This window comes from Medicago sativa, chromosome 7 (assembly GCF_051527215.1).
Source record: "Medicago sativa cultivar Bolivia chromosome 7, Bolivia_mono, whole genome shotgun sequence".
Lineage (NCBI taxonomy): Eukaryota > Viridiplantae > Streptophyta > Magnoliopsida > Fabales > Fabaceae > Medicago > Medicago sativa.
In genome coordinates this window covers 69,130,933-69,203,021 of record NC_140755.1, presented here as the reverse complement: position 1 = coordinate 69,203,021, position 72,089 = coordinate 69,130,933, and the positions used below count along the sequence as shown (strand labels likewise).

General features: G+C 32.3%; 4 protein-coding genes, 3 long non-coding RNA genes and 1 pseudogene across 9 annotated transcripts; 3 read left to right on the top strand and 5 right to left on the bottom strand.

The window, feature by feature from the left end:
* Nucleotides 1-4,478: 4,478 nt before the first annotated feature.
* Nucleotides 4,479-7,984, bottom strand: LOC146908040 (UvrABC system C protein). Its single transcript, XM_085726753.1, has 5 exons — nucleotides 7,920-7,984; nucleotides 7,581-7,677; nucleotides 4,928-4,989; nucleotides 4,795-4,853; nucleotides 4,479-4,709 (listed from the first exon to the last, which is right to left on the bottom strand). Exons 2-5 carry the CDS (start codon nucleotides 7,655-7,657, stop codon nucleotides 4,689-4,691), a joined length of 219 nt encoding a protein of 72 aa, XP_085582879.1. The 5' UTR covers nucleotides 7,658-7,677; nucleotides 7,920-7,984; the 3' UTR covers nucleotides 4,479-4,688.
* Nucleotides 7,985-9,628: 1,644 nt separating this feature from the next.
* LOC146908039 (protein trichome birefringence-like 3) lies at nucleotides 9,629-12,729 on the bottom strand. Its single transcript, XM_085726752.1, has 6 exons — nucleotides 12,458-12,729; nucleotides 11,889-12,129; nucleotides 11,593-11,764; nucleotides 11,176-11,375; nucleotides 10,716-10,874; nucleotides 9,629-10,109 (listed from the first exon to the last, which is right to left on the bottom strand). Exons 1-6 carry the CDS (start codon nucleotides 12,636-12,638, stop codon nucleotides 9,779-9,781), a joined length of 1,284 nt encoding a protein of 427 aa, XP_085582878.1. The 5' UTR covers nucleotides 12,639-12,729; the 3' UTR covers nucleotides 9,629-9,778.
* An 8,244-nt stretch (nucleotides 12,730-20,973) lies between these two features.
* On the top strand, nucleotides 20,974-24,763 carry LOC146908038 (beta-glucosidase 11-like). Its single transcript, XM_085726750.1, has 13 exons — nucleotides 20,974-21,151; nucleotides 21,463-21,532; nucleotides 21,656-21,711; nucleotides 21,855-21,930; nucleotides 22,181-22,252; nucleotides 22,328-22,415; nucleotides 22,727-22,982; nucleotides 23,103-23,218; nucleotides 23,425-23,645; nucleotides 23,830-23,861; nucleotides 23,948-24,035; nucleotides 24,140-24,230; nucleotides 24,343-24,763. Exons 1-13 carry the CDS (start codon nucleotides 21,002-21,004, stop codon nucleotides 24,575-24,577), a joined length of 1,551 nt encoding a protein of 516 aa, XP_085582876.1. The 5' UTR covers nucleotides 20,974-21,001; the 3' UTR covers nucleotides 24,578-24,763.
* A 9,034-nt stretch (nucleotides 24,764-33,797) lies between these two features.
* On the top strand, nucleotides 33,798-58,108 carry LOC146908034 (beta-glucosidase 11-like; annotated as a pseudogene). Its single transcript, XR_015019160.1, has 12 exons — nucleotides 33,798-33,983; nucleotides 34,773-35,006; nucleotides 35,606-35,681; nucleotides 36,016-36,087; nucleotides 36,198-36,285; nucleotides 36,508-36,763; nucleotides 36,865-36,980; nucleotides 37,072-37,292; nucleotides 48,254-48,285; nucleotides 48,377-48,464; nucleotides 48,548-48,638; nucleotides 57,666-58,108. The product of XR_015019160.1 is annotated as a beta-glucosidase 11-like (transcript).
* On the bottom strand, nucleotides 37,481-39,766 carry LOC146908037 (uncharacterized). The gene is made up of 2 exons (XR_015019163.1): nucleotides 39,325-39,766; nucleotides 37,481-37,665 (listed from the first exon to the last, which is right to left on the bottom strand). It is a non-coding gene; the product is annotated as an uncharacterized LOC146908037 (long non-coding RNA).
* LOC146908036 (uncharacterized) lies at nucleotides 41,214-43,427 on the bottom strand. Its single transcript, XR_015019162.1, has 2 exons — nucleotides 42,986-43,427; nucleotides 41,214-41,398 (listed from the first exon to the last, which is right to left on the bottom strand). It is a non-coding gene; the product is annotated as an uncharacterized LOC146908036 (long non-coding RNA).
* Nucleotides 44,875-47,324, bottom strand: LOC146908035 (uncharacterized). Its single transcript, XR_015019161.1, has 2 exons — nucleotides 46,719-47,324; nucleotides 44,875-45,059 (listed from the first exon to the last, which is right to left on the bottom strand). It is a non-coding gene; the product is annotated as an uncharacterized LOC146908035 (long non-coding RNA).
* A 7,277-nt stretch (nucleotides 58,109-65,385) lies between the features above and the next one.
* SAC8 (SAC domain-containing protein 8) lies at nucleotides 65,386-70,746 on the top strand. Of its 2 annotated transcripts, none has more exons than XM_085726748.1 (20): nucleotides 65,386-65,694; nucleotides 66,140-66,214; nucleotides 66,525-66,652; nucleotides 66,750-66,841; nucleotides 66,950-67,007; nucleotides 67,116-67,172; nucleotides 67,279-67,312; nucleotides 67,458-67,538; nucleotides 67,624-67,730; nucleotides 67,901-67,987; nucleotides 68,095-68,172; nucleotides 68,705-68,769; nucleotides 68,895-68,993; nucleotides 69,108-69,207; nucleotides 69,290-69,398; nucleotides 69,480-69,552; nucleotides 69,633-69,726; nucleotides 69,894-69,980; nucleotides 70,271-70,337; nucleotides 70,439-70,746. In XM_085726748.1, the coding sequence occupies exons 1-20, from the start codon at nucleotides 65,535-65,537 to the stop codon at nucleotides 70,564-70,566; spliced, it is 1,779 nt and encodes a 592-aa protein (XP_085582874.1). In that variant the 5' UTR covers nucleotides 65,386-65,534; the 3' UTR covers nucleotides 70,567-70,746. The 2 variants fall into 2 exon arrangements, with proteins under 2 accessions (XP_085582874.1, XP_085582875.1); XM_085726749.1 differs by having other exon boundaries at nucleotides 67,279-67,360; nucleotides 67,470-67,538.
* Nucleotides 70,747-72,089: the final 1,343 nt, after the last annotated feature.

Here is a 72,089-nt window from a genome sequence, read left to right as displayed (position 1 = left end):
TGTATGATATATTCCTCCTTAGATGTCTATTTAGGAGTTTATGAAATTAATTAGTTTTTCATGCTATTTAACCATTAGGAGCAATTTATGTTTTCTAGTGTTTGGTTGAATGAATATGGTATGCATTCTGGTGAAGTTGAGGCCATGGTTTTAACGTTGGAACGAAAGTTGTAGCGTCGCGTGCTGCATAACTCGACAAGTGACAAAGTACATAAGTGGGTCTAGTGTGGCATATACGTTTTTATATATACTTATCTAAATTTCAGTTTTAATACCTATGTTGTATCTTTTTATTTGTAAATTAATTTTTTTTAAGAATAGTTGATAAGAAAAATATTATACACAAAACATTTTTTTTAGTGATACATACTATCATTTAACTATACTTCAAAAAAAAAAAAATACATTTAACTAGCAGTGAAATGATATTTTTGTTAGGGATATTAATATACTGTTTGATTAGTAAACTACTTGAGTTAATTGCTTATACGTAAAAACACTATCCGTAAAAACACTATCCTTGAAAAAATGAGGGTTAAATGTATTTTTAGTCCCTACAAATCACAGAGTTTTTAAGTTTAAACGCAATAAAATTTTAGTGGTAATTTTAATCCTTCAAAATATTGTAGTTTGTAAGAATAGTGAATATTTTAAATACTTTTTACAAAAATGGATATTTTTAGTTCTCTAAAATGGTCCTTATAAAATGCAAATAGTGACTTAAAGTGAATAAATTTTTTGCAGGGACTAAACTTGAAAGCTTCTAATTTTATAGGGACTAAAAAAATATCAATAAATGCTTGTGAATAGGATTTTGTTTAATTTGGCATGCCTCAATTTGGATGATTTGGAAGGAGAGAAATGATAGAATCTTCAAAAATTGTGTGAAGGAGGTCGATGATATTGTGGAGAAAACAAAGGTTTTGTCTTGACATTGGAGTCTTAGCAGGTCGAAGATTGTGTCGTGCTTGTTTTTACAAATGGTGTTGGAATCCTAAAGTTTGTTTACCTGGGTAGTTGTGTTTGCGGTTTGGGGTGGAGGCAAGAGAAGTGAACCCGACAGCGTGAAAGGTAGAAGCGAGTGATGTTGAGAGAAGATAGGAAGATGGTGTAAGATTGCGAAGAAGGTAAAAAAGAGAAAGTGAGAGGTGTAACGAAAGTGGTTGGGGTGGATATCATGACACCATTTGTTAGGGTAAAAATGATACTTTAGCAGACTAATGTATTTCATTACAAATAATGAAAAATTACAAAATATTAAACTGCAATTTTTATCCTTTTATTTCTCAATTGTTGATTTTGAACATAGAATATTCAAAAGTTAATTTATTACAAACCTAAAACTAAATTTGTAGCACAAGAAGATGGGGGGGGGGGGGGGGGGGGGGGGGGGTGGGGGAAGTTAATTTATTAAGGTTAATTACCTTAATAAAGTTAATTTATTAAGGTATGTTTCCTTTTTAGGGCGAAGGAGACCCTATTGTCACCCTCTCCGAGTTGAAGGGTAAGTTGGATAAAATCAACCGGCAATTACACTACAGAGACATACGAAGGGTGGACGGTGTTGAGTATCAACGTCCATCGACCGACTCAGCCGGGGTGGATGGTGTCATGGTCATTGTTGACCGTTCATAGAATCGTTGCAATTGCTTTGGGGGTAAGGTCTGTTTCCTTTTTAGGGCGAAAGAAACCCTATTGTCACCCTCTCCGAGTTGAAGGGTAAGTTGGATCAAATCAACCGGCAATTACACTACAGAGACATACGAAGGGTGGACGGTGTTGAGTATCAACGTCCATCGACCGACTCAGCCGGGGTGGATGGTGTCATGGTCATTGTTGACCGTTCATAGAATCGTTGCAATTGCTTTGGGGGTAAGGTCTGTTTCCTTTTTAGGGCGAAAGAAACCCTATTGTCACCCTCTCCGAGTTGAAGGGTAAGTTGGATCAAATCAACCGGCAATTACACTACAGAGACATACGAAGGGTGGACGGTGTTGAGTATCAACGTCCATCGACCGACTCAGCCGGGGGGGGGGGGGGTGGGGGAAGTTAATTTATTAAGGTTAATTACCTTAATAAAGTTAATTTATTAAGGTATGTTTCCTTTTTAGGGCGAAGGAGACCCTATTGTCACCCTCTCCGAGTTGAAGGGTAAGTTGGATCAAATCAACCGGCAATTACACTACAGAGACATACGAAGGGTGGACGGTGTTGAGTATCAACGTCCATCGACCGACTCAGCCGGGGTGGATGGTGTCATGGTCATTGTTGACCGTTCATAGAATCGTTGCAATTGCTTTGGGGGTAAGGTCTGTTTCCTTTTTAGGGCGAAAGAAACCCTATTGTCACCCTCTCCGAGTTGAAGGGTAAGTTGGATCAAATCAACCGGCAATTACACTACAGAGACATACGAAGGGTGGACGGTGTTGAGTATCAACGTCCATCGACCGACTCAGCCGGGGTGGATGGTGTCATGGTCATTGTTGACCGTTCATAGAATCGTTGCAATTGTTTTGCAGCTTATGCGGGGATTCTACGACGGTAAGTAGAGACCTTTGACATCAAATACAACACTGAAATGAAAGTTCGAAAAAATTCGGATTTTACAATCCAAAAAAGCTAACAATTTAGTTCGAATTATATAATCTGAACCAGAAGTATTTTTATCTTTATTTTTGCAGGGCGCGTGAGAATAACAAAGGGTGAGAAAAGAAATAGTCATTTCTTAATTCTCTACTCTTTGAATATATTTAAAGAGTAGAAAGTTATCGACCATCTTATCTCCCGAGCCTAAAGCTTTCCATTCCATCCATTTGAATTATGCTTGTCTTTGAACAACTTACAAATAAGTGACTCGACTCAAAGTATGAAAGTATGTGATCGCATTTGTGGTGGAAGGTCGCATTTGTGGTTTCTAAACATTATTGATCGTATAATTCTATTCGTTCATAATAATATTAAACATATTTTTTTAAAGAAATTATTAAACATATTTTTCTGCAAAATATTATAAATTTGTGGGAGAGATTCTTATAATATTATAAATTTTTCTGCAAAATTTTATTATTATAAATTTGTGGGAGAGATTCTTATAATATTATAAATTTTTCTGCAAAATTTTATTTAAAAATAGGAGTTTTACATATGAGTTTACTTTAAATGAGAGACTAAAAGTGAAGATGAAAAACTTTTGAAAAACTAAAAGTTGAAGAAATTTTTTAGAGGGACTAAAATGAAATGTTAACATGTTTATAGGGATCAAAAATATATTTAACCCATAAATTTATATATATTGGTTATTTGTACAAGCCTTAAGAAAAGAGCAGTACTCTATTATCAAAATAGACTTTATTTAGTCTCCATTAGAATGTTAGATCTTGAGGGCCTTATTAGAAGTTCAGTTGGTGGTTGGATCACTGATTTTGCAAGAAACATATTTTTAAACACCTTCACAAAATTGATATATGTTGGTTATTTATATGAGCCTAAAAAAAGAGCGATAATCTATTATCCAAATTTACGTCCATGGAAGGTTAGACTTTGATGATCTTATCGCGAATTCAATTGATGGTTGGATCATTTTGCAAAATAATATGATTATACTCCCTCCGTTTCAAAATGAGTGTCACTTTAGCCAAAAAAAATTGTTTCAAAATGAATGTCATTTTACGTTTTCAATACAACTTTAATTTTTTTCTTCCAACTTTACCTTCAATAAATACCCCAACTTTTATCTCACACAATTTTCAATGCAACTTTAATTTTATCTTTTTCTTCTAAAGTAAGGGCAGTTTAGTAAAAGCGTTATATCCAATGATTATTTCATTCCATTTCTTAATCTGCGTGTCAAAGCCTAAAGCGACACTCATTTTAAAACGGAGAGAATACTACTCATATTAATGTTGAGCTTTATCGTGTTGATTTGCAAATTATTTTGAGATCATAAATTTAGAGACACCATTTACGAATCAGATTCTCGAAGAACTTACGACTTTTATTAAAGAGGGAGTCTCACCTATTTACTCTTATGTTCCTCTTGTTAATAATAGTCGTTCTTTTACGTCAAGAGATTAAAATGTTGTGTTTGTTCATACTCTGCGTAAAGGAAACACTAATAAATATTAGTTTGTTTTATTGGATATATCATTCTTTCATGAGCTCATGATCATTCCAACTTGCCCATCTCATCTCTCGAGCTGCTATTTAACTGATGTTAGGGGAACTCAGTTTTTCCACCTTTTACTTTTTCTCTCTTCTTTTTAATTTTTCCCATATCCTTATTGATAAAAAAAAAAATAGTACACTTGTGGCTAGATCTCAAATAAAACATTACCTTGTGGCTCAATAGTGTAGTAAATTTTACTCTTATTACTTTTTTTTTTTGAAGCAGTAAATTTTACATGTTCTACAATGATAAGATGGTGAAATATAATTAACCCTCCACGAATAATTTAAAATAGAAATGAAACGGAATGATATTTTGTAAAACGGAATTATAAACTATAATTAGTATTCTAATCTTGTCTTTGGTTCACTAAACAAACTGAAAGAGCCATTACATCCCATCTCATTATGTAAAAACCAAAATCAACTACATTTTTGTTTTTACATATTCTTCATCAACATCTTTGAAAAGAGACTCGAGCTTTATTATCTCCCTTCAGCAAAGCAGCCACAAATGAAAAGAATCACTGCTGGTTCTTGAAAGACTAGAAGAGCAAAAGAAAAAAAGTTAAAAGACGAACAATGCGTTATCAATAGCTGATTATTGAATGTTCTCATAAAATGTATTACCTCCATTTTTTTCGGAAGGTCCTTCAGCTGCTCAGCTAACTCTTTCTGCGTTTGAATAGCTGCCAGAATAAAACAAAAGTCAAACCGATTTGTTCACATGGTCAATAAAACGAAATCATTTTGCAATTATTACCCTTTTTTGAAATTTCTTCCATATTCTTTGATGTCCTCACTGCAAACCTTTGAAATGCAGGGCTGCGAAACCACAATGAAACGTTAACACGAGAAGTGATGGTAATAAGCACACAAGGACAATGCAATAAAAACATAAAATGAATTTCTTTTAAATTTCCTTAGATAATTCAAAAGCAGGAAAACTTGGCCCATGAGCACCTTAATAGCCAATAAGAATGTGAACTTAGAGTTGCAAAGATGAGAATTTTACATGGGATGAATGGTTATACAAGATAAGATATGATCATAAATACAATTATTAGGGAGAAAATTGGGTAGCTCCTATTGTAGCAAAAACTGTAAAGTGCCATCTTAGGTGGTTCGGACATGTGATTAGAATACCCATAGAACCAGATGCAAAGACGGTTGATCATATGAAGGATAGTCCAATAGTTAGAGATAGAGGGAGACAAAAAGAAACTAGAAGTCAATCCATTAAGAGAAAAACGTCCTATCTTAAAATAGAAAATATTGTATCTTTTGATCCATAAAGCCTATTCCACCTAGTAGGATAAGGCTTAGTTGTATCCTAGTTTAGAGCCTAAACTACTCTAATTTGGTCTTCAAAGCACAATGAAAATTGGAAAGAACCTATTATTGTCTATGCTCTCACAGATTAGAGTCTATGCTTATTAAGAATCAAAAGTATGTCTTTGTAACAATTATTTTCATGGATCACTGCAAAAGAATGTCTCAACAGTCAACTCTCTAATATTGAGAGTGCACAAGATAAGAAGGAAGGATGTGAGTGTTCGCCAATTGCCATGCCCTTCTGCCTCTGCAGTCTGCTGGCCACAGAACCAATCAGATTCATTCTTTTGAACCCATCTACTTGTAAGCCAGAGGTCCTAATATGGGTTCAAATGTAGGCCCGGATGTGTGGAAGGTTTGCATAAGGAAGAATATGAAAAAGAAGGAGCGTGATGAGGTGGCAAGGGGCATAACCAAATTGAGCAGCACATGACTGAAAGAGAGTTATATAGGAATGTTTAGGAGAGGAATCATTCTAGAAACTTGTAAAATCTGTTGTGGGAACAGGGTAATAAGTTCTCTCAAGGAGCATTGCTCTGTGTCATTAAGGAAGTCATATTTCCCTAGTGTTCAGCTATTTTTCATTAATAATACAATGCTCTCTTACAAATTATGTGTTATTGTTGTTCTTAAATTCTGGTCCCTAACACCCATAATAAGATATCCAACTTCTTTCTGTTGTCTTTTTTCTCTTCTCACCTATGCTTTCCTATGTGTGTTCTGATTTCTAACTTGGTTTTGAATGTTCAGTTTCTTTAAGCCTTACAGGCTTAAAATCATTTTTACTTGACTTTTGTTGCTATGAACTAGTTCATTTATCACAAAACCTATAAACTTATCAATAATGACTAGATCACTTTAATTGCGAGAAATATGTAACATATAGTCAACTAAATAAAAATCCAATACCATTACCTAAGATTGATACCTATAACAGTCACAGGGGAAAAAAAAAAATAACAGAGCATCCAACAGAGGCATGAATCAAAATTCAGAACACGGCAGCTCAGCATACACGTATTAACAGAAAGTGGGTGAAACACATCAGCACGGGTTGCCAGCCAGCGGAGGGTCTGCTGACGACAAACACGAGGCTTGGCCAGACGCAAGACTTGCGAGAAGTGGTTGGGGGTTGATTCAACAGGTTCAAAGTAAAGGTGGTTGTTATCTTTGTATAGCTAGGAAGTAGGAACAAGGATATGATTTCAAATCCTTGGGGGAATATGGGTTTTAGTCTCTAAAGCATGGGTAGTTGTATAACGATGAAGAACCCGTACCGGGTACGCGTACGGTACTCGTGGTACTTCATTTCTGCTCATTATTGTATTTTTAGTGAAATTCACAGCATTTTCTTATATATTAATATGACAATATAATGTTATTTGTGCATTTGAGTTTCTTAGTTATTGTAACTAGCTCTAAATTTCGACTTTATAAACTTCTATTGTGATTTTTTTGTTGTGAATTGAAGAATTTAACTATTTCATGTTATCTTATAATAAAACTTATGATTCTATTAACGTACCCGTGTACCTTAATTTTTCTAAAATTGCCGTATTCTCATACCGATACCCGTATCTTACCAGGTACCATACCCGTACCTATGCAACATAGGTTTTAGTTTTACCCCTCTGCTGTATTAATAATTATATTGGTTGCAATAGTGGTGCAATGCATAAGCTGTGGCAGCCACAAACCACCACATGACAGTGTCTTAGCATGTAATTAACTATCCTAATTCTGTAATTAAAAAATGTATTTCAAAATTAAGGTGAACGTTATGGTTAACTTGAGATTTCCATTTTTCACACCAATCATCAACTACTGATGTTTCTTCTAATCAAAACACGATCATGTGAATCTAACGAGGTTCGCAAAAATCAGCATAGTCAAAACAAACATCATTAAACAGAAAAACTCTCAAACTCCACCAAAATCTAAGAAATCGGAGGCTCTCTCTATCTCTCTCCCTCTCTCTCAATTGAAACAATCATATAACTGGAACAACCTTACAATCACAATCTCAAAAATCACATGCATAAATCAAAAACTAAAATTTTGAAAGAAAAAAAAAAAATCACCTATTGGCAAGACCATTGACAACCACTTCATTGACAAAGTAAGAGATAACCCTATGCAAAAAATTGCCTCCAGCCATGTTTTTTCCTCAACTTCAAACTGCATAAGATTCCAAAATTCAAAATTAAATAAATTAAAAAATAAAACTTTAAAGCCAAAAATTCAATCTTTTCATGAATTTATCAACAACCCATATAACAATTCACCTCTAATTATCTCGTACTATGTTTTTTTGGGGAAAAATCGAACAGAGCAATAAAAAAACTAGGGTTTTTTCAGTAACAAAAAATCAGAGCTGATAATTGAAAAAAAAATCAAAATCATGGGAAGAAATTGCAAACCTTGATGGATTGTGATGTTAGGGAAGATTGAAGATGTCTCTGGAATCGAAAAATCGCATTCAATTGCGAGACGAAAGCGTTTAGTTTCGTTTATATATGAGAAAACAGTGACACGTGCGAGGGTTATTGGGGGTAGAATTGTAATTGCGTAATTTGTTGCGTCTTACGAACCCATCCGCAAGAAATGAAAGAGTTTCTCTTTGACTTTGTTTCAGTCACAGAACAGCATTTTCTTTCTCCTTTAAAAGTTCATCTCTTTAAAGAGGAGTTGTACCATGTTCGAATGTAGGGACTTGATCATTTGACAATAAAAGATAAGACAAAAACTTAAATTTTTGTCATTGCTAAACTAAAACATAGTAATTTTTTTTTTTTTATCTTAAATACAAGTTATTTAAAATATTAAAATAAGTTTTTTTGCTACTATAATTAAATAAGACAAAAAAGTTGTTCAATACCATAAAATTTTGAAGAATGCTACCAATGTTCCAGGAAAGGAAGGATAAGAAAGAGAACTAAACCGATAGTGTTTTTTGGTTACATAAGAAAGAAGGAAAAGCTCTCAAAAAATAAGAAAAAGGAAAAAGAACTAAACCAAAAAACTAAGGAAGGATACTCCTTGAACATTCGTTAGAAGCGTCGACGATAAATTAGAAGGAGACTTGTTAACCATAATTAAAGGGTCAAAATGGTTAGCTCTCATCTTCTTTACAATAATGTTATCAACACAAACATTCAATTCTCGAAGAGTACGCATCAAAACTAATCTATCTCCATATAATCTCTGATAATTTCTAATATATTAGCATAATAATGACATCGATGTGTTCTCATACTCACTAGTTGAAATGCACAAAAGGAATCCTAATTACAAATCTCCTTTTTAAATCCAGCTTGCCAACATAACTTGAAACTAATTAAAAGAGTTTGGATCTCTACATGTAACACATTCGACCAACCAGCAGTTCTATAAAAACCAAAACTTAAGTTTCCTTCATGATTTCTCACTGATTCTATTTTTTTCTGAATTAATCAAAGCACTACGATGCACATAACATTCACTCCAAGCAGTCACATGTGCAAAACTTATGGGCGGTTTTGTAGTTTTTTTTAAGGGGTCAAAATTGCAACTTTGGGAAAGTTAGGGGCTAAAACTGCTATTAAGCATAAGAAAAATCATATAATTTTTTGTGGTTTGTAAAAATTATATAAAATAAAACCATCCAAAGTGACACCTAATATATATTTAATGTTAGGTTAGTATGTTCCTATCCAAAAGCTTTATTCCCTTAAAAAAAAAATCAAAAGCTTTATTAAATTGAACACCTTTTGTATATAGGCTCATATGTGCACGAATCTTGACCCATCATTTTTTTTCCTTCGTGCACACGCCATTAAGAATCCAAAAAGCACACAACTCCAAATCTTTTTCATGTAAATCTTCTTCATGTACTCTTTATAGGCTACATGATATTTTTTCCTTTAACTAAAATCTTACAAAAAATCGTTTGAATTAAAATTCAAATTCGAATTCTTTCGAACAATTCATTCTTAACTGAAATTCATTTGACATTTCATGAGTCAAACTACTTGTTTACATGACATTTCATGCTAATAAATAATAAATGACGTTTATTAAACGTTAATAGATGAAACTCATAAAAAAGAATCAACTTCTTCTACAGAAGCGAGCAAAATTAACCCTTTGATTTTGCAAGTAAAAATTTGTTAGATATATCACACAAATAGTATTGAAAAATGAATGTACACAAGTAAAATAGTGAACATCTTCATGTCACAAAAGAAAAAAAATAAAAATAAAATCAAAACAACAAAAGATTTTTGTGCAAGATATTTTGTTATAACATTGCCAAAAATATTTGATTCCATGTATCTGGAACACCAGGCAAACACCAATGTATGCAATCTGCATTTTGTGGATTTGTCCTCTCTTCTTCACTTAACAATTTCCCTCCATTTTCAGTATACACTGAAGAATGACCATCAATTCTATATTCTGATATTTGTGTTACGTTGATGAATGTCACTGGAACTTTCATTTTCTTCACAACTTTTGCTACCACACTCATTATACGTTTATCAGAACCAGTTCCCCAATGCTTCTTTTTTCTCACTGGCTTTGTCTCATTGAAGCATTTCTCATCTTTCATGTTGCCCCAATCTTGACTTCTGGTAAATGAAATATTTGAGTTGTTAGAATCTTGAGCATGCTATTCATAGTGCTCAACAAATCTCTAGGTGTATAATAATCTATGATGCATATATACGGACACGGACACCGGACACGACACGGACACTGACACGTCGACACCGCTAATAATTTGAGAAAATAACATAATTCAGTGTAATTATATGTGTCAGTGTCGGACACGCGCGCCTAATCCGAGAAATGTCCGTGCTTCATATATAATAATACAACAAAGAAGGATTAAGTAATTTCGTAGTCTCTATAAATACATTATAATTGCTTTTAGTCCTTGTAAGCAATTTTCTACAAGGACCAACATTGTTAAAAGAAAAACTTTTATCGCTTTCATTGGGTCTAATGCAAGTGATTGGTGCGCAATGCATGTGAGTTTTATAAATCTCAGAGGTACCGAGTACGATTCCTACTCATCACAAAAATATAGACTAAATATTGCAATGACTAAAAGGCAAAACAATAAAAGATCTAAAACAAAGGTTGATATTTGTAAGACTAAAACTAAATTAAGTGTATATTATAAGGATAAAAAAGTTATTTAAGCCAAGAAAATACTTATAAGAGAGAAAGACCTTGTGTGTGTAGGTGACATTGTAGTGAAGAAGACCCTTGTTTTGTTTGGATTGATAGTTGAGTCAACCCAATTAGCCCAAGTCTTCAAAGCTAATTTGTATGCTACTGGTGTATCAAATTCTTCATAACCTTCAAATCCATTGCTAAATGAACCCCATCTAAAATTCATAAACAAGATGTTAGAAACCATTTTCATCCTTTTGGTTTAAGAGTATAAAGAACAATGATGTAAGTCATTGTTGAATGTTCATCATGGTTTTAAATTGCGGTTCACAATCGCAATTGCAGCCACAATATAGCAACTTTAGAGGTGTCCACAACAGCGTCACAACCGTAATTGTGGCTGCATCGACAACTTCTTTCATATTTCACTATAGGGGTTTGCAGTGTAACCGCAATTTAAAATAATGATATTGATCATGAACAACAAATGATATTTAATGATTTAAGAAAGCTTACAATGATTTAATCCTAGAACCACTCATCCACCATACATAGGTATTGAAAACAAGAATATCCACTCCTGTCCAATTTTTTGCTCTCTCTTTGATAGCATCCACTTTTATTATCCTTTTCTTTGTATCTCCAATGAAATGTATGTCAGTGTTAGACTCAACCAGATATGGGGCCCAGTAGAATTCTATGGTAGCATTGTATTCCTGTTACAACACATCCAAGTATCTATATTAGTACTATGTTTTGTTCAGAAGATTTCCTTAAAGTAATAACTTTTATTGAATTTGTTTAAGCCTTGTTTGGATAAACGGCTAAATTAAGTGTTTATTATGTTACTGCTTATGTATAAGTTATTTTTATAACAAATGTTTTCATAGAGCCCCGGATGAAGTTAATAGATTATTGAGTATGCATCAATACCTTGACTTTGAAGACTGAATGAACAACCCCTCTTTTCATAGATTTTTGATTTTGAGGTATGATCCATTCTACCAAACATACAAAAGATTCCCATTGATTTCTTTGAAGTGAATCCCCTACAAATAGTAGTCTTTTCCCTTGAAGTTTTTTGAGTGCTAACACTGGATTGAAACTACATAAAAATGTATTCATTGTTTAATACACTTACATAAGCTAAACAAACATATCTATATTTATAATGTCAAAAAGTGAAAATTTTGGAATCACAATTAACATGTTTGGAGTGTGGAACTTACCTTGGCAAGGTGCAATCTTCTGGCTGCCACTCCCAATGTTGATAATCAGAATCTGTTCTACCATTTTTTATACAAGAAAATTGTCTTTCTATATATGGACAAGTTATGTCAGTGTAGATTGGCTTTATTGATTGGTTGAAAACCCATTTTCCATTGGCAATGTTGCATTCTTCTGAGTCAAAATCAAACCTGTCATCAATCCATGTTGCATTTACAATCTCCTCATCAACTTTCTTATCATCTGTTAGGACAATCACAATATATGAGAGACATCATTGCATCAGAAATTTAGGGCCCCGTCACGGACCGTAAAAATGTGATTTGACATTCAATAATTCAGAGATTTTTAAGAAAAGAAGAAGCTGCTTTGTCTTTTACTAAAACCAACTTTTCATTCGAAGCAGTTTTTAGATTTATTTTTAAAAGTTCTCATTTTAAAAAACCCGTAACAAACAAACGAGAACTTTTAAAAATTATTTTTAGAAAAAAGTTGTAACAAACGTGCCTTTAGAGTCAAGTAGCATGCGAAAATGAGGATATAGTTGTGGCATTTGTGAAGCTAGACTTACTCGATTTTGGTTTGGAGTTCTTTCTAGGACAAGGTTTGAACTTGAAAATGGACTTAGAAGAAAGAAAACTGAGTCTCTCTGCATACAAAACAGCCATGAAGACAAGAATACAAATAGAGATGATAATGATAGGAAAAGGCATTTTTCCTCTATGAATTTTCATTATTCCAGAAGGGATCATGAGGAAAGGAGTGAAAGAATAAGCTTAATAGTGAGAAGGAATTAGAATGAATTAGTGGACACAATGTAACAGAATGATGAAGACATTGTACAAAAAAAGGTTTAGAGAGGTAAGGTTTTATGCATTTTTGAGTAGGAGTGAAGTTAAAGCATAGTATGTTTTGGTCATGACTAAAAAAATGTCAAAAAAGATACTAGAGGGTAAGAATGAGTTGAAAGGGTTACATCATGTAGAATATTTATCATGTGGGAAATATATATACTATGACATGTTGAATATTCCATAGATCTTTTCATTTCATCTAGTATATGTTTGTCAGAAATGATTGTTATACAAAATTCTACTTTTTGCTACTACTTTTTAATATACATGACCAACAAGGGTATGGCTCACAAACATTATAAATCTAATGTCCATAATTTGAATGAATCATTTTGTAGTATTTGTAGTGGATATATCATGATTCATATAAGTGACAATATGAGTTAAAGTATAAAATAATTCGTTTTAAATTTTTTAATTTGCTTAAGTATTAAGAATGCAATATTTTAAAGTGTAATTATATGGATTTTTTTAAAAAAAGTTGTCAAGTGTAGAATTTTGTACGGTTGGTGACATTATATCAACTCATTAAGATGCTTGTGTAAATTATACTCCTCTTAATCTTGAATTTTTCTCTTGTTTTTTTATTTAAAAGGTGGAATCATGTACATAAATTGAATGTACACAAAGATCTACCAAATAAGAATGTAAGGATCACACTAATCACGTTTGGAGTTTAAGCTTGTTTATTTAAATTATGGACCAAAATGCCCTTCTCTATGACAAAAATAAAGTCCAACAATTTTGTTCTTCTTCTTTACACAAGCTTTAATCTACCTCTATAATTTGTGCAAGTTGTTCCAATATTGAGTGGGACATGATAGCTTCCTTATATATTGTTTTTTTTTTCAATTTTCAACTTCTCCTTTCCTTTTTGATAGTAACTTTTAGTTGCATGGACAATTTTCTTTCTTTCTTCTTTCTTCCTCTTGAATTTTTCATGTATGCCCATTTGTTCTTCTGTGTTTTTTGAGAAATCTTTTAAATTATGTACCTTCTCATTTTTGTCATTCAATTTCTTCCAAATGTAAGTTAGCTAGATTTGGAAATTTATTCCATATGTAAGTTAGCTAGATTTAGAAATTAGAAAATTAAAATAGAAATTTCAACTCTTTTCGGTTTTCTTTTGGTTGGAAATTACTATTTATATTATGCTTTATAATGTCATATGCTTTTTTAAGAAATTTATATTTGTGCAAACAAGAAAGAAGAGGTTGTTTGAAAGGCACTTCAATTATGCCATAAACAAAGAGGGAAAATAGAATCATAAGAAAAAGTTGACTTAATTGGACTAATTTAATATGAAGTGAGAAATAAAATGAAAAGGGTAAGAAAAAGAAAGTAAAAACAAAAAGTGGCAATGAATTAAGTGAAGTTTCTTAAATAGAATATATGGTTAAGGTTGAATTGCGTATGAGACTGATGGTAGGTGAGATATATGGTTTTAATGTACATGAAACTTAGCATGGGATAAAAACTTAGCTGAATTTAATTGTATTGGAATATGATTTTGTTTGTATACATGATGTAGTGATTTGGCAAATAACATTTTTTAGACAATTCTACCACTTTTGAGGAATGAGTGAGAATTTGTTAACCATCTGAAAATGATAATTAGTTGGCACATTCAAAATATTTCTGTTAATAAGTTTGAATATAAGATAACATAAGTTAATATATATCATATTTGACTTCTTCAAAAAAAAAACATAAGATGACATAATATAAGAGTTTTTCTAATTACACCGTGTGCAATCCTAGTTACATCCCAAAATGACAAAATTACCCTTGCATAAAATTTAATTTTCAAAAAGTCTCTTCCTTCTTTATTGGCTACACCTCAAAGCCCCTCTTCCGTCTTTCCTCTTTCAAAACCATACTTCTTCTAGCAGATTTATCTCTTCTATGCAAGATTTCAAAGAAAATTCGAAGCAAATAAGGTTAGCAAGTTGTGCTCTTCAATCGATTATGTTTTTCTTGTCATGGGTTCCCTAATTCTAAACTTATTCTGGGTTCAATTTGTTTTTTTCTTGTTTATGCGATTATATGTTTTTCTTTTTCTTGTACATACTTAAACTCAGTTTAAGTAGGTCATATAAACTTAATTTAAGTAGGTCATGTAAATTGAGTTTAAGTGTACATCCTTAAACTCAGTTTAAGTATGTCATGTAAAATTAATTTAAGTAGGTCATGTAAATTGAGTTTAAGTGTACATCATTAAACTCATTTTACGTAGGTCATGTAAACTTAATTTAAGTAAGTCATGTAAACTGAGTTTAACTGTACATCTAAAAGTTCAACCTTGTTCAATGATTCTACGTAATCTCAGTTTAAGTATGTACATGTAAACTTAGTTTAAGTAGGTCATGTAAACGGAGTTTAAGTGTACATGCTTAAACTCAGTTTAAGTAGGTCATATAAACTCAGTTTAAGTAGGTTATGTAAACTAAGTTTACATGAACCTACTTAGACTGAATTTAAGTTAACCTCAACAATGGAAATAGAGACCGTCGTACAGTGCAGTTGAACAAGAAGAAAAAAATTGAAACTAGCATTATTGAAAAAGAAGAAGAAATTCATTTATTTTATATGCAATCGAGTATGGATGAAAGATGTTTTGATTCACTCTTTAATCTTCCAGAGAGATTGATTGAACATCAGGATTGTTAGATCGTTTGTGGGTGAAAGAGGGTGAAATTTTAGTACGACAATGAATCAAATCAAGTTCTAAGAAAATTTATATAAAAGGGTAATTTTGGTATTATTATAAACTTTTAAGGAAATTTGGGTGTAACCAAAAATATATGGGGTGTGAATAGAAAAATTCATAATATAATGTACTTATTTCTTTAAGATTTTTTTTTTTTGGTCAAGTAGCCTAGTGGCTAGAGCTCACACATTTTATTTTACATTTTATTTTAAATTATTTTACATGATTTTTTTTTTTTGGTCAAGTAGCCTAGTGGCTAAAGCTCACACATTTTATTTTACATTTTATTTTAAATGTGGAGAAGTGGGGTGTCCGTGGTTCGAACCCCGGCCTCTGCATCTAAATATGCAATATCCCTACCAACTAAGCTAAGCTCAGAGAGATTATTTCTTTAAGATTTATAAAACATATAATGTTCCAATGCATGACCCATATCATACATCTTTGTTTCCTAGTGCTAAACTCTGTTTTTCTTTATAGTTTGTGCCAAATTCTGTTTTCAACAAGGTAAATCCGAATATCCCAAAAAAAAACGGTAAATCCAATTAAAATATTGGATTAAAAATATATTTTTGTTCTCTGTAAAATTATTTGCTTTTCAACTCTTCAAAAGCTAAAATCACTATGTATTTTTTATAATTTTTAAATACATTTGTTTTAATTTTTATAACTTTTAAAATAAATAATTTCACTTTTTATTCACATTGTCAAAAGGTGGAAATCTTACATTCTTATGGCAATAAAACATAATCAACCATAACTTTCCACTTCCCTATTATTTTAACACATTTATTTTATTTTTATAATTTTTAAATTAAATAATTTTAAAAACATTTTGAAAACTTCAATAATTTTCCAAATAAAATTCTTAGTAATAATGTTCAAGAAATAATATTTTTGAGATTGTGATACTTTTTTATGAATGAAAAATGTTAGTAGTTCTGTTAATATTTACACTTTCGTTTGAGTTTGAACCCAGAACCCCAAACTCCTTTAATCCTTAATTTAAACCAGTTAAGCTACAAACCTCGATTGAGATTGTGATTCTAATCCTCCAAACACATGCATACACCTACATTGTTACATGAAAGGGCAAAGTCATTAAGAAGAAACCTTGGTCCTTTTATCAAATACCCTCCTAGTTATTAGTAAGCATGCTATCCAATTAAATAGGTCTAATCAAGTATACACACACTTTCAAATACAAATTATTCATTTTAATTTCAAGTGCCGATAATCATGAAGATCATTGATTGACAAAATGAGGTGTGAAAGGTGAGCTGCTGTTATAGTGGGAAAGGTGACAATTTGAAATTTCACATGCAAGAGAGCCACCTAAGATCTGTACTTGAAAAACTAATCCAATTTGGATATAGACACTACAACCTAATACACAGTGGTCACATTAAATCAAACCCTCAAAAAAATTTTTTTTTTTGACGATAGCTACATTTTCTTAAATTAACAACCAAAGTGTTAAATCTAATTATCATGATAAAATCCTTAATCAACCCAACAAAAATTGATTGGGAGACCCTAAAGCATGTAAGTTGAAAAACACAAAACAAAATCACCAATTAATCATTAAGGAATAGAAACCACCATGTAATCATGCATTAACATCAAACTCCTTGCTACAATTGAGCATAATGAATAAATAAGTACACCATTTGCATTTTGAGGAAATTTTTAGTTAGTTGTTGCTTGAAAATTGGGTTTGACCTAATGCCACCACATCAATTTTCCAATTTTAGGCAACACAGTTTTCATCCATCTAACTTTAATTGCGTCCAATCTTATTAAAATATATATACCACATTTTTTTTCTTGAATAAACCAACTTCAATGGTAGAAGAAAATTGGCTTCATATTGTGACAATTATTTTGTTCAGTAAATATAATTGTAAAATCAGCCGTGACAGTAACTCGGTTATTTGGATTTGTTGAGGTAATTAAGAGGTTTATGCAAAGGAAAAAAAAGTGTTCATTACACATAGATTAAACCAGATAAAATTCTAAACGAGTAATTGATTATTTTCATGAAGGTTATTTTTTGGGTTTGTCGAGTCTTGTATTGGAAATCTTTACTTTGTATCCGATCTTTGGTTAACCATGTTATTTAATTTTTTTTAGGTTATCTTATTCTTAGTACGGGATTTCAATATGTAATAATGACTAATCTTCGTTGGAAAACTTGTGAAGCACATGTGTGTTGAAACAAAATGTGTTTAACAATGAACCTTAAAGAGTTTTGATGATAACAAGGTATTAAAAATTGTAAATTGGACTAGCTAATATTTGTTCAAGTGTACAGGACCATAATTAAAAAGTTACATCATTTATTGGTTCTGAATGAGCAAATAAAGAGCAAAAAGGATCGACAAATTTGAAGCTTAGACGCTCCTGAAGGCAACTTGCTCCTGAAGAGAATAAGCGCTCCTGAAGTTAATAAAGTGCTCCTGAAGAATAGTGCTCCTGAAGACAAGAGGTCCAGAAGCTGCATCATCAGAAGCTGCGTTATCAGAAGCTGCATCATCAGAAGCTGCCTCATCAGAAGCTGCGTTATCAGAAGCTGCCTCATCAGAAGTCATTTCACCAGAAGCTAAAGATCAACTAGATTTGCAAAGATTCAAGGATTGAAGAATCAACACTGCAAAAGCTATCTATTGGATTCGAAAACACTGCAGAAGATTAGTGGAACGTTGCAACGGTCATTTCAAAGGAGTTTGAAGGCATGTGCTTGCAATTTGGACTAAAGCGTTGCCATTGTACTACTGTACGAACTGTACAACCACCTTCTCCACTACTCTGTTTTGTGTCCACGCTACAAGACAAGAAAACAGCTCCAGAATACGGCTTCGCCTGTAAAGATGTTCCTTTGGATAAGGAATGGATTTCAAATTTGTTCTTCATAGGACAACAACCAAATCAGGCAAAAGATTATTGGTGAAAGATCAAGCTTCAACAAATGACTCTTTGATGTGCTGGCAATTTCACAACGTCTCTTTCACACCTCTATATAAAGGAGTGAAGACCTAGAGAATTGGCAATGTTGAACGAAAGACTCACAACATTTTTACAAAGTGCCAAACCTCTGCTGAAATTGTTCTGCATTCACTTAGAATTTCTGTGTCTCAAAGTTTCATCTTAGAAATTCTTAAGTTATTGAGTCTGTATCTGATTTGTATTGTGAGCACCTCTGATTGTATATCAAGTGTTCAACCTTAAACAATTTTCTGTGTAATTTTGTTTAGTTAGAAGTCTCTTGCAGTTGTGCTTGAGCAGGGAAGTCTCTTTTTTTTTTTTTTTGAAGAGACTAAAAGGGAAGTCTCTTAATTGTGTTCTTGAGCAAAGGAAGACTCTTGCAAAGTGTGCTTGAGCAAAGGAAGTCTCTTGCAGGTGTGCTTGAGCAATTGTAATCAGATATCACTCTTAGTGAAATCTCCTTGGAAGTGCAAGGGGGACTGGACTACTTCCGGATTGTGGAAGGAACCCGTATAATTGCTTTGTGTCGTTCTTCTTCTCTCTCTCTGTTTTATTCCGCTGCATTTAGATTCCGATTACCACTTCAGAAGCTGTTTCACTTAGCTTCTGACCAGTGTGTTCAGTTTTTAGGAGAAACGAAGAATTTTCCAAAAACACAATTCAACCCCCCTTCTTGTGTTTTTTCTCACCTTCAATGTGTTCTTCCATCCGAACTGAACTTTCACACGCACGGGTCAAAAATCAAACATATATCCTTCGAAAAAGAAATCAAACATCTAACCAATTGCTAAAGTGGTCCAAATCTCCTACTACTTGAATCGGTTCATTGTGAGTAAATGTGTTATTTACTTATTGATGCTACCTTGTACTTGTACATTAGTCTCATTCTTGCACCCCTTATGCTTCTTGGATGTTCTTATTTTAATTTTGACTTAAATGCAACCTTTTCCCTTTAAGTTTCACAATTCTTCAATTTTTACCCTCTCAAGTTTTTAATTGCTCGATTTTAACCTTTCAAATTTATCCTCTTTTGCATTTGCTAGTTCCATCCACATTTTAATCAATTTTGACAGCAACAAAAAAAAAAAGTTGAATTAACCAATTTTAATGATGTGGCAACTCAATGTGTTTGTCAATGTTTAAATTAGATTTTTTTAACAGAAGAAAAACATGTTTATATAAAAAAAGTCGTAAGAAGGGAGTGTGAAACTCACATGATTTTATTTTTTTAATTCAAATTCTACATTGTCCAACACTTGAAGTTGCCACATTATTCAAGTTAGTCATGTAGACTAGCAAATGCAAAATGGGTAAACTTTGAGGATTGAGATCAAGCAATTGAAACTTAGAATGAAGATTGCACAATTGAGTAACTTATAGGCTAAATTGCATTTAGGTCTTAAATTAATTAAGCTTGGAATGAGTGAAAATAGATGAAGCTCCTTCCTATATATACCTGTTCGTTCAAATTAGGCTTTGTAGTTCACTAATTCTCCCAATGACAGATATGCTTATTCTGGTTCAACTTTAGTTTAATTGCACTTTTAGTCTTTTTTAGTTTTTTTTTTTTTTTTTGTGATCCCTTCTTAGTTTTTCAATTGCATGATTTTGATCCTCCTAATTTCAATCGTGTAATTTTGACTCCTCTAGTTTACCTTCCTTTTTGATTTAATAACCCCAAATATATTTTGACTAAATGTTTACTAAGTTGTGTTTACATGTCTGTCACTTTCAAATTGAGGTGTCTTGTTTCTATTGGACAAATAGATTATTGTGGATATTTAAAAAAGAAAACTTGGATGCTTTTTTTTTTTTTATGCTGAAAAGTAATGATTATGTGTTTGAAATTATTTATAATTTTCTTAATATTTCCAAATTTTGTAGGAGGAGTTGGCACATAGAGAGATGCAAATTCAAATTTTCTGAGATTAAAAAACACACGAATATGCTAAAGAAAGAAAAATTGAACTCTAATTGTTGTCAGAATTTCAATCATATTCTCCGTGGAAATTTTTCTTGTGATAGGAACAACTGATGGTATTATAGAAGGAGTTGTTTCTTTTTCTTTGATTTCTGATTGTTGTTCTTTGTTATGTCTCTATTAAGTTGATTTTAGATTGATGGAGAAATTTTTGTTTTTATGTGTACGGAACCGTTTAAGCGTGCTTTGTGCTATAGTCCCCTTAGTGGAAGAGGAAATAAGGTTCTAGGGGATTCCTTTATTGGGGAAACATAATGATGTATCTAATAGTCGAAATTACTTTAATTCCTTGTCTATTGGCCATTCAGTTGTTATCAAATGAATTAATGGCTACTTCTAAATTTTATAATTTCAGACTGATTAATTTTCAAATTTTAGTTATTCTAATTAATCTGTTAAGCATATATTGTCTTTTGATGATGGGTAAGAAATCAACACTTGGCATTAAATTATACCTTACATGTAAAGTAAGCTCTTGAATAAAGTAAGATGCTCTTGCTATCCAAAGAGATGAAATTATACATGATATAAACTTGATTAATTGATTAAAAAACACTACTAGCTTAAACCATAAGCACAATCAGTATGGTTTTGATCTTGAAGAATTTTTCTTTGACAGAATTATTAACTGCTGCAGCAGTGTTAGTAGTAATCCTTTTCCCTAGTGCTTATAGTTTGAACAAAGATGACTTCCTTTCTGACTTTGTGTTTGGTGTATCAACTTCAGCTTACCAAGTTTGTTCTTCTCTCTTTTTATTTCAATTCCTTATGTTATGCTTTTGCATTTTCTTTTTATTCATGTATGATTATTCCCAAATGATATAACACATTGTACTAGAACATTCTTTAGTGAAAAGAGTTAGAGCATGTTCTTTTCAGACTATAATAAGTCTGGTCAATGAAAAAGAATGTTCAATAAGTAATCCTTATTGTAAACAAACATATATTACTTTAAGCTTTCTGCAAAGATCTTTATATTTTTAATCTTAAACAATCATATATACTCTTAATCTTCATCATACTTATGACTATAATGGTATTGGAAGTTTGAAGGTGCAGCAAATGAAGATGGCAGGAAACCAAGCATATGGGATACCTTTGCCCATGGTGGAAATGGTATTGTCCAAACTAACATATACTTTATTTACTATACAATACTTCATTCTTAATTAAAATACAGGTTTTCTTTATTCTGCTGTTGTGTTGAAACAAAAGTTTATAGTTAAAGTATATTTTCAGCGAATATGTACAAGGGTGACGGAGATATTGCATGCGATGGATATCACAAATACAAGGTCAGTGACTATAGAGTACTAAGCAAATAACAAAAGAATGTATGTGTGGACAATATGCATCTTATACATATAAATTGGCTTTAATTTGAAGTTCATCACCTAAAAATCGCACTAAGCAAATACAAGACCTCGATTTCCTGCAGGAAGATGTCGAACTCATGGCCAACATGGGCTTAGATGCCTATAGATTTTCAATATCATGGTCGCGACTTATTCCAGGTAAGATCTGAAATGATACTAACCATTTTACATCTGTCTTCGAGGGAATTTGAACTCGGTCATTTGAAGTTGAAAAATCAAACTCTTACTATTGAACTAATATGTCAAGACTAAAAAAAGTTTTTTGTATTCGACTCACTTGATTTGGTTTAAGTGCATGGATCTTTGATGTTATCTGAATATAGATTCATAGATTAAACTGTTATGCTGATTTGTTTTTTCTGACCATCTTATCCCTATGTATTACCAGATGGTAAAGGACCCATCAATCCTAAAGGACTACAATATTACAACAACCTCATAAATGAACTGATAAGCCACGGTTTGTGAAGACTATATTTTTCATTTAGAGTTTGATTAACACTTAAACGATGCTCTAATATATTTCATCTTCTAGGAATCCAACCACATGTTACATTACATCATTGGGATCTACCACAATCACTTGAGGATGAATATGAAGGATGGGTTAGCAAAAAAATCGTGTATGGTTCCAAAACTTTCCCATACTTTAAGTCTATTTTTTTGGGTGTTAACCCTCCGGTTCTAAGGGGAAAGGGGCTCTGGTAATTTGGAGTTCGGATAGAATGTAAGTAAAGTCTGACCAAGAATTGTTCCACCTAAGAATCAAACTTAGATTCTCCTGTGGAGCTCATTAACCATTTAAGACCAATTTCTTGGTTACTTCAAGTCTCTATTTCAGTTACCATATTGTGGATTGAAATAAATGACAAATACACAAACTTAAGAAATGGTTTTAATTGTGGTTAACATATCTATATATGTATCCTTGCAGGAAAGATTTCACATCATATGCTGATGTGTGCTTCAAAGAATTTGGCGATCGAGTTAAGTACTGGACCACGGTGAATGAGGTCAATATTTATGCAATGTTTGGCTATGATATTGGAATGGCACCGCCTCAGAGGTGTTCTCCTTCCTTTCTAGCTAACTGCTCAAGGGGAAATTCTTCAACTGAGCCATATTTGGCAGCTCATCATATGTTGTTAGCACATGCTTCAGCTGCAAGATTGTACAGGAAGAAATATAAGGTAAATTTATGTAGAACATGCACCACTTTACTTACAATCTAATTTCTGTTTTCATTTTGAATATAGTTCTTAATCATAATTTGATTAATATGTTCATGAAACAATCTTTCTAAAGTGCAGGGTATGCAACATGGATTTATTGGGTTTAATCTTCTTACTTTTGGTTTTGTTCCACTTACAAATACTATTGAAGATATAATTGCCACTCAAAGGGCCCAAGACTTCATGATGGGGTGGTAAGTAATGATTTGATCCTGTTATCTTTCTTTTCAATGTTTGTAGACATTTCTAAACTTTGCATTATGGGATTGAATAGGACTAACTCTTAAAATAGGAAATGTTAATGCATATGTTTTTTTTTTTTTATCTCTAAAAAGTCCCTACAAATAAGGTTCCTTTGAGCTTAAGCTATGACAAACACTCACATCACTTGTTATTGCAGGGTTCTAAATCCATTAACATTTGGTGATTATCCTGATATAATGAAAAAGAATGTTGGATCAAGGCTTCCTTCCTTCACAGTAAAGGAATCAAATCTGATCAAGAACTCAATTGACTTCTTAGGAGTAAACTTTTACAACTTAATATATGTTCAGAACAATCCTGCAAGCCTGAACATGGAGGATAGAGATTACATGCAAGATATGGCAGTGGAAATTACAAGTATGTTTTAACAGTTTTTCTGACATTTTCTAATGGCAGTGCCAATTCTTTACGGAGCTTTAACAATTCCTAGACCCCTTTTAACAAGTTAAAACAAAAAGTAACAAAATCTCTTATAATGTCATCCACTTTACTCCATTTTCAAGAAATTGAAACAACTAATTAAAGCTCTTTCTTGTTGCAGTCATGATAGAAAATGATACATCAATAGATGAGGTAACATAGTGCAGTAACAAGGAATTGTTCCTCTTGTAATTTATTTATGTATTTGGTTTAACCAATTGATCATCTGGTTGGTTTAGTTTCCGATTACAACCAAAAAATTTCAAGAGGTGCTATATTACTTGAAGAATGATTATGGAAATTTTCCAATTTACATACATGAAAATGGTATGACAATTTTCCAACATATGGCATGATCATTCCATGTTTCCTTTCAAAATCTTCACAATATTTATTTATTAATGTGATAAGCCTTCGAGTTCATTTTGCAGGCTACAGAACACTTCGCAATTCATCCTTGAATGATTGGTCTAGGGTGAAGTACTTGCATAAATACATTGGGACCATAGCTAATGAAATAAGGTACTTCTACTTTGATTGTCAAATATAATAATAGTGTTATAAAGGATGTATAATAAGGTACATCTCCATCGATAATTATTATTATTTTTCTTTATTTTTGACACATCGAAAGGAGTGGATCGAATATAAAAGGTTATTTTGTATGGTCCTTCGTGGATGTGCTTGAAATACTGAGTGGATATGAAGAAAGTTTTGGCCTATACTACATAGATATGAATGATCCAAACTTGAAGAGACAACCTAAGCTCTCTGCTAAATGGTACTCAAATTTTCTGAAAAGGAAGCCTATGGACTCAAAGATTACTATGGAAATTGAGAATGATGCACCATGTAAATCATTGCTATAATGCTTAGTAATATCAAGTTTGGGGTCAACATTTGTTGCTTTCTGCTACCATGTAAATGAATTAAGGATGTTGTTTATGATGTCCAATATGAAATATAGTAAGATTTTATTCAATAAAACATCTTGTACCCTGCCCTATTATTATATGATGAAAATAGTAGCTTTATTGGTTTTGCATGTGTTTAAATTCCTTCATACTAAAAATGTGTGACAAAAATGAATTGAATTATTTTGAGGCATTTTTTTTGTTCCAAAATTCATCCTTGATTAATTGTAATACAATATATTTATAACTAAATTGAATTGTTTTGAGGTCTTTTTTGTCCCAAAATTCTGAGGCCTAAAGCCGTTACTTAGGTGGCTTAACCCTTGTGTCGACCCTTGGAATAGCGTGCGCGAGATGGCAGTTCCAACGAATACTGCATATTTTGCAGGACGTCCTTCACTTGCCAAAGCCGAAGCATATGATCTCTTTTGCACTCTTTGTTAGGTTAGTGACCAAAAGTATCAGGAATGTAATTATTGAGATGGACTTCAACCATGTTGAGGAAGCAGTGAATAATTATTGGCAGGACTGCAAGCATGTTGGGCAAGCATTGTATAATTCTAGGCAGTTCCAAAATGAGTTGGGTTTTATTGTTAAAAATTGTAGACTCATTCTTCAATAAAATAGCAAAGTTACTCTCTTCTCTCTCCTTAACTGTCCTTTTCCGGCGCCGTAACCAACTTCCAGCAAAGCAAGGCTCCGGTGAGCTTTTTCCACGATTTCTCCGTCACTTTTGAAGATTGTTGATTCTTCTCTGGGTTTTTTTCACCATTTTCAAAGCTTATCCTTGGTTATTTCCCTTTGTGTTTTGGATTTTCTCTATGATGTTTCTCCGGTGGAGCTTATCATGTTCCTGCGTTTCCGGTGATTCTCTCTTCTCACTATGGTTTGTCCATGGCCATTCCTGGGAAATCTTTTGCTCAAACTTTATCAGTTTCGTCTGAATTTCAACTTAGCCAGTTCCCTCCCAAAGTTGTGATGGGTGATTCTGTTCGTATCAAGATATCTCAGGATGAATATGAGTCTGGTATTGTAGATTACAGGTGTAATCTTCATGGAAGATTGACATTGAATAAAGGTGATTCACCAATAACAACTCAAGCGTTGAAATCGAAGTTTAGTGGTTCCTTCAAAAAAATAAAAGAAATCGAAGCTTAGTGGTATGTGGCCAAACTTGCGAAATTGGAATGTTCTTCCTTTAGGAAATGGCTTATTTGAATTCAACTTCAATTATGTGGAAGATATGAGAAAGGTTTGGGCAATGGGTATGGTGAATTTGAAGCCTGGGATCTTACGCTTCTATTGCTAGACAAGGGATTTCACTCCACAAGCTCAGGTACAAACTCACGCCCAAATATGGGTCAGATTGTTGCATTTTCCCAAAGAATATTGGAGATAGAAAACATTATATGCGATTGCATCTTGTTTGGGCACACCTGATCTAACTATTGATGAAGCTATACATAGCATACGTTTTGGGCTATATGCTAGAATTCTCATTGATGTGGATTTATCTGAAAAGTTGTTTGGATCTATGGTTGTGGAAAGAGAGGGTCATGCCCTATTTATTATGGTTCAATATGAAAAGCAACCTTCCTTTTGTGCATACTGCAAAATCCTGGGTCATATCCTCCAAGACTGTTTGAAAATAGGTTCCATAAACAAGCAGGAAAGCTTACCAAAGGTTCTCAAAAAGACTCCTTTTACTGTTCCACTGATAGAAATCACACCAAGCAAGCCTTGTTGAACAAGAAACCTGATACTATCATTGAAAGTACTATTGTTGAAAGTAATGTTGAGACACTTCACAATTCTGACATTCTTAAAAGCCAACAAGTTGATGATACTGTTGAAAATTCTCCTATACATGATAATATGGAAATGGAAGGAGTTAATGATGATGTGATTGTGATATCAGTAATCATGAAGAATAATGATCAACCTTCAACATTAGCTCTTCACAACCCTTTTGATCTGCTTGGTGCAAATAGTAAACTTCCTTTAGGGGAGGCTTTGCTAAGAAAAAAAGCAAATAGGACAATAAGTCCTAAGAATTTTGAAGGAACCAGTTCAGTTAGAATCACAACAAGATCTGATGATAATAAGGACAATAAGTCATTTACTCCATATGTTTCAAATAGGCCGAAGAAGAAAAACAAATTGCAGAGTCCTAGAGGATCGAAAAATGAGTGCATTCAAACCTGTGCTAAGAGTGGAATATCTAAAGCTTAAAAATCATGATGTGCATGCCTTGGTTTAGGCTTTAGTTTTTTTTTTCCATGTTCTCTGTTTCATTGCTTCTTTGGGTTTGTGTCTTTTTAATGTCACCTGTTACTTTCCTTAGTAGTAGGGAGGGAGTGTTTTTCTTTTTCTCTTTTGGGTAGCTCTTTTCATCCCTCCTTAGAAGTGGTTTTAGGCTACTTAGGAAGTGACATTGCTTTATTTCTCGTCTTTAATGTTTAATTGGGTAGCCTCCCAATATTGTACTTTTCTCTTTATTCTTTTATTGCATTTTTTGGCTTTATATAAAAAAAAAAGTGAGTTGTACTAGGAGACAAGCAGATACAATTGTTCATATTCTAGGACATGTATCTCGTTTTGATTCCGTACACTCTGTATTGAGAATATTCTCTTAAATGAAATGCAATAAAAATGACATTAATTAAGTCTAAATGTGAATAAGATTAAATGTTTTTGAGTAAACAACAGCAACAACTATAATAATAATAATAATAATAATAATAATAATAATAATAATAATAATAATAATAATAATAATAATAATAATAATAATAATAATAATAATAATAATAAAAAATAATAATAATAATAATAATAATAATAATAATAATAATAATAATAATAATAATAATAAACAAGAAATTCTTGCATTCCCTCAAAAATAAAAAAAAATCTTGCATGATGTTGCCCTTTAACACATAATAAAATAAAATAAATGAAATATGTTTTATAGGGGAAAATACAACACAATCTATTTAAATTGGAAGGCGGTTTTCACTAACCTTCAAACCCACATGACTTAACTATATCACTGATTTAATGGGGCTTTCCTACAAGTCCTCATCAACTTCTTCTAAGATGCAGTCTTCACTCCCAACAATATTATCTCTTGCATCATCTTATAATCAAACATGCCGACTTCACTTTCATTGAATAATTTCAGCACTCTTAATCAACATAAACTTCATCGTGGGTGGAAATATTTTTTTTCTATTTTGATATTAAACTAATTAGTTGAAATTATTAATTTGATTGGATGGGTTCAAGGATGACGTGTTAAGGGCAAGACCATGCAAGAATCTCTCGTAATAAACCCCTAAAAAAATGGTTGAGTCGGCTCATCCAATTTCTAAGGTGTGCATACATCGTATAAGACTTTTTCTCGCACTTCCTTAAAAGTCTCAACTTCTTCACAAATTATCTCCACATTTAACGCATCACTATTCAACATCAAGGAACGATTCCTCTACCATGCTTTCCGTAACCATCTGCATATAAAAGTTGTAGGACACCACTTCCCTAATCATATTAAAATGTTGTTCATGATCTATATCTTCTTCTATGCTCCTTCTTCTTGTTATTAGATCGAATGGCTGAAGGTGCAGCAAATGAAGATGGCAGGAAACCAAAGCATATGGGATACCTTTGCCCATGGTGGAAATGTTCACAAATACAGGTTTTCATTAATCTAATGTATATTTTCAGCGAATATGTACAAGGGTGATGGAGATATTGCATGCGATGGATATCACAAATATAAGGTCAGTGACTATAGAGTACACACATAAAAAAAACGACCATATGTGTTGCCAACTCTTAAGCATGGGTACTTATAAAAATGAAAAGTACCCATGTCGGTACTCAACCGTACCGGTCCGTACCCCGTGGTACTCTATTTTTGCTCATTATTCTACTGTGAATGAAAATTGTGGCTTTCTTTATTATGAGTTTTTTTGTTGTGGTAACCAAATCTAAGTTTAAAACTTTCTAAACTTTAGTGAAGAAATATTTGATTAGAGACTAACATGGGAGAAAATTTTGATTGTGTGTAACTTTGTTGATAGATTCATGAAGTATTAAATACATTTGGTTGGGGTATTTTGTTTTTCCTTGGAGTTATCGTAGTGACGCATGTGAGGGCTTTTCCATTAGGTGACCCATCTTGGTTAAGTTTGATCAACTGATGAGAAAGTTTTCTCATGTCTCGCTACTATCACTCCAAGAAGAAATAAAATATCCTAGTATTTAATATTGGATGAATTTGTAATCATTCAACAAAATCACACATCAATATTTCAAAAGTACAAAACATCACACATGAACATTGTTGTCGGCTAAGTACAAATCCTTCAGAGTGAAACTTAAATTTCAAAATTAATCTTGTAACCTAACATTTTGATAAAAAAAAACAAATCCATCAAAACTCAATAAAAAATTACATGCTGAATAAACATGCACATTTTATGGTTTGAAAATTCAAACCAACGGACGAAACATAGTAAAGAAGAAGAAAAAACAATTTTAACTAAAACCATTTAAAAATATCCATACTCTTCAAGACCAAAACAAGAATTATATTTTCCACCAAAAACAAAACAAGCCTAATCAATATTTTTAAAACCCCTCTTTTTCAAACTCATTGTCGATCCAAACATGCATGGTGCACTAACTCGACTTGAATACGATTGTCTAACAAGGAATTATTTTGTCGACTATTGTTCTAACCATATTGTCCTCGTGTATTATCCGATGGAAAAGGACCATTCAATCCAAAGGGGTTACAGTACTACAACAATTTTATAGATGAATTGATAAGCCATGGTTCTTTCAAATACCACATTTTCCTTTTAGATCATTTTTATTAACATCTTAGAGAGGTTTATCCAATGTTGATGTATATTATTTACTTTTGTTGATGTTTCAACATCTTGTAGGAATTCAACCACATGTTGCATTACATCCTTGGTATCTACTGCAAAACTTAATTTGGATTTAATCTTCTTACTTATAGTTTAGTTCCTCTGACAAATACTATATAATTGCTACTCAAAGGGCCCAAGACTTCTTGATATAGTGATAGATAATGATCCAATCATGATATATTTATCTTCTATATCTTTTGACATTGTTAAACTTTAATTTCCATTATGGGACTGCAGAGGACCAACTCTTAAAATAGAAAATACCATTGTCTAGATTTCATCTCATCTATCTATTCTTCTATGCTCCCTCTTCTTGTTATTAGATTGAAATTGAAAGTTTGAAGGTGTAGCAAATATGGATGGCAGGAAACTTAGCATATGGGATACCTTTGCCCATGATGGTGCAAATGGTATTGTCAAAAAAAATTATTCTATTATTTTGTTGAAACAAAAGTTGAATAGCTCAAATCTATTTTCAGTCAACATGTACCACGGTGATGAAGATATTGGAAGCGATGGATACCACAAATATAAGGTCAGTGATTATAGAGCACACACAAATATATATATATATATATATATATATATATATATATATATATATATATATATATATATATATATATATATATATATATATGCATGTCTTGATAATAAATATGCATCTTATATATAATTTGGCTTTAATTTATTGCAATAACAAATACACCTTGATTTCCTGCAGCAAGATGTGCAACTCATGGCCAACATGGGCTTAGATTTTCAATATCATGTGGTCAAGACTCATTCCAGGTAAGATTTTCAAATACATGACGCACAAAATGGTTTTTATTGTGGTTAACAAATCTATATATGCATGCTTGACCTTTGTAGGAAATATTTCGTAACATATTATGATGTGTGCTTCAGAGAATTTGCTGAATGAGGTCAATGTGTATGCAAGGTTTGGTTATGTTCTTGGAATGGCACTACAGCAGAGGTGTTCTTCCTTTGTAGCTTCAGCTTCTCATTTTAATTGAAACTAATTGATATTTTTTTAAACAAACAAGAAGACATATTCTTTGTTAACATTTCATCAACCTCTCCTATGGTTGGCTTCTGTTCTGCGTCATCGACTCATAGTCTTCTTCCTTGCTCCAGATATTTTTTTTCAAGCAATAACGATTACGAGAAAAAGCAACGTTAGGGAGGAAAATTAGTGACGGAAAAAATTAAATCCCTCCCAAATTCCTTGGTCGCAAAATTTAGTGACGGAATTAGAGAGATTTCACGTTTTTCCTCACTGATTTTTGTTTTTTAGTAGTGAACTAATTTAATACACGACTCATTTTACTCATCAAACACCCAGCTAATACATGTATTTCAATAATACCCACCATATGATATACCCACTTTGATTTCTCTGAGACAGAAACTTACAAATTGATTTTGCTCACAACATAATCGAAAGAGAAAAATACATTGACCTCCCCTAAACTCTATGTACATGTAACTCACACCCCTTTATTTTTGCACATGCACAAACCTCCCCCACCATTAGAGTCGTCTAATTTTCGTTAAAATAAACTCCAATTCTAGACCTATACTTATTTTAATCTTATAACTCACCTTTCCAATTTCGAGAAAGGAAGTGACACATATCTTCTACCATATAAGCATCACAATACCTATAATATTGTCTTCCTTTCATTTCCAAACCATTAAATGAGTTTGTTTACTGCCCATGTAATTTAATTTTTATTTTGGGTTTTGATGGAATTTTTAGTGAAGAAAGATTTGATTAGAGACTAAAAAGGGAGAAAATTTTGATTTTGGCTCAAATGGGAAGGAGAAAGTCTAAAAAAATTGTAAAAGATTTAACATTGTTACTTATTGGTTTAACTTAAAAAAGGTCTAGGTAAATCAAAAATTTAGACATAAAGTAAATCAAAATCTAGATATAAGGTAAATAAAGTCGAACTAACATTGATGTGTAATTTTGTAGAATGATGCAGATCCATTGAGTAATAAATACAGTGAATTAGAGTTTTTTATCTTGAAGTTATCATAACAAGATATATGAAGGCTTTTTCCATTAGGTGATCTGGTTTGGTTCTATCTTAACATGAAGATAGAACCTAGTTGAATCAGTTAATGGGAAACTTTTCGTATATCTCATTGCGATAACTCCCAGCTGAGATAGAATACCCTAAGTCAATGTATTCATTCCTCCATGAGCCTGCATCATTTAGCGAAATCATGTCAAAATGTCAAAAGGAAAAAAACCCAAAAAGCATTCCTCTTATAGTGCAAAATATCCCACATGAACATTGTTGTCGGCTAAATACAAATCGTTCAATTGAATTCGACTTTAAAATCTGATTTACCATGACCCCTTTTAAGTTAAAACAAAAAATAACAAAGCTAAATCTTTTACTATTTTTCAATAAATTACACGGTCAATAAACAATCTCAATTTATGGTTTGAAAATGCAAACGAACTAATGAAATACTTTAAAGATAAATAAAAAAAAACACTTTTTTAAATAAAACCATAAAAACCATTTAAAGATATCCATACTCTTCAAGAACAATACATGAATTATATATTTTCCACCAAAAACAAAAATAGCATAATCAATATTTTTTAAAACCCCGTCTTACTCAAATTCATTGTCGTTCCAAACATGCATAGTGCCCTAACTCAGTTTGAATATGACATAACAATGAATTGTTATGTCGACTATTGTTCTATAACCATCTTATTCTCATGTATTAATTACAACAGATTGAAAAGGACCAGTCAACAATCTTATAGATGAATTGATAAGCCATGGTTTTTTTTAATACTTCATTTTCCTTTTAGATCAGTTAGAAAGGTTGATCCAATGTTGATGTATATTTACTTTTGTTGATGATTCTATTTTGTAGGAATCCAACCACGTTACATTACATCATTTGGATCTACCACAAAAAACTTGAGGACGAATATGGAGGATGGGTTAATCGAAGCATTGTGTATGATTCTCATGCTTTCAAAGTTTCTATTTGTGTTACCGTTTTGTTTTAGATTGTGAGTATGTCAAATACACTTGGCGCAAACAAAAGAAAGACTGTTGCTGTTCTGACATGTGTTCGGGTATGCTCCATTTAGGCTAAACTCCATTTACTCCATTTAGGGTTTGGATGCAAGACATGTGGCAAAAAAATATGTAACAATTGAGATATTGTTGTGATATGAGAGAAGAAGGGAACATGATTTTGTTTGTTATTATTATGTATTTTTATTAAACAAATATTTGTTTTTTAATTTAAAATCTCAACCGTTATATATTTTTTTGCCACATGTCTTGCATCCAAACCCTAAATGGAGTAAATGGAGCTTAGCCTAAATGGAGCATACCCGAACTCTTCTGACATTCAATATGATCTTGGCAGCATGCCACCTAGAGGTGTTGTCCTTCCTCTAAAACTAAGCAAGAGGGATAAGATATAGACAGACATTTCCAATTTCTACAAAGACATATAATAACACAAAATAGTGAACACTTTTAAATATATGGTTTTCTTTTACGGTTGTACTTGATTTGTTAAAAAAATAAGGGATTGAACATAACAATGGTTTGATTTATAAATTATCTTAAAATTGGACAAATTGAGAGGCAAAACTAAAACTTTTATGTCTCACTAAACCACGGTATAACTTTTTGTCCTAAGCATAAGTTGTTTAAAAGGATAAAAAATAATCTTTTATCCACCAAACATCCTTTGAGACAAAAAAAATTTCAACACCTTAAAAGTTTGTCACGTATTGTTCTGTCTTATGTTGTGTTATTATTTATTTATTTTTTTGAAGGAGTGTTATTATGTTTTATGTTCTTCAGTACTTACATGCATCATAAGTCTTCAAATTTATGATCTATCACCGACGATTACATATGGTATTAGATGTAAAGTTTAAAAATTCATATATAGATTGACCAAAATATAATCTAAAAAAAAAAAAAACCCAAATCATTATCTGAATGAAGTTAAGAGACCGCATAATTTGCCATTAATTAATTTTTTTTTTTGAGGGATTGCCATTAATTAATTAATATGTTGAACATTTTGTGTCCTTATTTAATGTAAGTACCAAATCTACACGTAGCCATATACGTGACGTGTTTAGTAAGCTTCCGAACTGGAATCTTGACATGTATATTCTTATAAAATAATGTATGTCATATAAGTTTGATTAATTGATTGTTGTCTGAAAAACACAACTGAAAATAGAAGAAATTAATATGACTTTTATCTTGAAGGGGTTTGCTTTGAAAGAATTATTAACCTCTGCAGTAGTAGTGTTACTAGTAATCCTCCTCCCTAGTGCTTATGGTTTGAGCAGAGATGAATTCCCTTCTGACTTTGTGTTTGGTGCATCAACTTCAGCTTACCAAGTTTGTTCTTTTCTCTCTTTCTCAATTCCTAAATCAATTTAGTTCTTAACTATCCACTCCCATCAATTTCTTATGTGAGAAATTTAAAGAGTATATATGTTTCTGTTGATTACTTTATGAAAAAAAATAATCACTTCTGTTCTTTTAGCTTTGAGAATAATCTGATTATAGGTAGAGATGACTAAGAAAAAATCTTTGAAAAATATGTTTTAAAATTAATACTTTTTATCTTAAATAAATGGAATTTCTTTTCTAAGAAGTCAACTTAGTCCATCAAATTGACATCCAAGATCTTGAGTGGAGCACACTCCAAAATCCCAAGCTAAGACCACCGGACCGATCCAAGTGGGTTTAAATAAATGGACGGTTAAATCTTTTTCATACAAAGATAATTGTCAGAATTAAGGTTTAATCTGAAATTAAGATTTAATCTTGGTCCTTGAAGGTGTAGCCACTAGCCAGTAGTATGAGTTAGGATGCTAAATAAATTTTATGAAAGAGGTGTAGAGTTCAACCCCTAATGCGAATAAATTCCCTTCTCCCTAAAAAAGCAACCACTAACTTCACTTCTTTTTTTTAATAAAAGAATAGAACAACAATCTTGATTTTCTAGACCTATATAAGCTTTTCTCAAGTCTTAAGCTTTTAGTATATATTGGAATTTTATCTTAAACCAATGGAATCTTAATATTTTTTTTATAGAACAAATGGAATCTTAATCTTTGTCATACAATGGTAATAGTTGGAATTAAGATTGAAATATATATTGGAATTTGGGTGTTGTGAAAGGTTGAAGGTGCAGCAAATAAAGATGGCAGGAAGCCAAGCATTTGGGATACCTTCTCCCATGCTGGAAATGGTATTGTCCTCTGCTCACATATATAAAGTATTTTAATTTTTAATAAAGAATTTTTTATACTACTTTTTATTGAAACAAAAATTGAATATATGTAAAATATTTTTTCAGGGAATAAGTACCAAGGTAATGGAGATATTGCATGCGACCAATATCACAAATATAAGGTAATCGAACTATATATAGTACAAAAAACAATAGTCTTATCCCACTATGTGGATTCGGCTAGATGAATCAAACAATATCAATGTTCTCTCATATATCATATCTCTTCTCAAGTTAATCTCTACGCATTTCTTAATAGTGTATATATATATATATATATATATATATATATATATATATACACATATATATACACATATATATATACATAGATATATATATACACATATATATATACATATATACATATATATACATATATATATATACGTGTATATGTACATATATACATATATATACATATATATATATACGTGTATATGTATACATATATATATATATACATACATCTATATATATACGTGTATATGTATATATATATATATATATATATATATATATATATATATATATATGTACGTATACATATATATATATATATATATATATATATATATATATATATAACTAAAAGGGAAAAGATGTTGTACATGCATACACAATAATCTTACTTATATATATGTTTTATAACTTATAAGTTGAAGTCCTTCACCTAAAAATACTTGGCACTAAGGAAATACTAGACCTTAATTTTGTGCAGGAAGATGTGCAACTCATGGCCAACATGGGCTTAGATGCCTATAGGTTTTCAATATCATGGTCAAGACTCATTCCTGGTAAGAGATTCTTAATTCCATGCATAAGCATAACATAATGTCAAAATGTCAAAAAAGTTAGTGTACTTGACACAGTAGGTTTGGTTTAACTGCATGGTTCACTAAGTGCATGTTAGAACGGCGGTGAATTTGACGAAATCAATGTGACATCATGATTTTGTCGAAGTTTTGGAGCATTGCTTTTGCTAATAGCACGATGGCATGCCGTGATAATATCAAACCCATTGTTGATCCAAACATGCATTGTGCCCTAAGTCAATTTAAATATAATTGTCTAACATTGAACTATTATATTGCCTATTGTTCTAACCATCTTGATCTCATGTATTAACAGATGGAAAAGGACCGGTCAATCCAAAAGGATTACATTACTACAACAATCTTATAGATGAATTGATAAGCCATGGTTCTTTCAAATACTACATTTTCCTTTTCGGTCACTTTGACTAACATCTTAGAGAGGTTGATCCAATGTCGATGTATATTTAGTTTTGTTGTTGTTTCTACATCTTGTAGAAATCCAACCACATGTTACATTACATCATTGGGATCTACCACAACAACTTGAGGATGAATATGGAGGATGGGTTAATCGAAGCATTGTGTACGCTTCCACTACTTTCAAGTCTCTATTTGTATTATCGTTTTGTTTTAGATTGAGATGATTCCAAATACACCCGGCACAAAAATAGGTTTAAATATAAGCACAAAAAAAAAATAATTGTATTTGATCTACATTCGATCAGATACATTTATTTTCTTTTTTTGCTTTATTTAACTTTGGAGCGTAATTTTTATTGTGATTTATGTAAGTATATGATTGTAGGAAAGATTTCACTGCATATGCTGATGTGTGCTTCAAAGAATTTGGTGATCGAGTTAAGTATTGGACTACGGCGAATGAGGGCAATGTGTATGCATTGTTTGGTTATGATCTTGGCAGCTTACCACCTCAGAGGTGTTCTCCTTCCTTTAAAACTAACTGCTCAATGGGAAATTCCTCAACTGAGCCATATTTGGTAGCTCGTCATATGTTGTTAGCACATGCTTCAGCTGCAAGATTGTATAGGAAAAAATATAAGGTAAAATTAATCAACAGCTAAAACATATAGAGTGAGCATGATGATGTTATTTTGAAATGGTCTTAATCATCATTTAATATGTTTATGATTACTAAGTGTAGGGCATGCAACATGGATTTATTGGGTTTAATCTTCTTACTTTTGGTTTTGTTCCACTGACAAATACTAGTGAAGATATAATTGCCACTCAAAGGGCTCAAGACTTCATGATGGGGTGGTAAGTAATTAACAATTTGATATAATCTATTTCTCTCCCAATGGAAAATATATAAATATATATCATAGCTTTCAATTATTTGATATTGTAGGTTCCTAAACCCCTTTATATTTGGTGAATATCCTGATATAATGAGAAAGAATGCTGGATCAAGACTTCCTTCCTTCACCAAAAAGGAATCAAGTCTTATCAAGGGCTCAATGGACTTCTTAGGAATCAACTTTTACAGCTCATTTTATGTTAAAAACAGTCCTGGCATCCAACACATATAGGATAGAGATTACATAGCAGATATGGAAGTGGAAACTATAAGTATGACTTAAGCTTTTTCCTTCATATTTTCTAATTGCATAACCAATTCTATGAGGTTCTAATTGAATCACAGTCGAACTGTCCAGATTTCAAACTCGATACTTTGGATTTAAAAAAGAAATCAAAACCTACATTGAAAAATTGTGACGATATACTGAAACACCCCTACTAGAAAATTACCTAGGATATCTAGCATGAGTGTTAAACTCGGCATCGGGTACATTAAAATTACAATAAATAAAAATTCTCTGAACAATTCATAGAACTTCTCACCTGTTAACTCAAAAATAGTACCACTGACGTGTACTTTATATGGTCCAGCTACTTCTGCTCCTTCATCAAGAACCATCATGACGTATAATAACTCGTATATCTGAAATAAATAAAAGGGATTTGGGTGAGACATGATGTCTCAGTGAGTTCCATCTATCCTAGGTTGTAGGCAACCTCGGGGAACCTAGGATCGCCATCTGTTTCTAACCTCAACCCATTTTGGGTTTATACAATTTCATTATGCATAACTGAGCGATCAAGGGATAACTAAAATCGCTGTTTGAAATACTACTTTGATCATATAATAATTATAATCATATTCATAACTTTAATCATAAACATAATAATCATAAACATATATCCGGTCTATCGTATTCTGGTATAGCTTATACTTTGACATACTGAATTGAGCATGTCTCTGATTCTTTTCCGATAACAACTAGTTTCGGCTAACTAAGCCGGAGTTTCATAACTAAAATTCCTCATTTCCAACGATTAGTAAAATTTCCATAAAATATTGCTTCGTAGCTAATTCATTTCAAACATAATTTTCATATTGATACACCTCTCGTATACTTTATCATCGCATCTCATGATGTGAATTTACCATCAATAAAGTATGTAAATTATTTTCTCATTTATACAACTCAATATAATTTATCTCATCAATATAAAATATTTTCTCATTTGTACCGCTCAATATAAATTATTTCATCATTTATCTCTTTCCATTATTTGTACATAAACCACATTATATCTTCGTTGTGGCGAACGGGAATATACCACATTATCTCTTCGTTGTGGCGAACGGAATATACCACATTATCTCTTCGTTGTGGCGAACGGAAATATACCACATTATCTCTTCGTTGTGGCGAACGGAATATACCACATTATCTCTTCGTTGTGGCGAACGGAAATATACCACATTATCTCTTCGTTGTGGCGAACGGAAATATACCACATTATCTCTTCGTTGTGGCGAACGGAAATATACCACATTATCTCTTCGTTGTGGCGAACGGAATATACCACATTATCTCTTCGTTGTGGCGAACGGAAATATACCACATTATCTCTTCGTTGTGGTGAACGGAAATATACCACATTATCTCTTCGTTGTGGCGAACGGAAATATACCACATTATCTCTTCGTTGTGGCGAACGGATAAAAAGTTCTTTACTATGACCCGTACGTCATAGGCTACATTATCTCTCGTTGTAGCAAACGGATAAAAAGTTCATTACTATGACCCGTACGTCATAGGCTACATTATCTCTCGTTGTAGCAAACGGATAAAAATTCATTACTATGACCCGTACGTCATAGGCTACATTATCTCTCGTTGTAGCAAACGGATAAAAATTCATAGTTTCTTTTCTTTTTTTATTTTTTCCTATGAGCATGTTACTCATTTCAATTTTTCTTCTCATTTCCATTTTCTTTCAAATCATTACTATAATTATATAAATCATTCGCGTTGATAGAATTTTTCCTCCAACATTTATACTAGCATAACATACTTATTAACATAATTGAGATTTTAGAATAAACAAATAAGGATACCTAACTCAGAATTAATCATTCTACTATCTCATATTTATTATGTTTCAAATGTACCAATCATATGACATGATAGTCATGCTTGCACAATCGGCCAGTAATTATAGAAATGGTCTAAATTATTCATATTATCTAAATAATCTAACATAATCATAGTTGATCCCCAAAGGTGGGTTTTAAGCTAAAGGAACTCACCTTGGCATTAGTCCCGAAATTGCAAGCAGCTTATCCCCAATTTTCAGCTTTTGCTAGCTCCAAAACTCCATAATCCATTTTCCAAAATAGCTTATGTATTGGCTTATAGGTGTTACTCTTTCTGAAACAACTCAACTCATTTGTGACATACTCTTACTTCATCAACCAGCATATACAAAAATTTCCATTCCAGTCCCTGCACCCGAAGTTCACCGTTTGGCTATTTAAGCACTTCCAAAACAGCTTAATTACCATTTAATCACCTTTACCATGATTAGAACACCTTATTCTTTTTCCATTGCTCATATACCAATTCAACATATCTCGCCTAAACTGTTCATCAGAAAATAATACTTGAAACAACTTAACTTTCAACTTAAGCTATTCTTCAACAGCTTAACTAGCAACTTATAACTTCTATCACATAAATTTCGACCCAACCTTTAATACAGAAGTTCCAACATGTATTATTAACCCTATGAATTACTTGTACAGTAGTTTGAACTCACAACTTAGTCATTTAAGGCATTTTGCTCAAAACAGCTTAACTGACAGCTTATGACCTCTAAACAATTCAATTTCTGCTCAAATTTTCCAGAATCAATCCCAACATGTTTAAACACCTCCTAAACCAGTTATACAAAATTCCAACATGTTACAATCAATAATCACTTGAAATAGCTTATGGGAATAACTTGCACACTTTAAGTCCTAAGTTCTCACACCAATGCTCCTAGCTTATTATCATTCTTCATACCATATTTCTAAATACCATTACCACACATAATCCTCTTCCAATTACACATAAAACATATATCAAAGCTTGGATTAAATAAATTCCCATGAAAAGATGATTATGCCACTTACCTTGTGATTAATCCATTCTTTGGTGCTCTAATGCAAACTCATAAGCTAATTCCCATGAGGCTTGAATGAAAATGAAGGTTATGGAGAATCAAAAGGAGAGGCGGTTTTGAGGAATTAAGAATGGAAGGAGAAGTTTTGAAGTTTCTTCCTTAAATCACCTCTAGAAAACTTATGTGTACCATTCATGTAGTGAAAGCATGGTAATTTGATGAAGTTTTGGTGGTTAAGGTAGTATAGGGAGGGGACCGATTTCTTAGAGGGAGAAGGGGGAAGAAAATATTCTAGAATGAAGAAGAAGAATATGGAAAATGAGAGAAGATTAAGCCTTTGGTCCAACTTTAAAAAAAAATCTTGATTAGCAAGTTTACCATTTTGCCCTTTAAAGGAAAAGACACAATTATCCTCCGTTAATTCGTAACCATTAAATTTCTCGAGTTCATTGGAATAATGAGCGAGATATTTATAGATTAATGTCTCATTTCTTAATAAATAATTAACCCCTTTAACAATTATTTATGTTTTGACATGTAATTGATACGACAATTTATTATAAATTCAGCGGGATATTACAATCTACCCCCCTTATAGAAATTTCGTCCTCGAAATTTAGGGATTTACTTGCTAATAAGCACAAATAATTTCTCCAATTTTCAATTTTAGATTCCAACATACGTCTGTTACAAACTGATTCTTTCTGACTAACCAATTTAAACTGCATAGGTACCAGCCACCGTTGGCGTTGAATACTTCCTTAAGAGAATTCATCATAAACTTCACATCATGCCTTTCCTTCTTGGTACGCTTCATTCTTTCAAGTTCCTATTCAGCTCTCAAACATTTGTTCTACTATCATATACTAGTCTGAGTTGATCAGACTCAGCCAAACATGACATTTGGAATAAATATCTGGAACCCAATAGCCACACCACATCTTATTGAATTCTAATGACCCAAGGCACGATCTGAATCGACCTGCTCTGATACCAAATTGAAACACCCCTACTAGAAAATTACCTAGGATATCTAGCATGAGTGTTAAACTCGGCATCGGGTACATTAAAATTACAATAAATAAAAATTCTCTGAACAATTCATAGAACTTCTCACCTGTTAACTCAAAAATAGTACCACTGACGTGTACTTTATATGGTCCAGCTACTTCTGCTCCTTCATCAAGAACCATCATGACGTATAATAACTCGTATATCTGAAATAAATAAAAGGGATTTGGGTGAGACATGATGTCTCAGTGAGTTCCATCTATCCTAGGTTGTAGGCAACCTCGGGGAACCTAGGATCGCCATCTGTTTCTAACCTCAACCCATTTTGGGTTTATACAATTTCATTATGCATAACTGAGCGATCAAGGGATAACTAAAATCGCTGTTTGAAATACTACTTTGATCATATAATAATTATAATCATATTCATAACTTTAATCATAAACATAATAATCATAAACATATATCCGGTCTATCGTATTCTGGTATAGCTTATACTTTGACATACTGAATTGAGCATGTCTCTGATTCTTTTCCGATAACAACTAGTTTCGGCTAACTAAGCCGGAGTTTCATAACTAAAATTCCTCATTTCCAACGATTAGTAAAATTTCCATAAAATATTGCTTCGTAGCTAATTCATTTCAAACATAATTTTCATATTGATACACCTCTCGTATACTTTATCATCGCATCTCATGATGTGAATTTACCATCAATAAAGTATGTAAATTATTTTCTCATTTATACAACTCAATATAATTTATCTCATCAATATAAAATATTTTCTCATTTGTACCGCTCAATATAAATTATTTCATCATTTATCTCTTTCCATTATTTGTACATAAACCACATTATATCTTCGTTGTGGCGAACGGGAATATACCACATTATCTCTTCGTTGTGGCGAACGGAATATACCACATTATCTCTTCGTTGTGGCGAACGGAAATATACCACATTATCTCTTCGTTGTGGCGAACGGAATATACCACATTATCTCTTCGTTGTGGCGAACGGAAATATACCACATTATCTCTTCGTTGTGGCGAACGGAATATACCACATTATCTCTTCGTTGTGGCGAACGGAAATATACCACATTATCTCTTCGTTGTGGTGAACGGAAATATACCACATTATCTCTTCGTTGTGGCGAACGGAAATATACCACATTATCTCTTCGTTGTGGCGAACGGATAAAAAGTTCTTTACTATGACCCGTACGTCATAGGCTACATTATCTCTCGTTGTAGCAAACGGATAAAAAGTTCATTACTATGACCCGTACGTCATAGGCTACATTATCTCTCGTTGTAGCAAACGGATAAAAATTCATTACTATGACCCGTACGTCATAGGCTACATTATCTCTCGTTGTAGCAAACGGATAAAAATTCATAGTTTCTTTTCTTTTTTTATTTTTTCCTATGAGCATGTTACTCATTTCAATTTTTCTTCTCATTTCCATTTTCTTTCAAATCATTACTATAATTATATAAATCATTCGCGTTGATAGAATTTTTCCTCCAACATTTATACTAGCATAACATACTTATTAACATAATTGAGATTTTAGAATAAACAAATAAGGATACCTAACTCAGAATTAATCATTCTACTATCTCATATTTATTATGTTTCAAATGTACCAATCATATGACATGATAGTCATGCTTGCACAATCGGCCAGTAATTATAGAAATGGTCTAAATTATTCATATTATCTAAATAATCTAACATAATCATAGTTGATCCCCAAAGGTGGGTTTTAAGCTAAAGGAACTCACCTTGGCATTAGTCCCGAAATTGCAAGCAGCTTATCCCCAATTTTCAGCTTTTGCTAGCTCCAAAACTCCATAATCCATTTTCCAAAATAGCTTATGTATTGGCTTATAGGTGTTACTCTTTCTGAAACAACTCAACTCATTTGTGACATACTCTTACTTCATCAACCAGCATATACAAAAATTTCCATTCCAGTCCCTGCACCCGAAGTTCACCGTTTGGCTATTTAAGCACTTCCAAAACAGCTTAATTACCATTTAATCACCTTTACCATGATTAGAACACCTTATTCTTTTTCCATTGCTCATATACCAATTCAACATATCTCGCCTAAACTGTTCATCAGAAAATAATACTTGAAACAACTTAACTTTCAACTTAAGCTATTCTTCAACAGCTTAACTAGCAACTTATAACTTCTATCACATAAATTTCGACCCAACCTTTAATACAGAAGTTCCAACATGTATTATTAACCCTATGAATTACTTGTACAGTAGTTTGAACTCACAACTTAGTCATTTAAGGCATTTTGCTCAAAACAGCTTAACTGACAGCTTATGACCTCTAAACAATTCAATTTCTGCTCAAATTTTCCAGAATCAATCCCAACATGTTTAAACACCTCCTAAACCAGTTATACAAAATTCCAACATGTTACAATCAATAATCACTTGAAATAGCTTATGGGAATAACTTGCACACTTTAAGTCCTAAGTTCTCACACCAATGCTCCTAGCTTATTATCATTCTTCATACCATATTTCTAAATACCATTACCACACATAATCCTCTTCCAATTACACATAAAACATATATCAAAGCTTGGATTAAATAAATTCCCATGAAAAGATGATTATGCCACTTACCTTGTGATTAATCCATTCTTTGGTGCTCTAATGCAAACTCATAAGCTAATTCCCATGAGGCTTGAATGAAAATGAAGGTTATGGAGAATCAAAAGGAGAGGCGGTTTTGAGGAATTAAGAATGGAAGGAGAAGTTTTGAAGTTTCTTCCTTAAATCACCTCTAGAAAACTTATGTGTACCATTCATGTAGTGAAAGCATGGTAATTTGATGAAGTTTTGGTGGTTAAGGTAGTATAGGGAGGGGACCGATTTCTTAGAGGGAGAAGGGGGAAGAAAATATTCTAGAATGAAGAAGAAGAATATGGAAAATGAGAGAAGATTAAGCCTTTGGTCCAACTTTAAAAAAAAATCTTGATTAGCAAGTTTACCATTTTGCCCTTTAAAGGAAAAGACACAATTATCCTCCGTTAATTCGTAACCATTAAATTTCTCGAGTTCATTGGAATAATGAGCGAGATATTTATAGATTAATGTCTCATTTCTTAATAAATAATTAACCCCTTTAACAATTATTTATGTTTTGACATGTAATTGATACGACAATTTATTATAAATTCAGCGGGATATTACAATCTACCCCCCTTATAGAAATTTCGTCCTCGAAATTTAGGGATTTACTTGCTAATAAGCACAAATAATTTCTCCAATTTTCAATTTTAGATTCCAACATACGTCTGTTACAAACTGATTCTTTCTGACTAACCAATTTAAACTGCATAGGTACCAGCCACCGTTGGCGTTGAATACTTCCTTAAGAGAATTCATCATAAACTTCACATCATGCCTTTCCTTCTTGGTACGCTTCATTCTTTCAAGTTCCTATTCAGCTCTCAAACATTTGTTCTACTATCATATACTAGTCTGAGTTGATCAGACTCAGCCAAACATGACATTTGGAATAAATATCTGGAACCCAATAGCCACACCACATCTTATTGAATTCTAATGACCCAAGGCACGATCTGAATCGACCTGCTCTGATACCAAATTGAAACACCCCTACTAGAAAATTACCTAGGATATCTAGCATGAGTGTTAAACTCGGCATCGGGTACATTAAAATTACAATAAATAAAAATTCTCTGAACAATTCATAGAACTTCTCACCTGTTAACTCAAAAATAGTACCACTGACGTGTACTTTATATGGTCCAGCTACTTCTGCTCCTTCATCAAGAACCATCATGACGTATAATAACTCGTATATCTGAAATAAATAAAAGGGATTTGGGTGAGACATGATGTCTCAGTGAGTTCCATCTATCCTAGGTTGTAGGCAACCTCGGGGAACCTAGGATCGCCATCTGTTTCTAACCTCAACCCATTTTGGGTTTATACAATTTCATTATGCATAACTGAGCGATCAAGGGATAACTAAAATCGCTGTTTGAAATACTACTTTGATCATATAATAATTATAATCATATTCATAACTTTAATCATAAACATAATAATCATAAACATATATCCGGTCTATCGTATTCTGGTATAGCTTATACTTTGACATACTGAATTGAGCATGTCTCTGATTCTTTTCCGATAACAACTAGTTTCGGCTAACTAAGCCGGAGTTTCATAACTAAAATTCCTCATTTCCAACGATTAGTAAAATTTCCATAAAATATTGCTTCGTAGCTAATTCATTTCAAACATAATTTTCATATTGATACACCTCTCGTATACTTTATCATCGCATCTCATGATGTGAATTTACCATCAATAAAGTATGTAAATTATTTTCTCATTTATACAACTCAATATAATTTATCTCATCAATATAAAATATTTTCTCATTTGTACCGCTCAATATAAATTATTTCATCATTTATCTCTTTCCATTATTTGTACATAAACCACATTATATCTTCGTTGTGGCAAACGGGAATATACCACATTATCTCTTCGTTGTGGCGAACGGAATATACCACATTATCTCTTCGTTGTGGCGAACGGAAATATACCACATTATCTCTTCGTTGTGGCGAACGGAATATACCACATTATCTCTTCGTTGTGGCGAACGGAAATATACCACATTATCTCTTCGTTGTGGTGAACGGAAATATACCACATTATCTCTTCGTTGTGGCGAACGGAAATATACCACATTATCTCTTCGTTGTGGCGAACGGAATATACCACATTATCTCTTCGTTGTGGCGAACGGAAATATACCACATTATCTCTTCGTTGTGGTGAACGGAAATATACCACATTATCTCTTCGTTGTGGCGAACGGAAATATACCACATTATCTCTTCGTTGTGGCGAACGGATAAAAAGTTCTTTACTATGACCCGTACGTCATAGGCTACATTATCTCTCGTTGTAGCAAACGGATAAAAAGTTCATTACTATGACCCGTACGTCATAGGCTACATTATCTCTCGTTGTAGCAAACGGATAAAAATTCATTACTATGACCCGTACGTCATAGGCTACATTATCTCTCGTTGTAGCAAACGGATAAAAATTCATAGTTTCTTTTCTTTTTTTATTTTTTCCTATGAGCATGTTACTCATTTCAATTTTTCTTCTCATTTCCATTTTCTTTCAAATCATTACTATAATTATATAAATCATTCGCGTTGATAGAATTTTTCCTCCAACATTTATACTAGCATAACATACTTATTAACATAATTGAGATTTTAGAATAAACAAATAAGGATACCTAACTCAGAATTAATCATTCTACTATCTCATATTTATTATGTTTCAAATGTACCAATCATATGACATGATAGTCATGCTTGCACAATCGGCCAGTAATTATAGAAATGGTCTAAATTATTCATATTATCTAAATAATCTAACATAATCATAGTTGATCCCCAAAGGTGGGTTTTAAGCTAAAGGAACTCACCTTGGCATTAGTCCCGAAATTGCAAGCAGCTTATCCCCAATTTTCAGCTTTTGCTAGCTCCAAAACTCCATAATCCATTTTCCAAAATAGCTTATGTATTGGCTTATAGGTGTTACTCTTTCTGAAACAACTCAACTCATTTGTGACATACTCTTACTTCATCAACCAGCATATACAAAAATTTCCATTCCAGTCCCTGCACCCGAAGTTCACCGTTTGGCTATTTAAGCACTTCCAAAACAGCTTAATTACCATTTAATCACCTTTACCATGATTAGAACACCTTATTCTTTTTCCATTGCTCATATACCAATTCAACATATCTCGCCTAAACTGTTCATCAGAAAATAATACTTGAAACAACTTAACTTTCAACTTAAGCTATTCTTCAACAGCTTAACTAGCAACTTATAACTTCTATCACATAAATTTCGACCCAACCTTTAATACAGAAGTTCCAACATGTATTATTAACCCTATGAATCACTTGTACAGTAGTTTGAACTCACAACTTAGTCATTTAAGGCATTTTGCTCAAAACAGCTTAACTGACAGCTTATGACCTCTAAACAATTCAATTTCTGCTCAAATTTTCCAGAATCAATCCCAACATGTTTAAACACCTCCTAAACCAGTTATACAAAATTCCAACATGTTACAATCAATAATCACTTGAAATAGCTTATGGGAATAACTTGCACACTTTAAGTCCTAAGTTCTCACACCAATGCTCCTAGCTTATTATCATTCTTCATACCATATTTCTAAATACCATTACCACACATAATCCTCTTCCAATTACACATAAAACATATATCAAAGCTTGGATTAAATAAATTCCCATGAAAAGATGATTATGCCACTTACCTTGTGATTAATCCATTCTTTGGTGCTCTAATGCAAACTCATAAGCTAATTCCCATGAGGCTTGAATGAAAATGAAGGTTATGGAGAATCAAAAGGAGAGGCGGTTTTGAGGAATTAAGAATGGAAGGAGAAGTTTTGAAGTTTCTTCCTTAAATCACCTCTAGAAAACTTATGTGTACCATTCATGTAGTGAAAGCATGGTAATTTGATGAAGTTTTGGTGGTTAAGGTAGTATAGGGAGGGGACCGATTTCTTAGAGGGAGAAGGGGGAAGAAAATATTCTAGAATGAAGAAGAAGAATATGGAAAATGAGAGAAGATTAAGCCTTTGGTCCAACTTTAAAAAAAATCTTGATTAGCAAGTTTACCATTTTGCCCTTTAAAGGAAAAGACACAATTATCCTCCGTTAATTCGTAACCATTAAATTTCTCGAGTTCATTGGAATAATGAGCGAGATATTTATAGATTAATGTCTCATTTCTTAATAAATAATTAACCCCTTTAACAATTATTTATGTTTTGACATGTAATTGATACGACAATTTATTATAAATTCAGCGGGATATTACATATACACAACTCAAATTCAAAACTATCTATAATGTCGATCATCCTTCCTCCAATTTTGAGGAACATAAACAACTAACTTATGTTCTTTCTTGTTGTAGTGCTTACATCAAATCATACATCTCCAAATGAGGTACCATCAAGTTGTTCCTCTACTCATTTATTTCTAAATTTTTTTAAGGATGAAAATTCCATATTGTCCCCTAACCAACTGGTTGGTTTAGAATCCAATTACACCATGGATTTTGCAAGGTGTGCTAGACTGGATGAAGAACAATTATGGAAATTTTCCAATTTACATACATGAAAATGGTACCATATTTTTCAAATTTATGATAATTATTCAATTCAACCTTCCTATTTCTCATTTGTATGGTATGTCTTTGGTTTTTCAGGCCAAAAAACATCTAGTAATTCCTCGTTGGATGATTGGTCTAGGGTGAAATACTTGCATGAATACATTGGGAGCATGGCTAATGCACTAAGGTACTTCTAATTTGATTTCCAACTATAAAGTGTTATACCTATGATGTACACTACAAACCTTCATATTGCAAGAAAATGCAGTTGTGGAGATCTCAAAATCCTTTAAATTGTGGATGCATTGCGGATAGAGGTGTCAATATCATGGGGCTTTGAAGTTTTGGCCCCAGCCCACATAGTAATGGGGCTTAAAAATCCACAAGATTAAAAGGCCCACATTCATGCAAGCCCACAAATCAAAAGCCCCCAAGCCCCAAAATTTCTATAAACATTTTCTTTTAAAGTTTTTTTTTTAAAAAAAAAAAAAACTATTTTTAAAGTTTTTTTTTAATTCAAAACAAATTATTTATACAAAATAGCTTATTACGATTTTATTTTAAAAACAACTTATTCAAAACAACTTATTTATGCAAAACAACATATTTATGCAAAACAACTTATTTATACAAAACAGCTTATTTATGCAAAACAGCTTATTCGAAACAACTTATTTATACAAAATAGTTTATTTGTGCAAAACGGCTTATTCAAAACAACTTATTTATAAAATACAGCTTATTTGTGCAAAACAGCTTATTCAAAACAGCTTATTTATACAAAACAGCTTATTCCGATTTCATTTTAAAAAACAACTTATTCAAAACAACTTATTTGTGCAAAACAACATATTTATGCAAAACAACTTATTCAAAACAGCTTATTTATGCAAAACAGCTTATTCGAAACAACTTATTTATACAAAATAGCTTATTTGTGCAAAACAACTTATTCAAAACAACTTATTTATACAAAACAGCTTATTTGTGCAAAACATCTTATTCAAAACAGCTTATTTATACAAAAAGCTTATTCCGATTTCATTTTAAAAAACAACTTATTCAAAACAACTTATTTATGCAAAACAACATATTTATGCAAAACAACTTATTCAAAACAGCTTATTTATGCAAAACAGCTTATTCGAAACAACTTATTTATACAAAATAGCTTATTTGTGCAAAACAACTTATTCAAAACAACTTATTTATACAAAACAGCTTATTTGTGCAAAACATCTTATTCAAAACAGCTTATTTATACAAAAAGCTTATTCCGATTTCATTTTAAAAAACAACTTATTCAAAACAACTTATTTATGCAAAACAACATATTTATGCAAAACAACTTATTCAAAACAGCTTATTTATGCAAAACAGCTTATTCGAAACAACTTATTTATACAAAATAGCTTATTTGTGCAAAACAGCTTATTCAAAACAGCTTATTTATGCAAAACAACATATTTATGCAAAACAACTTATTCAAAACAGCTTATTTATGCAAAACAGCTTATTCGAAACAACTTGTTTATACAAAACAGCTTATTTGTGCAAAACAACTTATTCGAAAAAACTTATTTATAAAAAATCCTATTCAAAACAGCTTATTTGTGCAAAACAGCTTATTCGTAATATGTTGTTTTTCATAAATAAGTTGTTTTGAATAAGTTGTTTTGCATAAATAAGATGTTTTGCACAAATAAGTTGTCTTGAATAAGCTGTTTTTGCATAAATAAGCTGTTTTTTTTAAAAAAATAAGGTGTTTTGAATAAGTTGTTTTTTAAAATAAGATCATAATAAGTTGTTTTGCATAAATAAGATGTTTTGAATAAGTTGTTTTGCATAGATAAGTTGTTTCGAATAAGCGGTTTTAAAAAAAAGTGATCCTAATAAGCTGTTTTGCACAAATAAGCTATTTTGTATAAATAAGTTGTTTCGAATAAGTTGTTTTGCATAAATAAGCTGGTTTGAATATGTTGTTTTGCATAAATATGTTGTTTTGCATAAATAAATTGTTTTGAATAAGTTGTTTTTTAAAATGAAATTGGAATAAGCTGTTTTGTATAAATAAGCTGTTTTGAATAAACTGTTTTGCACAAATAAGCTGTTTTGTATAAATAAGTTGTTTTTTTTTTTTTTAAAGGAGACTTGCCAAAGAAGCAAGCCCCTAGAAATATTATAGATAATCAAAAAGATACAAGAAAGAGGGGGGGAAAACAACCAAAAACCCTCCACAAATTAACAAAACCTGAAGTAAGGCAAGCCTAATCTATTTCTAGTGAAGGCTTCACTAATCTGTTGAGGCAAATGATCCCACCAAAAAGAAGTGTTCAAACTAAGACCTATATTAGCTAGTTGATCTGCACAATGATTGCCCTCCCTATACATATGAGTTACAAAAAAAGACATAGAAGATGTTAAGTGAATACAGTTCTCCCATCTGTTTCTTAAATGCCAAGGAACAATTGATTTTGATTTAAAAGCCAATGTAACCAACATGGAATCAGTTTCAAGCCAGACCTGTCTCCAACCCTTTTGGTGAGCTAATTCTATAGCAAACATTGCTCCATTTAGTTCTGCAACTAAAGAGTTTGCATTACCCAAATTGTAAGCAAAAGCACCCACAAAATCAGCATTGCTATTTCTATAGATACCTCCACAAGAAGAAGGGCCAGGATTTCCCACAGAAGCACCATCTATGTTGCACTTTATCCAATCAAACATTGGTGGCTGCCACAATATCTCTTTAATTCTAGGGGCCCTACCATAGTTCAATTTGACTGAGAAGGCTCTGAGAAGAACAAAGTCAGAAATAGAAGTGTTTGCAACACATTTTGAGCTGTTACCTGACATTGATGTGCCTGCTGTGATGAGGTTGACAGCTGATCTGAAGTTGATTTTCTTGTTATTGAACCTCAATTGATTCCTGCAGAACCAGATAATGTTGATGATGTTTGTAACTGCTGCTAAAATCACAATTTTGCAGAGAGGGGACCAATTTCTTTGACTGAGTTGAATAGCTTCCTGAATTGAAGTAAAAGTGCACTGTAAATTGATGATGGAACTGAGCCACTGCCAAATGGATGTAGCAAAGGAGCATTCTAAAAATAAGTGAGTAGTGGTTTCTTGTGCTTTATCACATAAACTGCACTTTGATGGAATATTGCAGCCTCTTAATGAAAGATTGTCATCAGTTGGTAACTTGTTATGCAAGGTTCTCCATATCATAGTGGACTTAGAGGGAGGGATTGCATTGTTCCAAATATTCTTGGCCCAAGATAAATTTTGTCCACCATTGCAGTGAAACTGATAAGCCTCTTTGAAAGTAAGCTCACCATTATGAGAGTGTTTCCAGATGATTTTATCTTCTTTCTCAATTACAGGAATAGAAACATCCTTAATCAAGCCATGAATATTTGGAAACATTTGTAAAAGGTTTTGAGGAATGCTCCAGGAATGGTTAATGATGAATTGACTGACAGTGGCTTTTAAGAAAGGATGATAGGCAATTGGAATGTCAAGAGATGAAACAATTGAGTTACCACACCAGAGATCCTTCCAAAAATTAATATCTTGACCATTGCCCAGTAACCAAGATGAGTTAAAAATAACTTCCTGGTACTTGTGCTTGATACTAGTCCAAATTGAAGATGAGATATGATAAGCAATAGGAACATTATTCTTCAGAACTCTATTTCTTATAAATTGAGCCCAGTGCAGATTAGATTGCATCATTTCCCAACAGAGTTTAAGATTGGCACCTTCGTTGATTTTTGATAGAGATCTAATGCCAAGGCCACCTTCATTGACGGGGGAACAAACCTTATGCCAAGCAACTGTGACTAGCTTCCTTTTGTTGACATCTCCACTCCAAATAAAATTTCTCATCCATCTTTCTAAATCTTTAATTAACTGAACAGGCCAAGAATAGATTGTAATGCAATGAATAAGCATGCTATGAATGACACTTTTCACTAGTTGCACTCTACCAGCAAGAGATAATAAAGATGCTTTCCATGCTGAAAGCTTGAGCTTGACTTTATCAGCAATTGGTTGAAAATAAGCAGTTTTAGCTTTGCCTTTGAAAATTGGAACTCCAAGATATGTAAATGGTAAGGTTCCAATACTAAAACCAGTCAAAAGGGAGATTTGAGAAAGTCTTTGAGGTGATATGGAACCAGAATAAATTGAAGACTTTTGAGGATTTACAAACTGGCCTGAAATCTGAGCATATTTAGTAAATAAATCAGTCAGGTTTTGAATGTTGGATGAGGTACCTTTACAGAATAGCATTATATCATCAGCATATAAGATGTGGGAGGGTGCTGGATTACTTCTTGAGCCATGAATGAGCTTTAGCTTTCCATCTCTAACAAGCTTTGTTAAACTTCTGCTTAAAACTTCTTCTGCAATGCAAAATAGCAGTGGGGATAGAGGATCCCCTTGCCTAACCCCCCTTGAGCAAGCAAAATAACCATGAAGCTTTCCATTGATTGCTATTGACATTCTAGCTGATTCTAAAATTGATTTGATCCAGTTGCAAAATACTTCACTAAATCCAAAAGCCTTTAAAACCTTTAACAGAAAATTCCAGTTGAGAGTGTCAAATGCTTTGGCCATGTCTACTTTCATTGCAAGATTACCTCCAAAGGATCTCTTGTGAAGAACATTAACAATTTCAGAAGTAAGACAGATGCAGTCTTTAATGCTCCTTCCTTTAATGAAACCTCTTTGTTGGACTGATGTGATTGCTGGCATGATTGATGAGAGTCTGTCTGCCAAAATCTTGGAAATCACTTTAAATTTGAAATTAGCAATTGCAATTGGTCTAAACTGCTCCACTGAATCTGCATTGTTAGTTTTAGGAATAAGTGCAATAATATTAGCATTGAAATTAGGTAATAACCATCCAGAAGTAAAGAACTGCAAAACAGCTCTAAACACATCATGTTTGATTATTTCCCAGTAAGTTTGAAAAAAGATTGCTCCAAAACCATCAGGCCCTGGAGCACTGTTTTTATTTAAATCAAAAACTGCATTTGTAATTTCCTCATGAGATGGTAACATAGTTAACATATTGTTAACTCTATCTGTGATCAACTCAGGCACAACTTCTTCTATCAAATTGTTTTGTACAGTATCTGTATTGTTGGTAAAAATATTAGTGAAATGGTTAACAACATGTGCTGCAACTAGATCAGGTTCATTAAGAGTGATGTCACCATTTCTCATAGATGTAATGAGGCTAGAGACATTTTTGATTTTGGAGACTCTATGGAAATAGGCTGTATTTCTGTCACCTTCACAATGCCACTTTACTTTTGATTTTTCATGCCAAAATTGTTCTTCCAGATCTAAAGCATTTTCCAACTTCAGTTGAGCATTCTTTTCTTGGTCCAGAAGTAAATCAGTGCTACCAATAGTATCTATCTTCAATTGAATATCATCTAGATCTTTATAAGCCAGTGCCACTTGAGAATGCACATTGCCAAATGTATTTTTGTTCCACAGTTTCAGGGCATCTTTCAAAGCCTTCAACTTCTGAGATAGCACATACATTGGACATCCTAAAATTTGAGAATTCCAGCATTGCTTGACAATATTGATACAGTCTGGATGGGAAATCCACATTTTCATGAATTTAAAAGAGGATGAGAACTGGTTACATTGGGTTTGAAAATCAAAAAGGAGAGGGTAATGGTCTGATCTGAGTTTAGTTAAGGTACACACACTGATGGATTCACAAGCATCTACCCAATCATGATTAACAAAGACTCTATCTAATCTTTTTTGTGTATTGTTTCTGCCTCTTCTACCATTAGACCAAGTAAAAGAGGCACCTTTAGTGGGAAGATGGACAAGGTTATTAAGGTCACTCCACTGTTGGAATTCTAACATTGGTAATCTAGCAGGTTCATGGTTACCTTTATGTTCATGTGATCCCAAAATTGCATTGAAATCACCCACACAACTCCAGGGTATTTTGTATTAATTTTGGATATTAGAAAGAGCAGACCAAAGTGTTCTTCTTCTAATGTAACAAGTAGAAGCATACACTCCAGAAACACCAAAAGACTTACCATCTAACACAACTTGAATTGAAATTTGTTGGTCATCAACAACAATTATGTCAGGGTTAAGATTAAAGGCACAAAGACACCAAAGGTTTGGGGTAAGAGAACCTCTATTGTTAACTGTACAGATTTTGAGGCCAAGATTATGAAGCCATCTAGGAGATAGATTATTAATAGACATCCAGGGTTCAGAGATAAAGCATATATCAGGTTTATATTTAATAAGTAGTTTCTTTAAAGCTAATTTTGTAGGTTTATTAGCCAAACCTCTCAAATTCCAATAAAAGCACTTCATCTAAAAGGTTTTGGAGCACCAACCTTTGATCTGGTAATATAAGGCTTTGACTTTGAGATTCTCTGACTACTAGCTTTCTTGACTGCTTTCTTTGTTGCTTTGCTAGTAACTACTTGAAAACCTTGTTCATCAACATCAGGTATAAGGTTATCTGCTTCTTTTGACAAAGATGTTTCTGCTGGTAACTTACCTGTCATGTTTCTAGCAGCCGGTTGACTTGTAACGACAGCATATTGAACAGAGTCACCATCATTAACCTCCATCTCAGCAAGATTGGCCCATGAATCTTTTAAAAACTGAATGTCTTGCTGCAGGACTGGTTGATCATCAACATTAGCACTTTTTTCTGATACATCATCTTCCTCTTCACTAGCATTATTCTCAGATTCTTCATTATCATCATTAACTTGTTGTGTAGCATCAACAAATTCTGAGCCATTGGTGCTTTCTGAATCTTCAACAGCTGTTTTATCTTGATGTACACTTTGAGCCCTGTTATTCACTTCAGGAGTTTTCATAGATGCTTCTGCAGTTTCTGTTCTCCTCTTTGACATTTCTTCATTAACCTCATTTTCAAGGTTAACATCATCCTGGTTTCTAACCTTAGAAGTTGAATCTTCAACATTTACCACTTCAGGTTCTTTGTTCTTTTTGGGCACATAAGCTTGAGTCTTTTTGGGCTGTTGCTTATAAGGAATATCCTTGTTTTCAACTGGCTTCCTCTTACAGATTTCAATGTAATGGCCAGTGCACTTACAAAAACTACAAAAGTCTGGTAAATTCTCATACTCTATATCCACAAAAAACGCATAACCAGTCCTTTCAACAAGGATTCTATGACACAAAGCATCATTCAAATTCAAATCTATTAAAACCCTAGCATAGTGTCCAAAAGATCTATCCAACATAGACTTACTTGTGATATTATCTGTGCATATTGGAGTACCAACCCCACTAGCAATAGCAAAGAGTATTTTCTTGCGCCAATACTCTTGTGAAAGTCCAAATATGCGAATCCAAACCTGAGTAGTTGACTGTTGTTGAATACTAGGGTTAAAATCTTTACTCCAGGCAAACAATTTCAATATCCCTGGACTTAAATTCCATGAACCTATAGATCTCACCCTTCTCATGTCCTCCACAGAGAGAAAAGAGAATTCATAGAATCCTCTTCCAATAGAGGTAACCCCCCATCTGCTAAGATCTTTCCATAAGACAGCAAGCTTGGATCTCAAGTTTTCCACCGTAATAGGGTTAGAACCCTTAGGCCAAATAATTCTACCTTGCAAGTTGTGCTTGCATGCCTCTAATCCTGCTTCATATTCATCATCAGGGATTTGAATAGCCCTACGGTCACCTTTAAGGCAAGGTTTTGGGAGCTGACTCAAAGGAATATCACAAATGTTACTGACGGCTTGCGCAAAAGTCTTTTGTTGCTTTGTCTGAGTGTTTTCTGGCTGTGGGGAAGCTTTAGGGGATGGGATTGATGGGTCTTGAAGGCAAGGCCATGAGAGAATGAATGGTTTGGATGGTGGTGGTACAGTAGTCATGGTGGCTAGGACGGTTGTTGGCGGTGGTTACTTAAGAGGAAGGAAACTATGATGAACAGTGACAATCGCACTTAAAATCGCCTAAAACTAGAGAGCACATGGTGACATCCTTGTCATGATAAATAAGTTGTTTTGAATAAGCTGTTTTGCACAAATAAGCTATTTTATATAAATAAGTTGTTTGGAATAAGCTGTTTTGCATAAATAAGCTGTTTTGAATAAGTTGTTTTGCATAAATATGTTGTTTTGAATAAGTTATTTTTAAAATGAAATCGGAATAAGCTGTTTTGTATAAATAAATTGTTTTGAATAAGCTGTTTTGCACAAATAAGTTGTTTTGTATAAATAAGTTGTTTCGAATAAGTTGTTTTGCATAAATAAGCTGTTTTGATTAAGTTGTTTTTTAAAATGAAATCGGAATAAGCTGTTTGTATAAATAAGCTGTTTTGAATAAGCTGTTTTGTATAAATAAGTTCTTTTAAATAAGCTGTTTTGCACAAATAAGCTGTTTTGTGTAAATAAGTTGTTTCGAATAAGCTGTTTTGAATAAGTTTTTTTTTTAAAATGAAATTGGAATAAGTTGTTTTGAATAAATAAGTTGTTTTGAATAAGCTGTTTTGCACAAATATGCTGTTTTGTATAAATAAGTTGTTTCGAATAAGTTGTTTTGCATAAATAAGCTGTTTTGAATAAGTTATTCTTTAAAATGAAATCGGAATAAGTTGTCTGTATAAATAAGTTGTTTTGAATAAGTTGTTTTGCACAATAAGCTGTTTGTATAAATAAGCTGTTTTGAATAAGTTGTTTTGCACAAATAAGCTGTTTTGTATAAAAAAAGTTGTTTCGAATAAGCTGTTTTGCATAAATAAGCTATTTTGAATAAGTTGTTTTTTAAAATGAGATCGGAATAAGCTGTTTTGCATAAATAAGTTGTTTTGAATAAGCGGTTTTTAAAAAGTCATTCTAATAAGTTGTTTTGCATAACTGTTAAGAAAAAAATTATAATATGGGGCTTTATTAGGCCCACAAATAAATAGATTTTATAGTGGGCTTGGCCCCAAATAATTCTTTTCAATTAAGGGGCTTTAATTTAGTGGGCTTGGTGGGGGCTTTTTTAAGTGGGCTTTGAAATTTGGGGCTCTATTGACACCTCTAATTGCGGATGTGAATCGCGCAATTTACAACCATTGGTTATATCTCCACATTAAATAGTTATCAATAGTTTCATGAGTACTAATTGATTATTTTTTTCGTCTTGTTTACATTCCCTTTTATTCTTGACATACTGAAAGGAGTGGATCAAATGTCAAGGGTTATTTTGTATGGTGCTTATTGGATGCGTTCGAATTAATGGGTGGATATGAAATAAGTTATGGCTTATATTACGTAGATATGAAAGATCCAAGTTTGAAGAGACAACCTAAACTCTCTGCTGAATGGTACTCAAATTTTCTTAAAGGGAACCCTATGGACTCAAAGATTGCTAGTGAAATTGAGAAGAATCCACTTTTGCCTTCCCAGATATCTTTATTATATAAGGCCAAGTAATCTTTAGTTTGAGAAGAATCCACTTTGTTGCTACCACATGAATGAATAAAAGGACATGGTTTATGATGTTAAACTCGAAACATAATATTTGCTGTTTATCAATGTGATGCAATGTACATGTCCTATTATATATGATGAAGAAAGTTGATGATGATGATGATGATGATGATACACAGTATCTTGCATGTATTTAATTTCCTATATGCTAAATGTGGGTGACAAAAATGAATTTTGTCACATTCAAACTATGTCATTGATCACACAAGTGCTCAATGGTGTCTAGACATATGTTGTTAATGATGTTTCAGCAAAGTGACATAGACGAAATCTTGAAAATTCCTCTCTGTATGCACCAAATTTCGAGTTCTCGGCAATTGGAGATTGGTCTGGAACTTTAAAATTCCAAACAAAGTCAAGGTTTTTCTATGAAAAGCACTTAGAGGAATTTTACCAACACGCACAAAATTGGTTCAAAAAAATTTTCAATATGTGCAAAAGTGCACAACATGACACCTTCACCATGAGAATGAATGGCACTGACTCTTAGAATATGTCTTTTCTGGTACAAAACAGAAAAATGTAGTGGTGGTACTCCGGTAGAGAAGGCTTCAATCGCGGTGGTGTGCGGTGTTCCGGCATGGAGTAGAGCAAGCTTCTACCACGGAGGAGAATGGTGCATGTAGGTATGTTAGCACTTCAAGGTTAGAAAGAGGTGGATTTGTGCGAAAAGCAGCGAAAATGAATCTTACTTTGGGTGTGACACCCTAGGTCACACTTATAGGCAAAGAGGTTGATAATTGCCTTGTAATCTGCAGAAACCGTTATTGAGGGCTTCAACGGTTGAGATGGGCGCGCTTCTGTGCGGTAAAATGCACGGAGTTTCCTATGTACCTCTCCTGTGACGTGGGATTTTGCCTATTGGGCCACTCTTGTTGAGCTTTTATGCCAGTCCGAAACAGAATGTAATGCAGAACAAGAGGTGTGGAAAGAAGTATGGTTGTTGAGCTGCTTGTAGCCACATTTTGCACGGAAAGATTTAGGCTACGTTTGGATTGACGGAAAAATTTAACCACTCTATTAGGCTCCCGTCTTATTCTAGCACGTCAAACAAAGTCTCGTTGTAAGTTGTATAAGAAGACAAACAAATCGAGTTGTTCATAGACGGTGAGAGGTTTTGAAATATTTCATGTTTGATTGAGGGGGGAATTTTAATGGGGAAAATATGTAAAATAACATTTTTCACAATTAGAATATTAAAGATGATATTTAATAACTTGTCTAAAAAGATGAAATTAAATAAAAATGACATTATCCTCGTGAGGATAGTTCAGTGGGCAAGGACAGTGTATTGTTATATGTAGAGGTTGAGATTCAAACACCGGGCACCCCACTTATCTTATCTTATATATAAAAGTTCTTAAGTCTCTTATACAACTTTTTGGAGCAAAAAAAGTTGTTGCAAATACCCTTCCTAATTTTTTTGCTCTTTTTTAATTTTTTTAGAAAGTTACCACATATCTTATATATCTTATCTTATACTATAAAAGTTCTTATGCCTATTAGACAACTCTTTTTTTTTTTTTTACGTTTATTAGACAACTTTTTAGAAGCAAACAAGTTGTTGCAAATATCCTTCCTAATTTTTTGTTCTTTCTTTGTTTATTTTAAATAATCGCATATTTTTTCTTATATATAATAGTTCTTTAGTCTATTAGAAAACTTTGTGAAGTCAAAAAAGTTGTTGCAAATTTTTTTCCTAATTTTTTGCTCTTTGTTTATTTATTTTTTTAGAAATGATCGTATATATTATCTTATCTTATAAAAAAAAAGTTCTTAAGTTTTCTTAAGCAAATTTTGGAGCCAAAAAAGTTGTTGCAAATTTCCTAATTTTTTGCCTTTTTTTAAGAAAAGATCTCATATCTTATCTTATCTTTTAAATAAAAGTTCTTAAGTTGTCTTAAGCAAATTTTGGAGCGAAAAAAGTTGTTGCAAATTTTCTATTTTTTTGCCTTTTTTTTTTGTTGAAGAAATGATCTCATATCTTATATATAAAAGTTCTTAAGTTGTCTTAAGTAAATTTTGGAGACTAAAACATTGTTCCAAATTTCCTAATGTTTTGCCTTTTTTGTTGAAATGATTTCATATCTTCCCTTATCTTATATATAAAAGTTCTTAAGTTGTCTTAAGTAAATTTTGGAGACTAAAACATTGTTCCAAATTTCCTAATGTTTTGCCTTTTTTGTTGAAATGATTTCATATCTTCTCTTATATATAAAAGTTCTTAAGTTGTCTTAAGCAAACTTTGAAGCCAAAAAAGTTGTTTCAAATTTGCTAATTTTTTACTTTTATGTAAGTCTCTTAACAAATTTTCGAAGCCAGGGTACAACCAAATCAAAATGGACCCCTAGACGCCTTTAAGACTTCCTTTCATGACCAACAACCATAATTACCACTATGAGGTAATGCCATTTGGCCTCAAAAACGTTGGCCCCACCTATCAGAGACTGATGGACACCGCCTTCGCAGAGTAGGTCGAGAGAAACCTCAAGGTTTACATAGATGACATGGTCGTCAAGACCAAGGAAGACGAGGATCACTGTAAAGACCTCGCCGAAATCCTTTAGCCAGTGCGTAGATACAACATGTGTCTCAACCCCATCAAATTCTCGTTCGGGGTACAAGCCAGAAAGTTCTTGGATTCATGCTCACTAGACGCGGAATTAGGCAAACCTCGACAACGCCAAGCCATAATCAACATGTGAAGCCCCACGAATGTCAAAGAAGTACAACAGATAACGGGGCGGCTATCGGCCTTGTCCCAATTCCTATCATATGTCGCCCATAAAGCTTTCTTGTTCTTTTCCACCATAACAAAGAAGGAAAATTTCGAATGGGCCACATAATGCGAGGACGCCTTTGACAAAATCAATACATTCTTGTCTAACCGGGTGCTTCATCCAACGACATACCCCAAGGTTAAAGGGAAGATGCATTTAATGGTTTAAGAGAGAACATTTAGTGTATTGTTTGGTGGAAAAAAATAAATAAATAAAAGTACTTTGTTTCCCTTAAAAAAATAAGTGCTCTGTTTTCTTTTGTTTGGTTGAATATAAAGTGAGAAGAAAGAAACAAAATTATTCGTGAAATGACAAAAATATCATCAACTAAATAGCTAATATAATTAAAAAAAATTATTGTACTAGATAAATCAGACACAATTGATTTTCTTCATTATCATGAAATAAACGTGACTCTTGGAGTTAGACATGTCAATCACAAACAACAACATCAACTACTCATCCATCCTTTGTGTATGACTCATTGAGTCATGCATGTCATACGAGAATAAATGTTATATACGTTATAGATATAAAGTTGTTGTAAATTTCAACATTATTATATTTATGTATTCCTAGCGTTAAGGCGGGCAATCTGTGTCCCCCTATCAGTTATTTTGATTACACTAATGCGTATAAATTACTAACAATAGTTTATGAAATTTTGATTAAAATTATAGGTATATATAATAGATATTTTGCATTTTCATATTGTAATAAATTATGCTTATCTTTTTCAAAGATACTAACAATATAACAAATATAATATAAATTCTTATCTATTTGAATGACAGCGACAAAATAAAATTCTTATAGTCAACTTTGTTTAAGGGTATAATTGAAAGTGAAAAAGTCAGTTTAAAATCATGTATTCTATTTATATATGGTATAGATGTATCTATTATCTTTCAAATAATTGATTTTAGGGATCAAATAACTGATTTTGTTTCATAAATAATCACATTAAATGTTGTATGTTATGTTATTTTATGGAGAAATTATAATTTACATTATTTACCACTTTAAAATTAGATGGAGAATATCAACAATATTAATTAAATATTTAGTCTCTTTTTTTTCATCTATTCTTTTGTATTTTCGTCGTTTTTTTCTTTCTTTCATCCTTTTGTACAAATTAAACTAGCATGCTCGTGGATGATCAATAAGTACATTACTACATTGGATCTAAATAAGAACAAGAAGAAAAACTATACGGTAAAAGTGCATGTATTGTGGTGTGAAGTTGGTAGCCATGATCTTTAGTTTGACCATGATGTCATCTAGGATGAAGATATGTATGAATATGGCGGTAAAATCATTATTCAACTCAACAACGTAAACTACAATACGTCCCTCAAAAAACATAAATATAATACTACCTCGGATCTAAAAAATAAGACCCAAGAGATGAAAGATTATCCGGTAAAAGTGCAGCTATTGTGTTGCGAAGTTGGTAATCATGTTCCTACCATGATATCGGTAATGACGATATGTATGAATATCCAACCCAACGACATGAAGGTGGAACTTCGCTAATGGCAATGTAGGCGGTGAACACTCTTGTTCAATTTGGAAGAACCGGTACAAACGAAATCTTGGTAGAACACAGTTAAGGAACTCAAATCTTGTTCAACTTATATCACTAAGCGACAAACCTACATACAACGGATTTGCTTCCAATGTCAAACATTGGAATACCTTCCAACGACGGCGTGTGAAACATCTCTGTCAAAAAAGTTTGTATTATATTGATTTATCATTGTCTCGTACTGAGTAACACAAAATAATTTGTAGCCCCGAAAAGTTTGTCGCACTTTGGAAGAAAAATAGGCATAACTATTTGTGGGCAATTACAACAACGAATTTAAAAATTTTAATACATTGTGTTTTTATCCCATTGCTACTTCCACCTTTGAGAAGTAAATGTGACTTATGCAATCCGGCTATAAAGACATCTCTACAAACAACATATCCTGCCCACCGTGAATAAGATTGACAAAATCTATTAGATATATACAATTTTATCATGAAATTTTAAATATAAATTCATAAACAAGCTTTCATGTCATATAAATCATTGTGATTAGTTAAAAAACGAAGAAAAAATGTCATAAATCATTATACAGCTAAATACTCCCTCCATTTTTTACCATGTGTAAATTTAAGATTTGATGCTAATAAAATAAAATATAGAAGAGAAAGAGATGTACATTTATCTTCTTTTGTTTGGCCTAATATAAAGTGAGATTAGAGAAACAAAACTACTTGTTAAATGACAGAAATATCATCAACCAGATAGCCAATACATAATCATTTAACTTTTAATTAAATTGGTGTAACTAACTTAATTAAAGTTATAATTGATTAATTATATTCAATTTATCTTAATTTTTTTTATAAATCGATAAAATTAATTTTCGATAAAAAAATAATAAATTAATTATACCGTGTTGTTTGAGAGAAAAAAAAAAGTCTCAATTTCACTTAAAATAAAATTACTCTTCCATATCTACGTCAAGTATTAAAAAAAAAAAAAAAACATTTCTTTTAACCTCTATTATTTTCTTCAACGGTTAATTTTCTTTTTTTGTTGAAAGAAGACCGTTAATGTTTTAAATGTTAATTGTTAACTTGTTAGTTTTTGCTAGAGGTGGGAATGAAACACACCTTTATATTTACTCCTTAGCGGTCTCATCCATTAAACCAACTTTATATCCCTTCTCTTTATTTTGGAATACATAAGAAGAATCTCAGTGCATTTGCTTTTGTGATGGTCTAACTTGAGACCATCCTCCATGAATCACACTCATGGGCAAAGATAGATGTAAAAACAAAAGACAACTTACCATGTTGTTTCATCGCATAAGAGTAGAGAATTGAAAAGATAATGAAGTTCGAGTTTGTTCAATTTATTTACCTTTTATATACTGTTCATTTATAAGAGAGATGAAAACAGATGACAAATTAGTGACACCCCACGTATGAATCATTTTTGTGATGAATAATTCGTATGGGTTTAGTTTTCGTATGGAAACTGAGATTCAGAATTGAGAAATTTAGGGTTTGTTTGTATATATGGCTTTGGAAGGAAAGGGAGAGGATGTCTTAATTTTCTTTTCTAAATTGCCGATACTATAAAAAAAAATTAAAATAACATGATAAATGATCATACTATACTTCAATCCCACTTAATTTATCTTTTAAAAAAATGTTTTATATTGTCTGTAATTAAAAATAAATAAAAATAAGATCTCCCGATTCTTTTTCTTATAAACCCTCAATCCAGCAAACCCTTCAAGTTATTAGGAATATGCAGCGAATGAAAACTCACATAATGAAAATTGAGGGTTGTTCAAAAATTGAGATAAATGACTCAAAATGAGCAAATGACAAAGTACAGTTATTAAATAGTTAGGTTCAAATTTTATGGATTGGTTCGGTTCATAAATTGTGTGAATTACCGGTTCAATTCGTAAACTACACATATTGGTTCGGTTAATTTAAGTACGGTTAATTTTGAGGTTTGGTTTCGACGGTTTTTTTTACAAGACCTATTTGTATTAGATTTAGATTAGATGAGTTTTTTTTTAAAAGATGATTAGATGCATCGTTAACCTCTTAAATATTTGTTTCTTAAAAATAAATTGGGAAGGGGTAATTTAGTTATAAAGCTATACTTTTACCATTGAACTAATATTCAAGTGTATCTTTTTCTTTTTGAAAGAATTCAAGTGTATTTTTTTTAGAACATCAAGTGTATCTTCTTTGTTAACCTTTTAAATAAATTTTAACTAACTCTTGAGATTAAAAGTATGTAGTAAATATTTGTTTGTGATTCCTTTTAAACTTGTTCAAAGGTGTTTGTTCTCTATTTTTAATTGTTTTTAATGAAAAAAATTAGATTAGGTTTAATAATTTGTTTCTAAACAAAATTAATTTAAGGTAAAATTATTCTTGTTGTCCATTTCAAGTAACAATTTTGTCAATTATCTTTTTTACGGTATTTTGATCCTTTTAGCTCATTCGCATACAGATTTTCAAGCGTTGAATTTAATATTTATATGCAAATATGGGTGAAGGACCATAGATTTGAGAGTTAAATAAGTTTGTCCTCCATAAAAAAATTTCAAATTTCACTTTTAGTGTCGCTAAAAATTTCTTCAATTTTTTGGTCGTCCTATTATTTTCCATTATCGCTTTTGTTTTCCGCCTTTAAGTCAATTTTTAAGAGATATTCTTATTATATTTTAAAGGAATTGTTTATTGTTACGGATCATCATTTAACGAAACACTCGTTGAATTTGTCTCAGCCACACTCTGATTTCTGTCAAATCCCATTAATATGTGTTGGTTCAAAAGATTTGAAGAAAGAGAGCTTTTCTAAAAATAAAGTCGTAGATTTAAAGTTTGAAAATCCATATAGATATGTATCAAAAGAATCAAAATGACATAAAAAACAACGAATCGTTATTTGAAATTAAATTAAGTAATTTTGCCTTAATTTAAACAATTAGGGACGCTGTCCTAACTTTTTTTAAAACTTTTTTACTTGGGAATTATTGAAGTTAGCATGATCTGAAATTGGATTTTCAATCATTATTCTAGGGGCATTCATGTAATTTACAACAAAATGGTGGTTGGCCATTGAAGATGAGGAACATGTAACAGGTTGTTACATATGACTACGACTTTCTCATCATTGCAAACTTTACGTTTGACGTTATTGTCTTTTAACTTCTTGAAGAATTGTCTTGTTTTTCCTCAATCATTTTGTAAATGGACATTGAACCCACTTCAGATTCTTCTGAAAGATTCAAGCTTTATGATGAGCTTGAATTGCAAGAATTTCAAGACAAATTTGTGATCAAATCCCTTCAATCTCCTAATGAAGGGTTTTGGATTAGTCGTGTTGATGGAAACATTAATTTACTTGATGGTAATCTTCTTTTTATTGATTTATTTTTTATTTTTTTGTTGAATTTTAGTTCTTTTTCATTTTATGATTGGTGGGAAATGGAAAGAAGATTAATTTTAGTTTTTTGTGAAGTTTGTAGCTTTATTATTGTTATTGTTATGATAAGAAGATTAATTGAGAAGTTGATTTGTTTTTTCAACTGGAAATTTTTTTTGTGGTGGTTTTGGTTAGTTATTGATATTATTTTGGGAAAGAAAAAAGGATCATGAGTGTTTTTGTTACATATGACTTTCTGCATTTACACATTTAAGAATGAAGTTATTATAGCTAAAAACTACTGTTTATTACATCCTGCTGTTTGGTCTGTACTTGGTTGGTTTGCACTTATTTAGTAACATACTTGAAATGACAATTTTAGTGTAATGATTTTGTTTTATGATTTGTTTTTTGTATTAATCGTTTGCAGGTGACGCAGTCTCAGAAAGTCCGACGAAGACATCTACGATTTATGGTGTGGTGGGAACAATAAGATTGGTTGTAGGTAGATATGCTTAGAATCTCTTCTTGAGTTGATTTTACTTGTATTTGCATATGCATTTGTTTTCATATGTTTGCATTTAAATATGCTGTTAAGGGAAACAATGCTATTAACTTCTTTCATTTTCCTATTAAGGAAAGTCTTCTTCTGAAGTAGGTTATGTTGAATGCATTTGGTTTAGCAGAAAGAAGTTAACTAGCTAAAAGAATTTAGATGAACAGAAGAAAATCTTTATATTCTCTAGTAACTACCTAGACTAACAATATAACTTGCATTATACTCGTTAAGGTTCAATGATGCTATCTTGATACAGGAACTTATGCCATTGTAATAACTTCTCGGAAGGAAGTTGGAAGTTTCCTTGGTTTTCCGGTATATCGCTTGATGTCGATGAGAGTACTTGCGTGTAACCAGGCTTTGAAGTTTTCAACTTCTCAAGAAGTAAGAGGTTATATAATTATAAGTTATTGAGTGATCAATCAAGTGTTATACGTATGATTCATGCTCAATACGTCCTTTTTGTTTTATTTTTCTGTAGAAAAAGGATGAGGCGTACTTTTTGACACTGTTGAAAATAGTGGAGTCAATGCCTGGTCTATACTATTCTTATGAAACAGATATTACATTAAAGTGAGTTTATCAGTCCATAAATTGCTGGTTTATTATTATCTTAGACCCTTGATATTCATATCTTTGCAAGATTGATGTTCATGAGATGTAATTCGTCTTGTCGACCAGCTTGCAGAGAAGAAGCAAGTTTGTAGAAGGGTGGGCGAGTAAGCCACTGTGGAAGCAGGTTGGTAGACATAATGCTCAATATTTTTACTGCATTACAATGTGTCACAATAATCATATCAGACCATTTCTCTTATGCATTTAGTACTTTTTTCCGTCTATATTTCAGGCTGACCCGCGATACGTCTGGAACAAACATCTTACAGAGGAGCTTATCGAGTATAAGGTCAGGCAATTTTGCAAAGAAGTCTCTCAAAGTTTTAACTTCGTCTTGTCTTTCTTATTAGGATACTAAAGTTGTCCTCTTAACACCAAACTTTTTTTTATGGCAGCTTGACAGATTCATCATGCCGATAGTACAAGGGAATATCCTGATATTTAAACTACCTTTTCTCTCCCCCATCCCCTTTCTGTGTGTGTGCCTATGCTCTCTGCATAATATCATTACAAGAAAAGGAAGTATGCATTCAATTAAATAAGCCTGTTATGTTTTCCCTTAACCGAGACTTAAGCTTCCAAACAGCTGAGCTGAAGCTAAAAGACTCATGTGCTAAACTGTCATTAATTTCAAGGAGATGTACACGGCGTTTAGGTACAGTGTCCAAAGATGCTTCCCTATAATGGTAGTTAGATAAATTTGCAATAGCTCAATATAATATGGAAATATGGTGACACAGGAACAAGAATGTGGAGAAGAGGAGCTAACTTTGAAGGTGACTCTGCCAATTTCATTGAAACTGAACAGTTGCTTGAAATTGAAGAATTCAAGTTCTCATTTTTGCAGGTATTATTTTACACTAATGCGTACTTAATTCCAGTATTTCCTTGATAGTTTATCCTTATAGTTTATCCTCATTTTTCCTTGATAGTCAATGAATATTTTATATTTTATCTTACAATATCGATTTTTGTTTTCCCTGTTAGTGATTTGTACTCTAATTAATTACTTTGTAGGTTCGAGGTTCGATTCCTATTTTGTGGGAGCAGATTGTTGATCTCAGCTATAAACCTCATCTTAGGGTTATCAGTCATGAGCAAACAGTACACTTCTAGTTCTCGATTCTTCTGGTTCCTAAAAGCTTTTGACATAATTTAGATTTATACATGTTTCTTAGTGCTTTTATCCCACTCTACTCCTTATGTTTCAGCCAAATATTGTGGAGCGTCATTTCCATGATCTCTCACAAAGATATGGAGAGATATTAGCAGTTGATCTAACTGACAAGGTAAGACTTCTATCTACTCTCTTTCAACGCTAATATGATTCTCTCCCGAATTTATTTTTCAGATTTATAGCGAGTCCAAAGATATGTAGCATCTTCTTGATGTTTTCTAGGAGGCAAAGATATTCATGATTAAGTAAAACTGATTTTGGTTTTCTTTTTGGCCACAAACAGCTCGCTGCTTTAGGGACTTTTTCATGATATCTATTCAAATATTTTTCCTTCATAGGAAGTGTTGTCAAATAGCGGTTATAGCATAGAGGAATTTGAACAAATCGTTATTGTTCTGTGGTACACTATTTGGTATAAAGTGTTGTTAAATAATGGAAATAGCAGTGCTATAGCACTTTAGCATAGTTGAATTTGAACAAACTACTATTTTCCGCAACCGCAATTGACAACCCTGCCTATAGGATATATGATTGTGTTAATTGTTTCCATATCCATTCTCTTCAGCCAATTTTCTGTTTCAACTGTCTCTTACTTTGTGTATAATGTTTTGATCAATTTCCTGTTAATTCTACTTTTGTTGCAGCACGGTGAAGAAGGTAAATTAAGTGCAGCATATGCTGCTGAAATGAAAAATCAGCAAAGTGCGAGGTGATCATTTAGACTTTTTTCTTATACCATTCTTGTGTTGCAAACTTACGACCTTGTGCTATGGAGTCTGCTTTATTTTGTACCTTTATGGTTTTATGTTTTATTGACTCACGACACTATGGCAGATATGTGCCATTTGATTTCCATTGCCACTGTCGGGGTTCAAATTTCGATGATTTGAAAATCCTCTACGATCAAATTTCCGACGATTTTGAAAAACAAAGGTATTGAAAAAAATCAAGTGTTTTATTTACAAATATAATAGCTAGTTGCTACAATACAGATATGTTGGCAATCTATGATTCAGACTTTTAATCACTACTGTTTCAGCTGAGCAGATACTTCATGATAGATAGAAAAGGCGATATACTAGAGGAGCAGAAAGGAATTATCAGATCAAACTGCATTGATTCCCTTGATCGAACAAATGTTACTCAGGTTCGCCTATAATGGATGATATTTTCCTCCAGCCTGGAAGTTATGCAGCTACTTATTTTGATTGTCTTGCCGTTGTTTGCAGTGTTATATGGCCCAGAAAGCATTAAATCTTCAATTGCAGAGGGTTGGAGTGCTTAATAGCTCCGAGTGCATTTCAATGTTCGACGAGGAATATGGAAAATTTAGAATATGTATGAAATTTTTTGATAATTTCTGTTGCGCTTCTTTATGAATTATAACCCTGCTTATTTGAACTCAATAATTTTATTTAGTGTGGGCAGAGCAAGGTGATGAGATAAGCCTTGAGTATGCTGGGACTAATGCCCTCAAAGGGGACTTGGTTAGGTATGAAAAAATTTGATAACGAATCATGTGTTTTCATGTTTCCTTCTGTGATACTGATGAATTTTGGATTTATGATGCAGATATGGAAAAAAGACTCTGTCTGGATTAATTAAAGATGGGATGAGTGCACTTTCGCGCTACTATTTGAATAACTTCCACGATGGGATTCGGCAGGCAAGTTAATATTTATGTTAATCATTCTTTGAGCTGTGTTATTTTCACTCACAGATTTGACGTCAAAATTCGACAACAATTTAGATCGTTAACATAGCTAACCATTCAGTGAATACATAAATGACAGTTAATTGAAAAGTGGTTAATAAGTTTCATGTTTTATGCAGGATGCCTTGGATCTGATAAGCGGTCACTATACTGTCAGCAGAAACATTCCTTCTCACTTCCAGCGAAGTAGCTTTGAACCTTTAACTGTAAGTAGCGTCAGATCCTAATATCTCTAATTTCTACCACTTGAATCCTGAAAATTTCTAATGGCTAAAAAAGTATTAGATTCATATGAAAGAATGCTCATCATATCAAAAACGTTAACACTTTGACAAGGCGAATAACACACCTAATTTTAATGCTTTTCGAAGAAGACACCTAATTTTTAATGTTGTTTATGGATATAGATAACTTCATTACATTCATTTTTAAAATGGATAATGAAACCAATTTAATGTGCTATTAACATGTTTCATGGAAAAATGTAAACATGCAGTACCTCCCTGTGGCATCAGCTTTGATAATTGGTGGTTTGACAGTAACTACCTTCAGTCTTCAGCAAGGTATTTAATTATGTGTTTCTTCCATCTGAATAAAAGGTTTTTGATGCTTACTTTGCTTTTCTTTTTATTTTATTTTTTAAATTTTGTTGTTTATTTTATAGTCGGCCGAAATGCACAGCAGTATGTATCTTCTGTACTATGTGCTGGAATAACTGCTGGAGTCATGGCAATTGTCAAAGCTAATGGAAGGCAGTTCTGTTCAAGGCCTCGTTTGTGCGGTCTCTTGTGATACAAGTAACCATGATTTTCACTACTATTGTTAAATCAAACTCAAAAGAAAAAAGTTGCGTGCTCTCATTCTAGAGATTGTAAATATGATGCTTATGCTGATAGATATTGAATTGCCCCACTGTGTGTTAAAATCAACAAAAAAATGTGTAGAAAAGTAGTACTTTATCATTGGTGAAAATTGTGTTTTCAACTCTCATTGAATGAACAGATTAATCAAGTAGCATAAACCCATATCGTAAAAGTACTCATTTACTCGCTTTAGAATGAAATATAAGCAAAAACGGTGATTGAAAAATTGATGTATGTAGACTAAATTTTTAAACACGTGGATCAAGTTTTTAATCACCCCTTTCTCTTATATTTCGTTGGGGAGGGAGTACAAGTTATTTATATAACAAAAGATAATACAAAGTCAAATTATTTTCAAATAAGTTGCGCTCATTATAAGGGCACGTTAAGGCTCTGTTTAGTAAAAATAGCAGATAGTTGATAAGTTAGTTGATAGCTGATAAGTTAGTTGATAGCTGATGACTGATAGTTAATAGCTTATAGCGGATAGTTGATGACTGATAACTTCTAATTGATAAGCTAGTTGAAGTGTTTGGTAAAATTAGCGGTTTAATTAGCTGATAAATGTAAAATGACACAAAAGAACGTTTTTATTTCATAATAAAATTAACAACCATCAATATTTAAGTATTTACTATTTAATAATTTAAATTTATTAATTTAATATATCTTTTTATATATTATTTAGTATATCTTTTTTATAATTTATAATAAGTTTTATTAATTTAATGTGTCTTTTATATATTATTGTTAAAATAATTTTTATTTCCTAAAATCTTATTTTGATATTATTTTATTTCAGTTATTTATACTTAATAAAAGTTAAACATAGAAAAAACTAAACGTAACTCTTCTATATGTCACAAAAAAATAAAACTTTTCTATATAAAAGAAACTGAATGTGAATCTCTCAAATTAAAAAAAAAAAAAAAAAAAAACTTAACGTAACAATATTGCAACACACCTGTATATATATTATTTTTAAGGAAAACACAACTAGAATATTCATTTATTGCAATTTTGAAATCTGAAGTTTAATTAAATGTAACCTTTTTTTCCTATACGTGGTTAAAGTAAAAATGAATTTTGATTAAAATAGTAAGGATAAAAGTGGAAGAAAAAACAATAAGCTATAAGCTCAAACGCTACTTGAAATAGCGTCTGAAAAATAAGTTATAAGCTCGTGAGATTCACTATAAGCTCTTGACAAGATGACGTTTACCAAACGGAGTTTTTTTGGATATACGAACTTATAAACTATCTGCTATAAGCTATAAGTTAATTTGTTAGCCTTACCGATAAGACCCATAATAGATGCACTGCACTTTCTACCAGAAGTTATAGTTGACATAATCCCTTGGATTCTTTAATGTTCAATTTTTATGTTATGCTGCAATGCATCACCTTCCAATTCTTTGTAGTCACACAATCATATATTCGATCATTATTATA

Excerpts from the sequence above, each read along its gene's own strand:
- LOC146908038 (XM_085726750.1), top strand. The coding sequence starts at position 21,002 with ATGGTTTTGATCTTGAAGAATTTTTCTTTGACAGAATTATTAACTGCT. Across the intron at positions 21,152-21,462 it reads TATCAACTTCAGCTTACCAA|TTTGAAGGTGCAGCAAATGA; the intron begins GTTTGTTCTTCT and ends TGGTATTGGAAG. Across the intron at positions 23,862-23,947 it reads ATGATACATCAATAGATGAG|TTTCCGATTACAACCAAAAA; the intron begins GTAACATAGTGC and ends TGGTTGGTTTAG.
- SAC8 (XM_085726749.1), top strand. The coding sequence starts at position 65,535 with ATGGACATTGAACCCACTTCAGATTCTTCTGAAAGATTCAAGCTTTAT. Across the intron at positions 69,208-69,289 it reads ATCGAACAAATGTTACTCAG|TGTTATATGGCCCAGAAAGC; the intron begins GTTCGCCTATAA and ends CGTTGTTTGCAG. Across the intron at positions 69,553-69,632 it reads CTCAAAGGGGACTTGGTTAG|ATATGGAAAAAAGACTCTGT; the intron begins GTATGAAAAAAT and ends TTTATGATGCAG.
- LOC146908039 (XM_085726752.1), bottom strand. The coding sequence starts at position 12,638 with ATGATCCCTTCTGGAATAATGAAAATTCATAGAGGAAAAATGCCTTTT. Across the intron at positions 10,875-11,175 it reads GGTTCTAGGATTAAATCATT|ATGGGGTTCATTTAGCAATG; the intron begins GTAAGCTTTCTT and ends TATGAATTTTAG. Across the intron at positions 10,110-10,715 it reads ATGTCACCTACACACACAAG|AAGTCAAGATTGGGGCAACA; the intron begins GTCTTTCTCTCT and ends TTCATTTACCAG.
- LOC146908040 (XM_085726753.1), bottom strand. The coding sequence starts at position 7,657 with ATGGCTGGAGGCAATTTTTTGCATAGGGTTATCTCTTACTTTGTCAAT. Across the intron at positions 4,990-7,580 it reads GTCAATGGTCTTGCCAATAG|CCCTGCATTTCAAAGGTTTG; the intron begins GTGATTTTTTTT and ends GTGGTTTCGCAG. Across the intron at positions 4,854-4,927 it reads GGAAGAAATTTCAAAAAAGG|CTATTCAAACGCAGAAAGAG; the intron begins GTAATAATTGCA and ends TTATTCTGGCAG.